At 38.7% G+C, this 72089-nt stretch overlaps 1 protein-coding gene across 3 annotated transcripts; it reads right to left on the reverse strand.

The window, feature by feature from the left end:
- Positions 1–2511: 2511 nt before the first annotated feature.
- PAPSS1 (3'-phosphoadenosine 5'-phosphosulfate synthase 1) lies at positions 2512–58122 on the reverse strand. 3 transcript variants are annotated; one of them, XM_065633535.1, is made up of 14 exons: positions 57925–58122; positions 57021–57152; positions 53844–53919; positions 34835–34949; positions 32443–32678; positions 31000–31138; positions 29044–29162; positions 21242–21355; positions 19194–19305; positions 18433–18638; positions 17300–17435; positions 15597–15865; positions 11032–11261; positions 2512–3542 (listed from the first exon to the last, which is right to left on the reverse strand). In XM_065633535.1, exons 3-14 carry the CDS (start codon positions 53868–53870, stop codon positions 3404–3406), a joined length of 1842 nt encoding a protein of 613 aa, XP_065489607.1. In that variant the 5' UTR covers positions 53871–53919; positions 57021–57152; positions 57925–58122; the 3' UTR covers positions 2512–3403. The 3 variants fall into 3 exon arrangements, with proteins under 3 accessions (XP_065489607.1, XP_065489608.1, XP_065489606.1); XM_065633536.1 differs by lacking the exons at positions 57021–57152; positions 57925–58122 and adding an exon at positions 56452–56714; XM_065633534.1 differs by lacking the exons at positions 53844–53919; positions 57021–57152; positions 57925–58122 and adding an exon at positions 41889–42121.
- Between the last annotated feature and the right edge of the window lie 13967 nt (positions 58123–72089).

The raw sequence follows: 72089 nt of genomic DNA on the forward strand, positions 1-72089 counted from the left end.
TACCCTGAATATTCATGTTAGTCAAAAACAGGCATATGGGAGCTCACATAGGTAAACAGAATTCTCAACCATGAGGTTATTTACAAAAAAACTTGCCATTTTCTTAAGTTGCTCCTAAGTACCGCAGAAATCAAAGTCATCTGGAATTAATCGTTTCACCTGGGAGAGGTAACAATTTTGTGCCAAGGATTAGGTTTTGGTAATCTCTACCTACCTCATCGGTCCTTGTATTTTGGAAAACTGGGTCCAGATTGTCCTTATATCAGTCATATGGATCGAGGGTGTTGTTACTTTCATACATCACATGCCAAACACATCAGAATGATCAGCTAGAAGTGAATAATCATCCTGAGACTGTACAAAAAGCACATGATAGAAGGCATATATTATCCTGTGCAAGAGCAGCAGGTAAAGAACCATTTAAAAGGTAGATCTATGTAGAGGCAGAAGGTAAGAGGCAGGGGAAACACTTTTTGACATTTTTCATCATAATGAACAGAGTTAAAGTCCTCTTGATTGTTAAAGCAAAATGACCTTTGGAAAAGGTCCATACTTGGAACTTTGATTTTGCTGTTCTTTGTAAGAAAAGAACACACCTATCTAACTGCTTAGATTCATGATTCATGTACATATTAGTATTTTTCCAGTAAAGAAGAGTTGTGTTAGAAACTGAAGAAATGAGACAATGGAGCTTTTTATGTTCCCATTTGGAAAGTTAGGTCCCGCTTATAATCACATCCATCATGTGGTTATAGAGTATTAGCACTTTTGTAGGGCGTGTTTCTGAGGTCATTACTTGTTGGTGACAGAGCAGGTGTGGGAAGACAGGTGTTGGGTGCACCAACCGTTACCTCATGAGTCCTGTTGCTGCCTCCTGGAAGACACCCAACTGTTGTCTTAGAAGAGCCTCAAATGGTATAGCATTCCTACTGAAGTTGAACCTACTGTTAAAAACAGAATGTTAGGACTGGCCAACTAACAATGCTACCCACTGAGATAAGGCAGAGAAAAGCTACAGAGACCCTAACAAAATTGTAATTTCTGGGGGAGGCCTTTCCTGTAAGCACAGCTTCCTTAAATGATGCAGCTGTAGACAAGAGGAAAAGTTTGAACTCTGCAATGAGAACTCATATGCTACAGGAAAATATTGTTGCATAGAGCAAGTCCTGCCCACAAATTGACCAGACGTTCCTGTTCCTAATCAGCATTATGCTGGGAACGCCGTGGCTGTTGGCTTGAAGTTAGAATAAACCTGAAAGCTTCTACAATACAGAGCCTTGAAAGGAATGCTTTCCAGAAGCACTACAGTAACAGGGCCTCAGTATCAGACTAGCTACGTATGAAAACTAGATCTGCTTGTTATCACTGTATTAATTTGCTTGAAGGCATTCCTGCTTCTAAATTAACTTTACAGGATGATTCACGTTCATGCTCACCACTACCACTTATTTTCCGCATTTCATTCAGCATATGTAGTGTTTTTAAAACATTAACTTTTATAGACTCTCACCTGTGTTCGCTATTCTGCCAAAATATTTTTATTATCTTTCATCATAGCTAGCAGAGAAATCAAACCTGGCAACAAAGAGTCCAAACTCCAACTTCCAACAGTGAATCCCATTTTAGCAGCTGATAACTCTTGTTCACCTTCATAGTTCAACTTGAAGTTTTGCATAAACAGCTGCATATAGATGAACTGACTCTTTTCTTCTGGATTTTGCACATCCTATGTATTCATACGATCTAAAAAGAAAGCCAAGTTTGAAGAAAATCTGTTCAGCAATTCTGAAGAATAAGTTTTACACTACCAAAACACAGGCTCAAGTAACTGTTGTGGTTTGCTAGTAAATATGCCTCTTGTCTTTTCCTGATTCTGCCTTACTTCCTATAAGAGGTAAGAATGCTATTAAAAGATACTTTATACATTTCTTCAAAGAGACAGAGGAAGAAAAGAGAAGGAAGTAGCACTCAAAGCATTTGTCTTAAATACTACTGTAAACAAGTGAACAACAATTGCACATAGCATTCATCCCATTTATCACACAGGTTCCCTCATCGCAACCTTCCCCTTCATCCAAAAAAAGTCTAGATGAACATATGCTTCATCCAGGCTCAGTAACAGGCCAGTATCAACATTCTAAAACCAATTTTGAGCTGGTTACTCCTATAGACACTGTTTAACAACAGAAAAGTAAGTTTCTGTGAGAAGGATATGAGACAGTTTCTAGCTAATAGGGGTTCCACTGATTACCTAAAAATACCCAATAAGTCAGTGTTACTTAACACTTAAAGAAGTGGTTTAGTTTTCATTTTTTATGTTTGCCTTTAGCAGTTAATGTTTCACATACTAAATTAACCAACTTCAGGATTTTTGAAGAATACTAGAAGAAGAAAATGTGCTTTTTCTTTCAAGCAAGTAAAGCTGACCCGAGAGAAGGAGATTAATTTTTGGAGAGCCTGAAAAATAGCCAGAAAATTAACCTCAGGACTAAGCATTTGTACCACAGGAAATACCAAGATATAAAGATTTTATTTTTAATTGCAATAATTATACATGAACTCAGGGTTGGTCTGCCATACTTTTTTTAAAGTTGTAGTCAGCTGAACATGTATATCTGGAACCAAAAGCCATCAAGTTATATAAAATAAAATAAAACGTTCCCTACTGACACCTATGGCAACAAGCACATGCAAAAAAAAAATCTGCATTAGTTATAAACTCAAAGTGAAAACTAGAGATTTTCTTTCATTCATTACTTCGTCATCTTTACAAGACCACAACAGAAAAGAATCACTGGACAACTCAATGAACTCCAAAACTAAACAAAGAAAGCAAAAAAGTTTAATCAAGCTACATAAAAAAAACTCTGCTTTTTGATTACACATAGTAAGAAATTAATGTTAAGTACTTCTGGAGATGATGACAAGATAAAGATGAGGACACTTTTACAGATGTTTAAAAACTTATTTAATTTTTCAATGTATAGATAATCTATCCATAATTAAGGGTCTAACCATTACATTTTCTCCTACAAACTACTAAAACCAGAGACTACCAAGCAGTTTAAATAACATATGAAAAAAGCCACATCTATTTAATAGCTGCAGAACTCATAGGGCAGAGACAGTAAAATGTTAAAAAAAAAAAGTTAAAAAACCTACTGCAAGAATATTAACTGTAATAAAAAGGAAGACATTAAAACCAGCAGCTAGTTAGGTGCCAGGACATAATAGAACCCATAAGGACAGGCAAAGAATGAAGCTAAGTTAGGGAGAAAGAGTCTGTTTTCAGAGAAGAACTTCCTGACAGACACCACAAGAAAGCAACATGAACGGTGACTGTGTGGTCCCCTTCTTGTAAATAAATCAGGCGTCAAAGGTTGATCTGCAGTTAATAAGAGGCCTAAGCCTTCTCCAAGGATTTGTAGTATTCTGTCAGCACAGTCCAAGCCTTAGGAGCCATGAAGCCTTCCGGTGGGTTTTGTCCTTCTCGAGCCAGCTTGCGCATGCGGGTCCCCGATATAAAGTCAAAGTCTTCATGGCTGAGAGAGTAGGAGTGGGGGTGAGGGGGAAAAGGGAGAGGAGCAAGGGGGTGGGGAAAAAAAGAACATATTTTAAAAACAGGCAAACTTGCTCATATTCCTTCTGCTTCCTTGATACTTTATAAATTTCTTCCTGGGAGTATAATGCTGTAGAGTAACTGTCATTTGGAGATATTTCGCCAGCAATGCCAGTAAATCTCCAGAACATACACCCTCTACAATATTCTGCTTAGGTTAACTCCTGCCTGTGGACTGAACTGAGCCTATGTTTCCATCTAACCTGGCTTGCTCTCTATGAGGAAACAGGGAACTGCTGTTTAGAGAGAACCATCTGCTCCACCTCCTGCCTCAGCCCTCTGCCAAGCAACAGCAGCCATCCTATTTTGCACCTCACCCTGCCACGGCAGCAGACCAGCCCTACGTGCAGGCTGCAGAAGGTCATTTCAGTGCCACTAAAGAATGTGAAAAAAACAACATTACAGGAATTCTCAGTGAAGGACAGTTTGCAGAATAGAGAAAGTAAAAACCTCGGCATCTAGAGGCAAGCTTCACAGCTTCTGCAGCTGGGCCATCGCAAGTCACTGAGCATGCATGTACATATGCATATCAGTAATGTAGCATATACGGTTCAAAATAAAGAAAACAGCAAGGGAATAGCAAAAATGCCTTCCCCTAAAGGTATTTTTCCCTAAAAAACAGAATATAGTTGGACAAATGCACAAAAGAAGCCAGATTAGGATTGTTTATCATTGTTAACATGACAATCTAAATTAATACTAACTTCTCAGATATGCGGTCATAAGCAGCAAAAGCTCCACAAGTTAAACTCTTACTCTTCATAGGACTAAAACAGTAAAAGCAAGACAATGCCCAAGTTCTACCAAATGCTCCAAACCAAAAATTTATTCTTAAATATGCAATTTTACTTATGCCATTTGCTCAATTTGCAACATGTATGCATTACTCATTCTTTACTGTTTGAAATAAAAGCCAAGTATTGATCTCAGATGCACACGCTTTAAACAGAAACAAGAGCCAAGTGTGCACATCAGAGGGCAGAACTTGGCTGTAAGTGCTGAGCTATGCTCAGTAGGGTATAGAAGTCAGCGAGATGAAGAAAGCATTCCACAGTTCCCTTTCACAAAACCATTAGCCCCATAACTTTTTGATTTGGATTGTGTGCATTTACACAGCAGCACTGCCATACATGCTCTTTTCTTATTGCTCTCAATTTGGGACTGTGGGTTCCTGAAGTGTCACAACAAGGCAAAAAACCCAACTGTGCTTCAATTCTGCAAAACATAAATTACATAAAGATGAAAACTTAAAGTTGATGTAAGCCCATGGGCGAAAGGTTATGTCACTGCTATTTATAAGTAACGCCTGAAAATTTTGTGTCTTGGCAGAGAGATGCCTACTGTTCACTAACACTGCTTGAAAGTAACTTGAGTTCTTGCAAAGACCTATTTCTATAAAATGTATCCAGGGAAGTGGTAAGCCTGGTTAATTCCAGCAAAAAAAAAACCAAACCACCTAAGTCTTCAGATGATCAGGGAGACTAAAGCAAGTGCTATAAATTTCTCCATGTGTGGTTTTCTCCACAGTGTGGTAGCAATACTAAAATTCAAGCATTTTAAAAAAAAAAAAAAAAATCTTAACAGGCAAGGAGGGGATAAAGCAGCTAAGTTTTCAGAAAAACACTCAACTTCCTCCCATGCCCTACAAGTGAAATAAAGGCACTAAGACAATAAATTTAGCTTTGCCATATAAGTTGGCAATTCCTTTAGCTTCTTCTTATCCCTAGTTGCATAAAAAGCAGCTCTAGGAATCAGAGATATCAAGAAAAAGAGAAACACAAAAAAAGCTAAGGAGATCTACAGAAACTACAAGAAAAGGGAAGAAAAACATGAGTGATGATCATTTAAGAAACATACTACATTCGGTATCTCAAAATTTCTAGGAATGTTTCAAAAATACTATTAAAAAGTACAAAGTATTTATCATGCTCTCTCACTATCCCAAACTTAATTTTGAAAGGGTTTTTCTTTAAAAACAAAAAGTTAATTAGTAATCACTAAAGTGACTCAAATGGAGCTTTGGCAATATATACTGTATGTTGAAAAAACACAGTAGATTTTGCCTCTTAAAAAATTACGGCATTTGTAATTTTATTGTTCCCAGTTTAATGTCCACCTTCATATCTAAAACAGAGTATTTGAATATCCACTCTATATTGTCTTTACTAATGGTAAAAATCAAATCTCTTGAATATCAGAAACTGATATTTCCATTAAGCAGAAATACTTTAACAGTACTGGCACTGTGGTGTGATATGAACCATGAGCATTTTGAAATAAAACTTATCAGTATTAGTAATTGATTTTGTGGAACAAGAAACTGGAAAGAAGAGTCAAGCAATTTTGTTCACAGTGAATTTTGAGGATATTAGGAGCTACTCTACATAAAATGGATTCGAGCAGAACATGAGAGGGGGAAGAAACATATGACCATTAAAAGCTGCTATGAAATATACATGCCAAACCCATTCAAACTGCATTCTCAAGTAAGATTTGGAACAACTCTCAATTAAACTTAGCCCAAGCCATCTCTGAGCATGGTATTTAAGTGCCTTTGAAATATTTATTCAGTGGCTTCTGGAATTTGCTTTCTTTGAGCCACATTGTATGCTAGCAAATGTTTTTAACACTGATTTGACCTTTTACTACCAGTTGAGTATGACAGTATTGACATAATATTTGGTGCCAATGCAATTGAAAGCATTCTCCAAAGAAAGAGGGCAGGAAAAAAGCAGAAATAAATCCAGAACAAAAATGTGTCAACAGAAAACCAGTCTTGAAACATATTACATTGAGACTGGTATTTGCTCCATGGCATAGTATCCTAGAACCTTATGACACTCACTGTTAATTGAGAAACCATATTTCACATAGCTAAATTAAGGACAGTCAAGTATGCTTATATCAGCCTCTTACCACCATTTAAAAAAATCAGGTATCACACCAAACAAATTTGGGAACAGTATGTACTTAGTTAGAACATCTGTTCTATAAGTATGATTTGGTAATATTAAAGCTGTCATGACAACCATATTAAAGGTCCTGGGAATAAACAATATAAAGTTAAAATCTCTCTTCACAGATACCCATGTTTCATTAATATTTTACAGAATGCATTATACTGCTCCAGTAACCTTACTTATGGGTTTCTTCTAGCCAAAATGATCTCATCAGTTTTCTTTCAGAACTTAAAAAAAACAAAACCAATTTTTCCAGACACTGCTGTGGCTTTTTTAATTGCCAGCCTAATTTCCTTTCTTAATCGAGTTTTTTCGCAGCAGCAGTCTGTGGCTACATTTTATAGGACTGATCTTCTGTAAAGAATTGGGAATCTCTGTTCACCCAAACAACTACTATTATTAAGCCACCAATGCCAAAATACACTTGTCTGTGGTAACTGTTTGAGAGGCCTTTTTGGGTGAAGAAACATATTAATGTTTTCTGAAGGGATTTCAGCATTGGGTAGGGATTTTTTGAGGGGTGATGGTGCTTTTTGATGATTGTTTGGCTCTTTAGTTCTTTTGTCCTTACGCTTCGGTCTAACAGTGGTTCACAGATCAGGTATTAATTTCAATTTCTCCATTATAACTAGAATTCTTCCTTTCCAAAACATGTTTGGACATATTCAATTATTGATCCAAAATTCTAGGAAATCTAAAAGGGTAAAAATTATAAGCAAAGCACCCTACCAATATTCATAAGTTTCCATATGTATTATTTCTTTAGAATTCTATGCAAGTGGAAACACTCAAGCTTCCCACAGAAGGCTTGCTGTCTGACTTCAGCAATAAAAAGGGAATTTTTTGTATTATCCTCACTTTGGTCAAAAGGAAAATAAAATGAAGTTAGCTCTACCTGTGCTGCCATACTTCGCTTCAAATGCACTCCTCAAATCCCTTTCCTAAATCTTAGTTTTAGACATACATTTTCGGGAAAAAAAAAAAAAAAAGAAGTTTTAAGACTGCAGTTCCGTGAGATGTTAAATCTAGTTCTAAGCCGTCCAAGAAACACATTAAAAATTGTGGTGGCTTCCTGAGGTTAAATACAAATGCAGTTTCAAGTCATTGGTTGTTCACAGGTCTTAACATTTTAAAGTTAAACTTTGTGCACCACTCTGCAGCTACAATTGCTGTGCAGCTACTATAAGGGCTTTTACAACAGTCTTTTCATAGCCCCTTTCCACACACACAATGCTCTATGATTAGCCCTGAATGCAACCAGGATATCTCTGCCTTTCCTTGTAAACACCTACTGCCTGGTGACTTCAGCTCCAAGATAGCATCACAGCAGCTCAACATTGTTAACCAGCAACACGAGACCCTAACACTCAAAGTCGAGTCATGTTCTCCAGACTGTTCCCAAGCAGAGATACCAGGTCTACTGATGCTCCGAGGTCAGCAAGCACTCTGGAAGACACTAAAGGAAGAGAGAAATAACTTCTATATCAACTCCACAAAAGTGCATTTGTGCAGACACCTTTTGGAGCTGAAGACCTTAAGAACAATGACCTTTTAGAATCACAGGCAGCACGTCTGAGAAGAAAGGGCCTTTCTCACCAATTTGGAGGCAGGGCTAGTAGTATGTTTTTTGATGCTTCCCAGGCTTGACACCAGGTCATGCATAACAACCTTCTTCCCCACATTTTCATGCTGTGTTTTTCACCAGGTAAGTGGTGAGCTCAGTAAAGGTTTCCATGAACACCACTCTATCACATCCAAGTCTCTTCTACCAGTACTCATTCTCTCATATTTCCAGACAATCCTCTGTTCCCTGTCATCCTCCTCACAGAGTCAAACACCACACGGCCCAGGACTCTGCCACATTTTCAGCATTACACGGACTATGTTGAAAAGCAGCCAGCTGCACCCACCCAAGCTCTAACTCTGTCTGGAGCCCACCACAGTGTTCTGTCTATGGCAATCAGGAGTAATAACCGCCCTCTCTTCAGGGAGTCTGTGTGTGTCTGCATTGCCATCTAGAGGATTGCTGCCACACTCCGGTCCACTCTAGTTCACAAACAGTATCTAGGGAAGGACAGGACAAATGATCTTACATTCTGACAGCAGCAGGACAAAACTGCACGCTAATAGCAGCATGGTCTTTTTTCCAAGACGGTGACAGAACCAGAAAAAAAACTGCCTCAAACCAAAGGGTTCCACAGGCAGGACAGAAGGACGACAGGGTGCATATAGTGTGGTCTGTCACAAAAGGCAAAACCTGTAACCACAGAGAACTTCTTTATCATTTGCTCTGGCTAACGACAGAAGTATAATTTTACTCCCCTTGATCTAAATAAAATCTATCCTGCTAAGAGTACAGTATCAATGATCACAGAATCACTATTCTTCTAAAATGATTTTCTGTTCCGCACAATGGGAATACTGGCCTCTCACATCGCTACTCCCTTTCTATTCCAACTTAAGGTGTATCTTCCAAAACTTGCTGAATTACTTGGACAACAAACAGGATGAACACCCATCATATGTGCTACAAGTGCTGTTTGAACCTTATAATATACACAAGTTTGCATAAAACTAGCAATATTTGTATCACAATCTAGTTACTGTGCACAGCAATGAGGCTTTCAAGATGCATCTCAAATAACAAAAGGCACAAAGGTAATGAAATGTTCAACAGCTAGCTAAGAGGGAATAAGTTCAGGAAAAGACTTTCATGTCATATACACTGTAAGTATCCTTCCCTTCAATTTTATTCCTCCTGATGAAAATACCATATGTATCAGGGCATAGGTCTGACCTGATGCTACGGTCCATAGCTTCGCTTGAGAAAAAAACCTCAAAAAACAAAAAACCTGCTGCAATGCCATCCAAAGAGAAGCTTCACAGCACTAAGGAGAACCTTATGCTGGAATGCTGCCTATATGGGAGGGAGAAGGAAGGAAGGAAGAACAGCAGCAAACTACAACTGCCAAATAGCCTCCCTGATTAGCTGCAATTTTAAAACATCTGCAACGTACCAAATCATCAAATTTCTAAACACATATGGACATTGTAGAGTAATATACAGTGAAACTACTTTAATTCTTGTCAGGTTTCAACAGATTTGCCTTTATCATTCTGCTTATGATTCCTAAACAACAGAAGAACATACCATAAAGTTATATTTATTTAAGAGATAACACTTTGCAGCTTTTAAAAATAAAGGCAGACTAACTCAGGTGCTTGGAATTTACTGCTGAAATATAAAGCAGTTACATCACTTGCAACCAAGTGAGCACACTATCTACTAATAAACATAATTCATGGAAAGACAAGCTGCTGAATAGAACTTCTGGGTTCATTGTCACAAGCCACAGTGGCATCCTTGGAGAGTTTTATACTCAGTGTAACTGAGTATAGCTGAGTGTAGCTGAAGAACAAGAGATAAGAGATGTGTTCATTTTTACAGCTCAATCCATGCTGATTTCATCCTTTCAAAGATGAACTGTGTTGTACAGACATCCTTCTTCAGTAGGAAACAGTAGGCAGTACTATCACAATAGGCAGTAGGAAATAATCAGAATATAAAAAACAAGAGATTTTTTTAGAAACACACCTTGCTTGATGATTTGTGTTTCAGTACTAATTTCAACTGCATTTTGATGTAAAACAAAAGTACAGTGCAATAATCTGAATAAAGAGGTTTAAACTAAAATGACAAGTCATCTTCCCAGTCCCACTCATTGGCACCACAGCAATACATACAGCAAGTTTTGGACATGACTGAAAAATAATATTGGAACATGCAGAAGGTGAAATTACCTGTCCTTACTGTAACTGATTAAAAAAAAAAACAAAACCAAAAAAACCCCAACAACAACAACACTATCACCACACAAAAAAACCCAAACCCAAACAACAACAACAAACAACCACAAACAAAAAAACCCAAACGAAAACAAGAACAACCACCTGCTGAAAACCCTGGGACATACAATGGACTTAGGGCATCTTTTTGCATTATTGTTAAACAGAGAAAATAGCTGTCACTCTCTCTTGTCCACTATCTTCTCCCTGCTGTGCTCTCTCATTGCTTTTCTTCCATCATATCTGATGCATACCTGACACCTGAGAAGCATATTTAGAAAGACAGCAGAAAGCTAATCTTACCATTTTAATAAATAGTAATATTTTCCTGTGGATTTAGTTATCTGTGCCAACATTCCAGAATTAGAGTAGCTCTAGTACCTGGGAGAAAAAGGGGAGCTTCCACTGGCAGCTAAAGCTGGATGTTAGTTGTGCTGTGAAACCACACTCAAATCATGCTGAAGTTGCATTCGTGATCTAAACCCACATCTAAACACTGCCATCTTTCAAGCAATATGAAGTTAAGTAAAAACATTTTTTTTAATGTAGGTGGGGGGTAAAAGGCAGCTATTGCTCAAGAAGTCTTAAAATGAAAATACAACTTACTGATCAGAGTCATAATAATCCATGCACTTCTTTTTCTTATTATAAGCTGCAACTCTGAAGGGTACAATTTCCAGTGCTCGGAGGCCTGGAGCCATTGTCAACACTTTGGCGCCATGGGTTGGTTCATATAGATCCTTCCCAGTGTCAGGGTGTGGCATCCCTGCTGGATCTCGCCCTACAATGTAGAAGTTAGCGCCGGCAACCATGCGCGATCTACAGTGCCACTGAACCTAGAACAGAGACAGGGAAAAAGAGTTAACAGAAAAAAGGTCAAAATATGACTGAAATGTGCATGCATTGTGTAGTTACCACTTTTTCCCTAATGAGACATGATTTTTGCTATAGAGCCACTGCAAAACAACGAATCAATTATGGGAATCGCCAAACTTACAGCTAAGACATACTATTCCTGTTTCATTTGCACATCAGGATACTTCAAAAGTTACTTTAGCACAGTGTTCAGAACAGTATAATCAGGGCAAGACAGACAGAGCTCATCCACATCTTAGCTTGGATCTTCCTGATGTTCTCATCTTCCACCCCTTTCCTTTTATACAAAAAGATCAATGCAAAAGCAACTGCTTTGGGAAGCTTAGTGGGATCTAGCCATATATTGCTCTATTTTAATCACAGTAATTTCTCAGAAAAAAACACCCTGACCAACAGAAAGCTGCCAAACATCTCACTAGAAGAAATACAAGATAAGCTACTTAAAGTGTTCATGAATAAGCTAATTGACCAATCTACAAATTAAAGAAGAAAAATTACCCATACTCAGCATTTTCACCTGGTGCATGTGGCAAGGATGCTGTCCAAGGCAGGACTTTTAACATTTAGTCTGCATCAATATTAAGACCCAAAGGACATATAAACTAGGTAGATACTGCACATTAATGCTTGGAATAGGCTTTCAGAGCACTAAGACTGCTCACTTATACTGCAGGCTTCCAAGGTGAAAACTGATCAAGCAACTCTAGCTTCAGTAAATATTTAATCTCTTTTCCCCGATCATTTTGAAATAATATGATTCTAACATACCTATATGAACTGGGGGGGAACAAATGTCAAAATCAGAAATTTCAGATTTACTGATTTTTTGCTTGGATGCTCCATTCCATCTAATACTTGAAGTATTGTAAATATCGACAAACAGCTTTCCCACATTGCTTTGTTGCACATTTCAAAATGAGCAGTTTCGTAACAACTTGACTTTTACTTTTTTCCTTATAACTCAGTTACTTCTGAGAGTAAAAAAGGTACTTCAAAGGAAATCCTGTGTACAAACTATTCAATCATCCACACCATACAATCAAACAAATGCTTTCAAATTATTTAGAAATGTGTCTCTCTTACTAAATATGATGAGAGATTTTTTTTCTCCCAAAGGCAGTTTGCAACATTTGCTAGATCCTAGACTGGTAGATATGTTACATTAATGACAGTTTTTAGACTTATAAGACTGTTGCTGAATTTTCTTAATTAATTTTTATATGTAATATTTTCAATAGCGGTACAGGAGAAGTAAAATAACTATTACACTGCTTTAGGTAACAAAGACACAGCACTTCAGGAAATGTCAATATGTTCTCATATTGGGAAGTATCCCCCTAAAATAATTGTCATACCATCTATATAGCTTAGTATCTGCCAAAGGATATTCAGAGAAGACTTCAAAAACACCAAACAAACAAACCAGCAAGTACATAACAGTAGTTTCTTTTATATGCAGCCTTACCTTCACACAAAACTGTGGGGCCTATCCAGTAACTACATAGTGTAAAATAGCTTCACAAGTTGAATTAAAAAAAACACAACCAAACAAAAAACAACCAACCAAACAAACAAAACAAAAAAAACCCACCACAAACTGCCAAAACATCTGTCAAGCACTAAAGAGAAAAAAAAAGGAGGCAGCAGGGGGAAAAAAAGCACAAATCATAGGACAAAAGTTTCTGTCAATACCTTGTAGTAAATGGACAATGTGATGGATACATTTTCATTTCATCAAAAAAAAATTTGCATCTGCCTACTGTAAATCTCCACATAGAACTAATATCACAGTGTTTCATATTTTACTCACTGTGCATGCTGTCCTATGTTAATAAGCTTCAGGCAAGAACTCAAAAGTGATTTCTCAAAGTAGTAACTAACTGTTAGTTCTACAGTGGTTCTATAAGTAATCATTATAGAAAACATTCAAGGAGAAATTTTGCAGGCAGTATGGAAAGTGTTCTGTAAATCAGTAGTCAGATAAAGAAATTAGGAACCAGTCATGAGTTATGAGAGTACCGCTGGTGTCAGTTATCATCTTGACCACAGCCAGACCTTCCACGTAACGGATTCCACTGCTATTCAAGCATACAGGATGCTATGGAAGCATCTGGATGCTGGTATCTATGCTAATAATTTTATTATTTATGTTACAAGCACAGAGTGGGCCATACACATGAAATTCCAGCATACCACAGCAGCTAGCAGCATATTTTCTGAAACTATTCCAGCATAGTTAAGAAATTTCAGTTTCATGTTGTCGTTTGGGTAACAGCAAGAACTCCATTTTGAATAAGTGAAGCTATTTGACTAAGACAATTTAGAACAATGTAAACCACATGTTTAAGACATAAAACTAGTAACCCTTGTCCCATTTCTGTATGTCTTCAGAATATATTTACTCTCCTAAGCAGGTGAATTTATTGCATTTTGATATTTTCCCTTACAGAACTGTTTCTTTACTTCCAAGGTAATTATCAGGAATGTTAAGAATACACAAATGCTAAACTGATACTTATGAAACATGTCCATTAAAATCTTTACAGACTGGAAGGCCACGTCCTTCCTGTAGATAACCATCCTAACAGCTGCTTGCTGTTCTATAAAGCACTTGTGCTACACAAACAAAACTGGTACCATTGTCTTTTAAATGACCTATAGAAAATTATTGAAGGAAGAGTCTCTTTTATTACTTGGCTACAAACATTACTGTCAGGCTGCACTCTGAGATCACTGGAAATGCCATATAGATTAGGAGAAATCTCATTCTGTTCAGAATAAGAATTGTGGATTTTGTTCCTCCTCATATGATCCTGAATACGGGACTGAAGTAGATGATTTCTGTTAATTCTCACAAAAGGTCTATGGGGAACAGTACAAGATTCCCTACAGGAACTCACATGCCTCAACTCAATATGGACTACAGTTTTTTTCTCTGGACTGAATGCCAGTGCAAACTCTGTTTCATCAGCCAACTGGCCAGCAGAAAATAAGCAACACCTGTCTAATTTAATTCCACTGGTGAGACCTCCTGTCTACCAAAAAGCTACCACAGAGTCAACCTCTTGAGGCTGGTCAGGTTTTGAACTTCCTGTGACTCATGGTGGGAAAACAGGAAAGGAAAAAAAAAAAAAAAAAAGAAAAGAAAAAAAAAGTAGTGAGACGAAGAAACAATAACCCCTAAAAGAATTGCACTCAAATGAGAGCATTTATTCTCTCTGCTGCTTCCCACAAACCTCTAGGTATTCCAAACTAAAACCTGGCTTCTAAATAAAGTGTTGCCAAATAATTATTTCATACAAAAGCCTTGAAACAATTCTCTCTGAATTAAGTTTGCCAAAAAATAAACAAAGCCCCTTTTTTTCTCATTTGCATATAGCCCTCCAGCATACAAACTTCTTTGCTTAACAGTCATAAAAATTCACAGAATCACAGAATGGTTGGGGTTGGAAGGTTCATCTGGAGATCATCCAGTCCAACCCACTTGCTAGAGCAGGTTCACCCAGAGCAGATTGCACAGGAAGGTGTCCAGGTGGGTTTTGAATGTCTCCAGAGAAGGAGACTCCACAACCTCTCTGGGCAGCCTGCTGCAGTGCTCTGGCACTCCCAAGGTAAAGAAGTTTTTGCTCATATTCAGATGGAACCTCCTGTGCTTCAGTCTGTGCCTGTTGCCTCTCATCCTATCATTCGGCACCACTGAAAGGAGTCTGGTCCCATCCTCTTGACATCCACCCTTGAGATATTTATAAACGTTGATGAGATCCCCTCTCAGCCTTCTCTTCTCCAGGCTGAACAGCCCCAGCTCTCTCAGTCTCTCCTCCTAAGAAAGGTGCTCTGGGCCCCTAATCATCTTCATAGCCTGCCGCTGGACTCCCTCCAGTAATTCTCGTCCTTCTTAAACTGGGGGGCCCAGAACTGGATGCAAACTCATGTATGTTAACATTCAGGACAACTACTTGGTATGCTAACAGATCTTATAATTCCTTCTGAAACAGACTGGAACAAGGCGGAAGGATTAATTCATTATCATACCCTTATCGGTGTAAAGAAAGGAGCACATAAACCCAATGTTGTCTCCCACCATTTCCAGCAAAATCCTTCAATATAGAAGCTTCTTCATAGAAGAATGTTTTGGTTGCTGACAGAGGGAGCCTTTACAGTCTGGTTTCCCAAGGAGAGTTAGTCTCCTCTCTCCATTTATAAAAGCACAATGCACAAACATCAGGCATAGCACAAAATACTTTGGTGCACCATCAAAGGGCTTTTGTTTTCTTTTAAACTCTTGATGCATTTACCTCAGTTGGTCCAGCATACATCATGGGGGAAGGGAATATAGCCACCACTGTTGTTTCTGGATTCAAGATTCCCTCCTCCAGTACTGCAGCATGTTGCTTCATGCGCCACATGAGAGGAACGTCATCCTCTTTTGTCCAGCCTCCAAGTGGGTGCAAGAGTAAAACTGGGCGCCGGTAGCCACGTTCCAAAAGCTGCTTATGAGTATCCTGCATCAAAAGAGCATGTCCATTGTGCACTGGGTTGCGTAACTGGAATGCAAAGACAGCATCTACACAGAAAAAAAAAGAGACAAAAAATATAAGCAAAGCAAGTTATTTTATCAGGAGTTGTACAACCATATAAAAATCTTCAAACAGTACAATCTTCCTGCTGAACTCTATCAAATAATAGTATTAGTCACAGGTCATTAAAGGATTACGAATTATTATAAAATCGTTATAATCAATAAGCAAAACTAATAAAAAACAACCGTACTATAAAAAACATAAAACAGCTTCCTTCATTTTTGAGATTTCCACAATTTCTCCAATAGCTATAATTTTTATCTTTGGATTTTTCACTTGCATGAGCATATAATATAAAGTTAAATTCTAAGAGGAAACTGCACTATGCCACCTGTCTTAAAGGCTCAGTGTATCACCAGGAGAATAAATGGACATGTTTGCAACAAAACAAATAAAAGGGGATTTAATGTGTTGTAATAAGTTTCCTTCACCGAAACAGCTTAGTAGAGTTTATACACAGTGAGAATAAATCAAAGCTAATTGCTATCCCGAAGTATTACAAACCCTTTGACAAAAAAACCTTACGCAACCAGAATTTCTCCTTTCTGCAAATTAAGATGGACCAAGGTACACTGCAAGACAGCAAAATCACTATAACTTCAAGGTTTCCCAGTAAGGAACCAATGAAATCTAGGGAACAGGTTTTATTCAGGTATCAAATATATCGATTTAAGGGCTACTTAAACAAAGGCTGGTATCTGAAACCTGCAGATCCTGGAAATATTGACCACACTGAAAAAACACAAGAGCTCAGGACCAATCTCAGTTTGCATTCTTGATATTCATCTCTTCCCTCACACTTAGAAGTGCTTAGGAGCTGCCTGCCAGTCGCTGCTACAACAAAGGCAGTATGTTCTCTACTTTATGACATTACTCAGCCTCTTATTTATCTGCCTAACACAACTGCTTTAGTGAGAAAAACTGTTTTGTTTCTTCTGCAATATAAAGCTAGCAATTGGCTCACAATTTTTAATTGTGATGCATTCAACTTTACACCAGTCTACTTGCATTACTGTCATAAGCTTTGATCCCCAGAAGCAGCATGAAACAGAATTAAAAACAGAAGAGCATCAAAGCTCAGCATGCAACCATACCTCTACAATTTTAGCCAAACCTGACAATTTTTAGATCACGTTCTACCACATTTTAACATTATCTTTTCTTGCATTAGGAAGATGTCTAGTGTGCATGGAAAGATAAAATTCAGAACTTCAGGCATTACCAGCTTCTCTTGTGTATTTAGGCAATGCAATTCCTGAGATGATAAAAATTAATACCAGTAAAAGGCAAAGAATGCCACCTAAGAGAGCATTCAAAATCTTCATCCTTGAAATGATGCTAGCCCCTATGGTATGGAGGCAGCAGGCATTTGGATAAGTCTTTGCAGGAAAAAACAGAACAAGAAAAAAATTACTCACCAGCGTTCATTTCCTTGAATTTCTGCCTTAGTTCAGCTGGTGTGAGACGGTATTGATCAAGTCCGTCATTCCAATAAATACGATCAAGGACCTGTAGATCTCCACCAACAAGCCAGTTCCCTTGCTCCATAACCATCTAACAAATGACACGAAAATCCTTGTTAGGATTGGTTGTCAGCTTCTCTTGAGTATCTAGAGCATTGCCATGGGAGCACATCTTTACCAAAGGAAGAGTTCCAGGTTAATTTTGAGTGTCAAGTGAAGCATCAATGTTGGGTTTTTTTTTAAATAAGAAAATAGATTACACATTAATAAAGTAATAAAAAATCCATAGTTTTCACAAACATATAACTACTAGTCATACAGATACTTTTAGAATACAAAAGCTCTCCCTTTTTAAGAGAAAGCTCGTAATTTGAGATTTGTTTGATTTCTTTTTATCTGATTTTGTCACAGTTGTAAACAAAAAGATACTCTAAAGACAAACATCAAAAGAACCATATTTTGGCTCTGCAGAGCTCCGATGCAGCACTTACATCAGCTTGCAAAAGCAAGCACAGCAATGCAATGACTATGTTACAACTAGAATATTTCAGTCTGACATACACATAAGGTCAAGATAATAAAACATACTGAACACAATGGATTGGAAACAACTCCCCAGAGAGTTAAACAATGAACTCTCCAGGAATGGGGCCTATTTCAAAAGCATCCAAATCAGGCAGTTCTCACATGCTCCACATGCAGGCAGAATAGAAGTTTTCTTGCCTTTACAATGCTTATATCCGCTGATTAAGGAGCTTTGATGATCCATCTGGCTACACAGATGGATGTGTTTCCTAGGCACACTAGAGGGCAAAGTTCCCTCTTCTGCAGCACAGATTCTACAGTAAATTCTAAATTCATTTCATATGTACATATTGACATGAGATTTTCACACTAAGTGCAGACTATTCAAAAGCTGCATAGAACAAAAAAACCTCTCACGTTTGTTTCTGCTCAAATGTTTTAATTAGTTCTCAAAGTTGTTTTGCTGTCTAAGTACACCAGTCACATAAATCAACTTCACTTAATTTGCAGCTCCATAAACAGCACAGCTAAAAGGACTAGATTTTCAACTTTTAAACACACACCTTGATATAAGGATGTTCCTTGCATATTGTTCCCCATTGCCTAGCACAGCGTTCCTCTTTCCTGTGCTCGTAGAATTCAGGATTACGGAGAATGGCCACACGGCGACCTTCATACACCAGTGCAATTGCTGTACACCCGTCCAGTCTTTCTTTGTCTTCTTGAGTAGCTGTTAGCACTATAGGCACTGACAGATTAATAACTCCCCCTGCAGAGTGAAGACAAAAAAAAGCACACCCTTATCCTCAGTAATGGTCATCAATGGTATCGTGAAAATCTACCCTCCTAACAAGTTACAGTCCAGGCTGTAAGTGTATTACACAGCAGGTAGTTCAAGAATTATTTTAACAAGGGTTGTCCTTTCCTTCATTACTATTACGGAATGCTATTACGGACCAAATCTTTCAGCACACCAAGCTACACAGCAATTAAATTGCAATTCTGAATTCTAAAATCAGTTTCTTCAAAACAAATTAGAAATGTGCATTTCAGGTTTAAATGTTCTTCAAAAATGAAAACATTTGAAAATATTATTTGTAAAGGCAAAAAGACAAAACATTCAAACTCTAACATGATGGTAGGTATAAAAAGAATAAAACCATCAAGTTTAAAACTGATTATTATAATATCCTATTCTCTTACCCCAGGTTGTGCATGAGCCTGATAACATGTTACCACACTACCACTAAGAAGCTAAGCATCGATAATATTTTAGAAGTAGGATTAATTTGCTCAGTTTTACAAATGCTAAGTTTTAGCCTACCATCGAGGAGACAGTCAAAGTGAAGGCACTGCAGGTATTCTCTCTCTCTCATAAAGCCATTCAGGGGTGTTGCCCAACCTTCTGCTAGCACTTGCACCCACTGCATATCCACCTTGTAAAGAAATGGAGAAATAGAGCAGATGAAAGTTGTTGCTTAATGATTGACATCAGATATTAATCATAATAGATCATGATCTACCCATAAAATGCAGGACAGTATAAACAGAAGATTTCTCAGTACTACAGTTTTTAATCACAACAAATTCAAAGATTCTACAAGTAAGAAAAGAAAAACGACCAACTGGTACCTCACTGATCGTATTTTTGGCTATTTTCCAATCCCTACACTAGATCAAATTCCCATGTGTTAAAATCCCAAGCAACAAATAAACAAAATAGCACACGACAAACTTTATTCCTAAATGTTTGATAAAGTTCATCTTAACAGAATTAGAGAGTCCCACTTGCATTTATTTTTTTAACAAAGCAAGATAGCCAAGAAGTAAAAAAATAAAATAAAAACAACACATACAATTACCACAAAAATATCAGAATTACGGGGGTGAATATAAAGATGTCTAATCTTAAAACAGATTAGATAGAAAGGTTTTATTGCAGAAACTAGTGAGACAATCCAGAAGTAAAATTCCCTCAGGACTACTACTTATTTTAGTTTAATAGGTATCAGCCTACAGGGAATTTTCTTCCTTAGCACTTAAACAGCCACACTACCACTTAGTGTGCGGCCTCTATTATTTCTGCATGTGTATTACTAAGACTTGGTCAAGGCCTTGACAAGGACAGACTGCTTGTGCAAGGCTCTTTTGGAAGGAACATGACTAATTTTATTGCACTGTTTAATTTATGCTGAGGCAAGTACAACACACATCTTCTTCCCAAGCTTACGTTATATACTTGCTTGATATTTAACAAACCATTGACTGGGGATGGAGGGGGAAGGGATTTGTTTTTCTAGATAGGGAGCAATTTAGAACAGGATATTACATAAATTGAATAATGGTGACCTTAAATATTTATTCCTTATCAAAGCAATAACTAGTTTTACAGACACATATGTGAAAGGAATCTAGCAAGACACAGTGAAAGGAAGTACTCAAATTTGGTAGTAGCAGAGGGCTAGGCAAATTTAAAAACTGTTTAATTCAGTGCTTAGTATGTCATCTCAATCTTTCAAAGTCAAATTACTCACTGCAAGTGCTCAACTCTGAGCTTAGTCAGCTCCTAAATCAAATGCTTAGCTTTAAGTTCTAAGAACTCATACATTGTATGTGTTTAGGCCTAGTTCTTCAGAAAAAGATGATGAGGTAGAACAGAAACACAGCCAGAAGTAGCTTTGTCTAATTTATCTCAGTTGGAAAATAGTGCCTTTAACCAAAATAAGAAGAGTTGATCGAGTTGATCAAGTTGATCCATGTTTTTCCACATTTTCTGTGCTTGAAGCTATAGAAGTAGCAGAAGGATGTTCTAAACACAAGAAAACCAAACCAAACACAAAACCAAAAAAATAAAGTAGACTTAAGTTTGCAACTGTTTGAGTCTAGTATAGAAGTTTACTATCGTTCAGCTGAAGGTTATCATGAAGGAGAATCAAGAAGCAGTAACTGATTTCCTTCATATTTCTAGGTTATTACGGTTCAAAATAAAATGGTTTGTGTAAGTAAGCTAAAAAAGTAAGTAAATCTTCTAGAAGCAACTACTCATACAAGATGTGCCAGGCATGGTTAAGTCCATGGATGGGGTGGGAGGGAGGCATGGGAGGAAGTCGCTATAAATTTAATCTCCACGCTTGGGATAAACTAAGTAACATTATACCAGACATTTTTTATGAAATTACAAAGATTCAGCTTTTATCTCTAGTAAGTGATCAAAGAAAACACAGATGCTGTGATTTCTCCCAAGAAAAGATGGAAAAAGTATATCAAGATACCTGTACTGTTACAGAATGTATTTTGACTATATCTACTTCTGCTGAGCAACAGATTAGACTGTCTTTCAATTTCAGCAATGAGACAACCAAACACAAATACCTTATTTATTTCCAAGGTTAACAGAGACTCAGCGTCAGTTTTGGCCAACTGTAGCTTGTTTTCCGGCACATAAAGCTCTTTCACCTCATAAGAGGCATCCACTGGTACAATGTCCTGTATAAAAGAAACAGAACTTAATGTTTGGTCAGAATGCTTTTTGGACACTGAACATGTGGTCAAGAAGTAAAATTCTGATGTTGCACTACACTGTAGCAAGAGTTCATTCATAGCGTAATTTTTACTCATTTAAAAGCCAGCAATGTTCCAAGGTTACGATATATTGCTAGCCAAGGTGCTGGCTGGGTAACTAAAGCAAAACATTCTGACTTTTTTTCTAAACCTTAAGTACCCTTATTTACCTAGGAAATATTTAACTATTGAATTAAGTGCAGTTTTCATAATTTATTAATGCCTACATCACCTACAGCAGAATAGAAGGCTCTATGCTTTTATACTAGCTAAAGAAGTAAAAAAAAATTCAGAGAATGAGCATTTTTAAGTCCTTCACTATACAACATACATTAGAGGTGGTAACACAGAGGTAAAAAAAAAATCTTCCTTCAACTGAAAGTGATTAATACTGAAGTCCAAATTAAATATATTACCTACAGTTAATGATACAACACCAGTTATATATATATATACACACACACACTAACACTTCGAAAACTTAAGTGAGAGTCCATATGTTCATATATACACATACATGCAATGAAAGAAAATCTAGTTTTATAACCAGAATACCAGAGAATATGTATTTTTTTAAAAAGATCAGTTTTCCCCCATGCATTTTCAACAAGACATTCCCACTTCTTGTAAGATATAAGGATGAAAACAATTTTTAAAAAGGGAGGAGGCCATCATGATCCAACTTTAAAGAGTCTCCTCTGATAAAGGATGGTGTAAAATGTCAAAATCCAGTCAAATGTTCCACTGATATTCAAACAAACAAACAAACAACAAAAACCAACCAACCAACACCAAAAAACCACACACATACACACAAAAAAACCCACAGTGAAAAGCAGCTGATAGTTCTTTTTAAAACAGATTTTTCAGAGTTTTGGAAACTTTTGTAAAGTAATGCTTTACTTTTTTTGGGGAAAAAAAAAAGTTCACCCTTACAGCAAAGTATATACAGGCCCATAACAAGAATAAAGAAATTATCTTTATTTTTCCAGCATATGCAGCCCAGAGTAAACAGATATGCCTGTAGGCAACACAAAGTTTGCCCAAGCATTTTAAAGCATTTATCCAAGCATTTATCGGACATTAAGCACTACCTCCACAGAAGGTAAAACAAAGGGAGTGGGAGGATAAAAGCAAGAGGGAGATAAAATAACTGCAGGAGTAAAAAGTCATGGTGACTCTCACTGGCTGTTATGTATTTTGTATCTCCAAAGACAAGAGTAAAACAAATTAAACTAGCACTTAGAAATTCTGTTTTATCAGAAAAAGCTCAGTCCATTACATGTCAGACATCATTAGGGAAGCTGATTTTATTGGACAGCAAGATAGGCAAAATATGCCTTCTATTTTCTCTGCCTGAGCAGCAGCATTACCGTCCAGGAGAGCTGCAGCAGACTCCTACCACAGCAATAAGCCCAGAATCAAACAAAGGTAATTCCTGCTGTATAGAACAGCAGACCTTACAAGCAAAGTGTAATGACTGAGTACACATTATACTGCTTCACAGATATTCCCCTCTGGAGCCTAGTTCATTACCATGCTAGAATGTTCTAATTTTACAAACCGTCAAAAGCTTAAAATATATGTACCGATTAAGGAGGTCTCTTCAAATATTAACCTAGTTTTAGTGTCCCATTAACTGGCAAAACAATAGAGAAAACAAAGGTTTCATAATGCATTTTCTGTTAATGATCTACTTCACTATAAGGATGTAAAAAGCTTAAAGACAATTCTAGTAACAGAGTCATACATCTAGAGAATTTGTAGGATTAGTAAATCTAGAATCCCTTGCAGACATAAAAATGGTATTTAAAGCAACATCTTAGTTTAATATTAAAAAAAACCCAAACAAAAAAAACCACCCAAAAAACTCCACACAAAACCAAAACCAAACAAAATACCAAAATCACCAACAACACAGCAACAAGAGGAATCCATAGGTCTTTAAACTGTATGAATCTGAGGAAAATGCTAGGCTAGCAAGCCATCTAGTGACCACTTTACGGTAGTAACTTTACTCAAAGGTTCATCGTAATTACACAATATTCTTCAACATTTATTATTTCTCAATGCATTCATATAAATAATGGCAAAATCATTAAAAAAAAAAAACAACTAGATGCTTTATGGGAACGTGCTTCCACAGACTGTGGTGGTAGGTTCTTTGCTGAGGCCAACATCCTCAACAGTCTGTTAAGAAAGGGCCGTCAAGCAAGTTTCTGCTAAAAGGGCATTCAGAAGTGACATCCAATTTCAATTACTGAATGACTAGTCTTATAAGTTCATATTAATTGAGGTGTGAGGCCACTAAATTATTTAGGTATGTAAAAAAAAAATATTTGCTTGACTATTATAATCACTGAATTATTAGTATCTACAGATTGCAGGGAAGTTTGTCAATACGTTGAGTATGCAGAAAACTGACAAGTACCACGACAACCATGATCTAAACAGAGGTACGATTTTCTGGACAGAGGGCCTTTTCTCTGCCCATCAGTTGTGCTCTATCACATCTTAAATTCACTTGAGCCATAGAAACACTCCTCCACTTATGCCAACAAGCCAAATTTCTGAGCCCAGCCATTCACTGCTGTTTCTCTCAAATGTGTAAAGATGCCCTTTACACATTTGTTTTCATCTAAGTAAGTCATGTTTAGCTTACATAGCACATCTGTTCTTTAATAATAACTCAAAAATTATACATGCTTTTTTAGCAATTTGTGCTACTGAAATCTATTTCAATAAAATTCATTAGCATATTTTCAGAAGAAAACAACTGCAACCAAAGCACTCATACCTCAAAAATAGAAAATCTATAACTTAAAATACAGGAAATTCTGCTTACTTTCCTAAGCATGAGAAAAAAAAAAAACCACGTTTTATTGATGTGGGAATTACACAAGTTTAATAGTATACTGAAGGACTTGGGTTCGGTTTGGTTTTGTTGTTGGTTTTTGGTTTTGTTTGTTTTAATTACGCTTAAATGCTTATACTGGTTTCTGCTCAGTCTGGCTTACCTCTTTACTCCTGTACCTTTAAATCTTCGCTATAATGGTATAGAACTAATAGCACAATCTTGCATATCCTTTACACAGAGCATGCTTATTTTTTCCTCCAGCTTCTCACACAAAATAACTATCAGCCTTATCACAGGATCACGGAGAGGCCTCTGGAGATCATCTAGTCCAGCCTCCTGCTCAAAACTAGGCCGAGTACAGCAGGCTTTTCAAGAACTTGGCCAATCAAGTTTTGAATATCTCCAAGGATGGAGCGCCCACAAACTCTCAGGGCAACTTGTTCTAATATTTGGTCATCTTTAGAGTGAAAGGTTTTATTCCCTTATGTCTCATTTGAAATTCCCATATTTTATTTCATGTCTGTTGGCCCTCATCCTACCCTTGCACACCTCTGAGAAAAGTCTTCATTAGTCCTCTCTATACCTTTCCAATCGGGGTACCAGAAACAGCAACGAGACCTCCTTCAGTTCAGCCTCTTTCTTAGGCTGAACAAGTCCAGTCTCTCCCTGTATGGTGACATGCTCCAGCCCCTGACCATGCTGGTGGCCTTCTGCTCAACTCACTCTAGTACATCAGTGTCTGTCTTCTACCAGGTGAGGGAGAAGGGCACAAACCTGGACGCAGCATCCAGATACGGTCTCACAAGTGCCTCATAAAACAGCAGGATTACTTCTCTCAACCTGCTGGCTATGCTCTTCCTGTTACAGTACAGTATGTAGTTGGACTTCTTTGCTGCACAGGCACATGTTTTCATAATGCTTGTATCTTCCTTGTGTCTTAGGAAGAGATACTTTGTTTAGTTATCAAAAAGATTAGTTATTCCACGTGTCAGCATATATATCAACGTTAAAAGGTAGGTACGCCACAAGTTAATGTCATTGTACTGTATTTCATACAAACACTTCCAACATTATAAACCATTTTAAAAATCCCCATGGTCTGCACTTTGTCTTATGAATCCCAGTTAGTCCCACCCAGTCACCTTTTGCTGCAGGTATTTGGTTTGAACCCTGTGTCCAAACAAGTAACGGTTATATTCATATAAATTTTCTGCTGAAATTATTTTGAAAGCAGAAGGAGACAGGAAACAAAGTTTCACATGAAATAATGATTCAGGAGCCAGCTACTAGCTGGGTATAATCGTGTCAAATATATTCTACTGAGTGCCTAATTTACAGTCAAATAATGAAAAAGCGTGCTGAAGACCTGTAATGCCTTCTCTACATGAATGCCAGATATTAAAATACTAAGCTCCCATGTTTGCAAGTTTCTCAGTAAAAAAAAATACTGAAAGATGTTTTAGAGCCTGTAATAATTCATGTTGATGAACAAAGTGATCACATAGAGTATTCTTTACTATGAAATTTTTGATAAGTGATAAGGAACTATACAAGATTGAGACCTTTGCTCCAGAGAGAATAACCGCGTTGTTACAATGATAGCTGAAGTATAATTAGAGGTGTAAAACACACAAACAAAAAACCCCACAGATATACAGAACAGTAGAATCCATTTCAACACATTTTCCAGGAACCACCAGCCTCAAACTTTACATCTTAAAAAAAAAAAAAAAAAAGAGACCAACCTTTTAAACCACAACAATAAAGAGCAACCCCTAACTTCTACTCTGCTCCAAATTCTCACCGCTCCAAAATACAGAATTTTAATACAACTGCAGAGAACTGTGTGAATATAGCTAGGAAATGAGTACCATAACATACCACGAGGACCACCTTCCAAAATACAAGTATAGTGCTAAGCTTAGATAAGAATTTGGCTGTAACTGTTGGGAGATGGGTGCGAGGCAGAAGGAGGGACAGAGTTTACACCTACACTCACAGTGGACTGATCTAAACAGTAGTAGAAGTGCATAATCAAATTCCTGTTTGGGACATGGTACTCACAGAGCTGTCATAAGCTGATGTGACTTTCATACAAAGGTAGTTCAAAGTTTAAAGTTACGTAGTGGAAATGCAACTCCTTCCTTGTACGCTTTTGCACTTCCTTGACAATAAAGGTGGCATTCGTGAGCTAAGACTTCTTCAGAAATTACTGTCTGGGCTGAATATTGAACTTACTCCATAGTAAGGAAAAATGAACTTTGTGCAGTGGGCTAGATCAGCTCTATTTGTTGGCAGGAAAAACAAGAACAAAAACAATGAAATATTTACAGCCAAACACCCGCACTAGGCTTGTCTGACTCCATTGGCAAATTTCGGCATATTGAAAGCAAAATGTATCATGCTCAAAAGCTACACAAGCCTTCTGACTGGGGAAAAAAAAAAAAAGAAAGTGTGCGAGTACTGATTTGTATGGTGCTGAAAGCAGTCGAGGAGTTGGAGGGAAGGAAGGAACTTTTCATATAATTCAGTCTAGGCAGCTTTAGGAGATACCAGTACCTTGCATTCTAGGTCCCTAAAAAGAACTTTGAAGTATCTATTGCATTTACATGCAAAGAAACCAAACCAGGTGACACTCAAAACCAAGTTATACCACACAAGAACTTTCCAGATTCAATAGCTGCTTATTACTCATATTTCTGTGTGGTTACCTCCCTTTTTCTTCCATAAAGGATTGAACATGTTTTTGGAAAAGACTGATAAATTTGTTTCAGAGTTCTTTTCAAATATGAAAATTCAAAGAAGCAAAGAAATCCACTACCTATACAAGAACATTTCAAATTCTTGTTTAATAAATATGTGTGTATATGTGTCTATCTCAAAACACGTTTATACAGTTCCAGCTGTCCTCTCTTTAATGCCATTATTGTCTAAATTAATATAAAAACAAGTCTTGAAATTCCAGGATTAACAATACTTTGAACAGACTTCTTCCCAAAGTTTTTTACAGCTTTTGAAACAAAACAAGCATCCCAAATTATTTTTAATGCTACTGGTCTACAGTCTTTTTCTTCATTAATCACAATGGATTATTAAAGAACACAGACAGAGCTTATTCCAATTAAAGGAAACCTACCGAAAATATATTCTGAAGATATTACTGTATTATTATAATATGGCCTGAGAACAAGACATGCATGTTCAGCCATGCCTTGGTTTCATTGTCTCTCAAGTAAGCAACTAGTAAGATACCTTGACATTCATGATACTGTTGCCTACCAAGAAAGAAAAAACAGTGCTAAAATGTGCCTTGAGCAAAGGACAGAGCAAAGCTGACTGGCCAGGCGCCAGCATTCAGCACTGTGTACCAAGTGTACTAATGCAAGACTTTGTGAATCACTATCTTGGCACACGTGACATTGGTTTCCACAATTACGAAACGTACTGAATTGTTCTGAGCAGGAGGTGCAGGGCCTCCCACAGTCAAACTGCCACCTCCCATAGGCAGGACTCCTACAGAGCTCTCTCCTTTCCTCTTCCAAAAAGTATTCAGCTGAGTATTAGTGTAAAAATCTAGAATTCTGCTGTGTTTTTCTGCCCTGTCTTATTTCCTGAGCAACCTCGAGCAAGCAGTGATCTATTAACAGTTTTCTTGAAAATTCAGATACAAGAGACTGAATCTCTTCAGAGCTGTACTGATTAAAATTACCTCCATGCTGGCTATGTGATAATGTTTTTTGCTTGTACCAACTTTAACAATTGATAGACCTTTACTCAAGCTACTGCCTACACCCTAAATTTCCAGAACAGCTATCTCACAAAAACCATTAATAATTGTCTGCTAAGAGTATCTAAATAAAAACAATTGTCTGAGACATCATCCCTTTACCTATTGAGTATAGATAAGAATGTAAGGAGACATGTTTCTTCTACACAAAGATTAGCAAATTCTGGGGGTACTGTTTCAGGAGGATAAAGCCATTTCATTGCTGCCTTCACTTCTAGTAAGTTTTGGGTTTTCTGTCATTTTGTTTACTGTGGGTGGTTTGTTGGGGGTTTTTTTTGTTTGTTTCTTTCAGAGTTTTTTTGGTTTGGGGATTTTTTTTGTTCTGTTTTTTTTTGTTTGATGTTTTTTAGGTTGGATAATGAGCTGAATCCACTTATCAGCCAACAGGACAAGGCCTGGAGGCTTCAAAAGGGATGGTGTAGAAAGAGACCTACCTTGTCAGACCATTAACTCGGCCATATCAAGATCAGCTTCCTGAACTTGTTATTACACAATTGCAGGATTACTTTTACTAGCACAAGAAAAAGAGTGGAAACAATCGAAACCAGACACAACCACAGGAGCTCCTACTTACGTCAGCTCTAATGACTGTGTAACTGCCTGCCAGTCTCTTCACATCTGCAGCATATATTAATTTGTATGCTTTAGAGACAAAGTAAAAAATTTCAGACACAAACACTAGCAACCATCATTGGTTCTGTAATAACTGAGACAGCCTTCTCTCCCTTCCACTTATCAGTTATGATAATATAAATTAATTTTCCACCTGTCCAAATCTTCTTTCACTTAGAGATCAATGTTCAGGTTTAAAAAGGAAACATATAATAGAACAAGTTTAAAACCTAGAATTTAAAGATGTGCAAGTGCTTAAACTCTTAAAAATTGTCTCTGCTTTTCCCAGCACGTACATTCGGATTGCAGACACAAATGCTTTGAAAAAAGTTAAGATATATCTGCATTTCTGCTCACCCTCTCTTGAAGAAGTTCCACAACTTGTTGTATACAATCATTCACATCACAGGAATCAGTTTTCAGCACAAGCTCTGGGGATTCCGGTTTTTCATACTCAGAGTCAATTCCAGTAAAACCTACAGAATATAAGACAAAAATCTTAAGTGACTTTTCCAAAAGATTACTCCATTTTAACATTGTTCACAGACATTTTTCTAGATATAAACCAACACGACACGCAAGAGCACAGTTTTCACTTCCTTAATACAGGATTTCTTAGGGAAATCAACAGTTTTTTTCTTTATCAGACCATCTGCTAATCCTACTATATGACTACATCAAACTTCATTCTGCAGTACATACCTACCTTTTTTTGTTGAAGAAGTTATTTGATTTATACTGTGAAAAAGGAGCACTGACAGAACTGTGCACATCAACCCAGAATTAGTCATCCATCAGCTGTCCATTATTAGCTGTGATTGTTGTTTCGGTTTTGTTTTTTTTAACACAAAGCCTGATATGGATCGAACAGCCTATATGTAAATTTACACTCATGCCACCAAGCAGTACTCTGAAGAGTAAGGAATTCCAACACCTATTACATTAGTTTAAATAATACACCCACCTTAAGATAGCTGTTAATGTACGGTAGATGTGTGCATTTCTATAGTTATGTTATAGCTATTGTTACAGACTATACAAGCTACTAGTAACACTTGTTCTGGCTTACTTAGCTAGCAATCTGCTTTGAAACCTCTAGAGGAGACTCTGACTAACCATGCATAAACAAGAAGGAAAAAAATCAAGCCCAAAGGCAAAGCATGTAAGCACTACAAGTCAGATCTGCAGCAGAAATTTCAGCTGAGATACAGCAACTGAACATCTGCACCCTCTACAATTGCAAATGCAAACATTAAAACTTGAGTTTTCACTTCAAACTTTAGTACTCTCAAAATCAGTAGCTTAATTCCCTATCTAAGAAAAAGATCAGTTGCTGCAGTACCCCATGTGATAAAGAAAGGCTGGTATTTGTTCCAAAACCCATACATTTTGTAAGTATCTGATTACTGGAGAAGTGGGAGTAGGGGGCAAAGAAAGTGTCCTATTACCATCACCAGAGCAAAAGATAACATTTGCTGACATTCCTTGTGAACAGGCAAGTTCATTTCATTTGCATCTTTCTTATGTCAGATAGCTCATAAGATACAGCCACTTTTCTTGCTTCGATTCCGAACCTCAGTTCAGCCTTATTTATTCCTGGTCACAACATGATCTGTTCGGTAGTACTAGAAGTACCAAGCAACCAGGCATGCGGAATATCTTAGATTTCTTGAATTTATGTGACTTCTGATTAATGGCAAGTGAATCGTTACAGTATCTGCAAACTCAGCCCCTGAAAGTTATTACTGTAAAAACTGCTTTGCTTAATATAGGTAAAAAGTGCTATTGCCAACCTCTGCAAACTATAATATAACACAGAGCAAAGAAGCACTTGAAACAATACTTACAATGAGTTGTTATCTATTTAAACATTTTTTTATTGCAGGCTGTACTTAAATCTCGATCTGAGGCTGGCGATAGGAAATAATTTTCATGGGCACTAGCACAGAACACTAATTTCAAAACAAAAGTTAGCCTCTTCAGAAGTATTCTTAATGGTCTTTACAGAAAGATGGTCTTTACAGAAAGATCATGCTTTACTTTTTCTAAGAAGTTAGTAACTCTTATTAATGCAATTCTTTATAGACTTTTTGATGTGAGGATAGTCAGTTTTGCCCTTTTACTGTGCTATGCATTTAACTAGTCAGTTGTATGAGCTAGAAGAGGATGGCAATTTTCTGCTTGGTCCTGCCCGCACTCTATGCTGCCTTTAAGGGTGGTACAGTGACAGACTTGAGTGCAACCACTTAGGTGGAGTCAAATTACACGAATGTTTCACTTATGTAGAAAAGATGTGACTACATCTAGGTTCACCTTTAATTTCTCCAGCCCTGGCTTTCTTATAGAGTCCTTTAACATCTCTCTGCTCACAGACGTGCAATGGAGCATCCACAAATACTTCAAAAAAAGGCAAACTTGCCCCTTCATGAATTCGTCTGGCATTATTGCGATCCTGAAAGAAAACAAAGGAAACACAAAAACAATATGTGGGGTGCAATCTTATAGTCTTTCTGCTTTCAAAGTTCATTTTCAAGAAGCTGACAGTAAAATGTAAACAAGTTTTCAAAGTTTGAAAAAATAAACATGATTTGATCAACTGATGCCCTGCAAGCTACATCAGTGTAGCTACAGTTCATCACATAGTAAAAGCTGACATGAAGATCTGAGATATTTTACATTCTAAAAATACCCAAACAAACCCAGGCACAGAGTACAGAATTTTCTATACCTGCCTCTATCTTGGGAGTTATACCCCCAGCAGCTACATCCGCCTAGCTCACTGAAGTCAGAGGAGGTGCTACCTGCTGCACCAGATTTCTCTAAATTCGCTAATCTGACAGAACTTGTATATTCCAAATATTATTTTATTTGTACAGCTTGCCAAATACTGAAACAAGTGGTGAATTTCATTTAAAGAACAAAAAACTTTCAAAAAATCCACTAAAACCATCTCTTAGTAAATATGGTCATTTTTCCTCATATCTAAAGACTTCTGTTTTACTGCAGCATCTTGAGTTCCCCAAATCATTATCAGAAGAACTGTTTGTACCACTACGACTGACAAAGTAAGACATTCTTATACTGTGAAACATCTGAGCTACAGGCCCTGGGTCATTCTTCAAGATACTTGGTGTTCACACATCCTTCCTTGTCTCCCATCCATGTTCTCATATGTAGATGAAAAACGTATTCACAAAACAATGTCAATATGGATTTAGGTTAATTTTCAATATTATCTAATGTCATGTTGTATGCACAGCATGAAATGAATTTTAAAAGAACTGCAGGCAATTAAACATTTTTTTCCTTAAGCCAATTGGTAAAATAACAGCTCACACCACTCATTCACTGAAGGAAAAGTTGCTTTTAAGAACAATTTAACTGAGTCTTTAGGTTAAGTGTATACCTAATCTTCATATTTATGAAGTACTGGAATCTACATGGATCAAAGAAGACACTGTCATTTTAAGAGTCTTTCTTGGAAGATAATTTGGGTTTGTTCCTAGCATTGGATTAATAATTCTGCCTAACAGACTGAACGACAGCTCCAGTTACAGGACTAATGTAAACTTTTTTTATATTTAAGATGAATGTTTCTGAAATTTGAGTAATGATCTCTAGAAAGCCCTAATGTCATTAAAAATAACAAGAAAGCATCTGATTCTGGCTCAGTTCAGCTAGGGGTACCTATAACTAAAATTCTAAGTGACATTTTGTATTTTCACTACACTTTATCTAGAGGGTTTTCACATTTACCTGAGTATAAGGAGAGATGAAACTAGTAATGCACACCAAACCAGCATCTGCAAACAGTTTAGCAACCTCAGCAATACGACGGACATTTTCTTCTCTATCTTCTGGTGTGAAACCCAGATTCTTATTAAGGCCTTGGCGAATATTGTCACCATCCAGTGTGTAGCATGGAATGCCATGGCATACTAAATACTCCTCCAGTGCCATGCTCACTGTAGTCTTCCCAGCACCAGACAGACCTAGAATATTCAATAGTATAAACACATATTATAAGCTTAGAAACAAGCTAGGGAAAATCATCGCACAGGTACCACTGCTGCTATGAAAAACCCAAAGCGACAGGCATCAGCAGCAATGCCTTTTGGTGATGCTTACCTGCAATCTAAGACAAGTGCTTTTTACACAAACAATCAGTATAGAGAGAGTAAGGCACCAAGTTAAGTGTGCAATTAAAAGCAGATAAAAGATTTTGGCCCTGAGAGCTTTGACCGCTTATAGAGGTGGTGCACATTCCCCAGTGTTGCTGCTGGCAGTTGCTACTACCTGAGCAAACTAAATTCAGACCCCAACACAGAGTTAAGATGTTATGTTTACACCAGAAGAGGAAGATCTCACACTGAAGTGAAATTCAGTCAACAGAAGAAATGGATCAGACCAAACCACACTCTGTTCTTACTCTTTGCAGAAGAGCAGCACTGAATTATCACTAGCTCTTCAGAGACCATTTAGTCTCTGACATGTAATGAAATGTAAAAGTTAAGGTTATATAATAATGAATTTTAAAAACATCTTTTGAGCCGACAAGTCTTTAAAATAACTTACACTTTAAAGCTGCATATTATTTTACATGTGAAAGTAATGCTTTTCCATACTTCTTATACATTCCTCAGGTTTGTTGGTTTTTTTTACTAGGACCCTCTGACTCAACAGCACAAGATATTCATTAGAATGTAGCTCTCAAAAAAATCTTATCTTAAAAATGAAAAGTGATCTCTGAAATATCTTTCTATACACTCCCACCCCACGACTGCTGATGAGGTGAAAGAATCCTGAAGGGAGTATACTACTGTTTCAGCTTTTATTCTAAAACCTAGCAGAGTTTTGAAGACTCATGTTTGTACAGTTCTAGAATGGGTAGTATTGCTTACTTCAATACGTACAGTCCATTTGCCTCCCTAAAATTAGTGCTCAAAAATCTTCAAAAACCTAGCCTCCCTGACACACCCTTCTTAATACCTCAAGGCCTTCTTTCTTTTCTGTATTCTAGCACCACCCTTCTTCATCACCAAAAAAAAAAAAAGAAATTGGAAATTAAGATTAAATTTGTTTAATAAGAATGATGACTGGAAAATGTTGCTGTGTAGATAACTGAGAAAACATTTTTATCATGACCTTTTTCAAAAGGATATTAATGAATTACCAGGAAAAACAGAAAGGCAGCCTACCAGATCATTCAAGCATTGAGACAAAGGCTGGAACTACGTAATAGAAATAGGGAGATAAAGGGCTCCATTCTTTACAAAATAACATGACAGCAAGCTATTGTATCAAATGTGTTTGGACTGGCTCTCAGCAAATTGTTATCAACTACTACTTTACCTTTCACACACCTGAACACTAGTGGAAACAAATTTTACTTCATGTAATAGGTTTCTCTAATACTCTGTGAAGATCTTTTGTATTGCAATACAAAATACTCTAATGGTTTACAAACTAATTAAATAACATGTTGTTATATTTTTTATTTTCAGTTTTAACTGGACAAAACTCTAAAGGAAATATGTTAAAGCTTCCAGGAACCTTGTAAGACAGACCAAAAAAATCCTCTCATAGTTATGAAATGAAGCTGTCCCCCAGAATTTACTTACCCCCTCTTTTTACAATCAAAACAATTCAGTGAAATAAACACAGTGCTAAACAACTCCCAGTATGCATTCCCTCAACAAGCAATTGATGTCCAAAGGCACAGTTTTATGTTGAAATGTTATTTCAACCCAAGGAGACAAGGACATTCCAAAGAGAAGAGATCTTTACAGAAAAAGATTCAGAAACATAGACTCTAAAAAAATTTTTTTAAAAAATCAGGTTTAATCTGTTAAAAGGTAAAAAGAGCAGTAGAAAGACCCAGAATGGGTTAAAACACACAAAAAACCCCATATACTCCAAAACTCACCTGGAATTAAGCAGTGGACAATGCCAAATACACAATGGTCCTAAAGCACTGAACAAAATACATTCTCAAGTTATTACCTGTCCTAGAGCAATTTCTTGCTAGTCTACCTAAACATAGTAACAAAATTGCATCAAGTTCTTAGATTCCACGGACATTCAACTTTGCACAAAAAAAGGAGCTACAGCTAAGTAGCTTTCCAGAAGAGCAACTCAGTGACTTCACCTGTTAACCAGACTGTACATCCACGGAAACCACTTCTTGTTCCTACCACTTGGCCTCTCTTATTCCGGCTGACATGATGAGCTTGATAGGTAACATTGGTTGCCCTCTGCATTCCCTGTAAAAGAAACAGCTGATTAGGTCTTTAACTTCTGAAAGAGTGAGCTGGGAAAGCATACTAAAACTTATTCACAAGAACTGAAACAGACTTGGAGACAGAACAATGGAAGTAAAAATAATACTCAATCCATCAGGTGCAGCACAGATCAAAGGACACAAAGGAAATTAGAAAAGCCACCCATAGCAAATCACATCCCTTGTGCTCCTTCTGTGAAACCTAGGATTGCCAGGTTAGTCAACTACTACTTTGAAACACAACTTATTTAAGAAAAATCAACTACAAAAACAGAGATGAACTACTAGAGCTGCTACACTTGACTTCTATTCAAGTGATTTAAATCTAAGAAGTTCAAACAGATTCTCTCTTTCTGAGCTAAAGGTTTCTGCTATAAAGCAGCCAAACATTGGCTCATTTTTAACTCAAGAGGTCTTTTCATTGCAAACCATGCACATCTTGTCCAACTGTCAGTTCAGCAGACACACCTCCAAACATCTCTGCCTTTACCTATGATATCTTCAGTCTGCAGAATTGAGACAGTTTATCATATATTCTGAGTGTTTAAAGAAAATACTATTTCTAAGCAACTTATTAAAGAGTTTATGTAAAAGATGGGATTTTTGTAATATAATTTTAATTAAAACAAAGCCAGTTACAGAATTTCTTAAAATTTTATTCATCATAATAAGCTGCTGTACAAATATCTTAATTAAGATGACACTGCTGTCAAACACATTTCAGAATATAAGGCAAGGGAATCTACAGGAAGATCAGTCTCAGCATTCCCTTAAGCTTTAACGGTATCTAGTTATACCAACTTCGTTCATAAAAGATCAACACCTTAAATAACCAGACAGAGCACTAACAATCAGAAGAGAAGGCCTAAAAAAAAAAAAGCGAGAGGGGAAGGTGGGAGGGATTATTGGTATGCATAATGCTGCTTTGACTTCTCTTGCTTACAAACATATTGCGAGATATTTGCAGTACCTTCTCTTTCATCATTTTATGAGGGCTAGCTGGAAAGTAAAGCACTTATGACATCTACCAAAAAAGAAAGAAGGGAGGATATTCAGCTATGGGGTACTAGCAGAAAGCTGTTTATAGTTTTAGATAGAGACAGCACAAAGTAGGGTTAAGAGAAAAATGGTATCTACTTATGGCTTCAAGAACTGCCACTACATTGTTCTTCTGTAGAAAAACACATCAAAAGTTTATCTATGACTTAGTTGGAAGCTATAAATTTGTGTGATTTTATGTCCCCATTTCTATACGCAGCTGGGCTCATGGTTAATACAAACAGACACTCAAGGTAGGAACAAGTCTTCAAGTTTTTAAATACAACTCCATAATTCAGTGGTGACAGTCCAGGATCTAAAATTTGATGAAGACTGAATACAAACCCATAAGAAACCACCTGCAAACAGGGTAGAACCACATAAAATGAAGTTATACTTGCTGATCACGTTACGTTCCAATAATTCATCTCCTAAAAAAGCTGGTTTGCACATAAAGTCAGTGTAGTACAGCTAACTAAAACCAGAAGTCAAAGAGTCAAAAAAGTCAAGGAGCCTTTCTTCTTATAGTAGAGACAATTTCATGTACTACAAACAACTGGAGATCTCAGCAAGCAAATTCATAAATTGTGGAATTAAAAACAACGAAAAGAATTTAAGTGCTTAGCCTTCAATTAAAAGAAAGATATACTGTGCATAATGAACATACACAGCAATTCAAACTAATACATTAATAGAAACATTCTTTCTCATTAAATCCAGTTGTACTGTATTGTACCAGGCACTGAACAAACAGAAGACAGTCTCAAAGCACAGCTCCCTTGCCACTGTTTCAGTAAGCTCTTTTACATGAAAACATAAAAACACACATGCTTTGCTTTTGACTCCTGGCAATGAGTCTATTATCAGATTCAAATACTTTGGAGGTCAAATGTCTCATCCAAGGAGACTTCTTCCAGTGCGTATTCAGTAAGTTATATCAGTTTTCTTTGTTTTCCAGAACTAGCAAAGCAGAAAAGAAACTGATGAGAGTATTGCACTAGGCTTACAAAACATGTGAAACCCTGAAGAAGCAGAGAAGAGGGATTCTTAAAATTATGAAAAACACACAACTTTAAAAAAGAAAAAAAAAAAGTGTCAAATAATGAATTAGCAGAGATGCCAAATCACAGCAACGAGAAGGCCAACAGATTGCTGGTGTACAAGGCACACAAGTGCAACTGAGCAGCCGGGAAGCTCAGCGGTGGGACAATTCATCTGTACTTCAGAAGCGGGCACCTAAGACTAAAGGTTGAAGTGCCCAAACAGTCTGGACACATTCAAAAACAGCATCCCCATCCCCAGCAGCCACACCTTTTGTTTATGTAGGCGTGCACACAAACAAGACAGCTCAGTATATTACTCCTGGGAAAAGCAGCAGCAAAATCCTCCTTATCTTCCAATAGAAATCAGCTTTTTATAGAGGTACTCTAGAGAGTTAATTTAGCAAGTCATTCTCTCTTGCTACAAAAAGTAATATTTGCTAATCACGTTCACTTTGCTACTAGATGATTCACTATCACCACCGAGCAACAAAAGCTGAACATTAAATCATTAACAACGCAAGTTTTAAATTACTATCCCTGGTACATACACTTACGATAAATATAGGTGTGTTACGGAAGATACTCAGGAGCAGAAATCAGGGCTGACATTGGCTGTGCTCTTAAATTACTTCCTGTACATAAAATTTGATGAGTATCGATGAAATTAAATGGCCATTCAAAATGATAGCAGAAATAAAGAACAGCCATTTCCTTTTGCAATATATCAAAGCATTGCTCACCTTAGAGATCCATATTATCAGTGTTAAAATAAATGAAACATAAGAAAATGAACAACAGAAAAACCTCAATGTGATGAGCAAGTACTTTTTAAAAAAAAAGCTATTTTAAACATCTTAGCCTAATTACATTCACTATTATAGTCACTACTGAAAGGACATACTAGATTTTTCTAAAGGAGCTAATGAAAAAATGGCATTAATCTCAAAGGTCTATTTATCTGCTTTTTTTACAACCATCAGAAATTCTCTCTCTGACTTGCCCACAAAAATATTTCTTCCACCCTGTTTTAAACATTAAGTACTTCTAAAAATATTTCTTCCACCCTGTTTTAAACATTAAGTACTTCTGCACTACATATACAAACACTGCATTTTAATATTTTCCGTCCTACTCACCTTGTTAAATAGAAATAATCCTTCAGTCCACTGTATTTTATTATAACAGTAATGTCAGCTGAGAAGGCTGACATATCCTTCCTTTTTTCTCCCCCACTGTGCTAGTTTGTTTCTCACATGAAATCTGAAGTGCTATAATAGGCTAATATCTTCGTACTGAAGATAAAAAAATGGGAGTATTAAAGCAACAAGCCTTTCCCAGACATGCACTGAAGAGCTGTAATGATAAGAGAGCAAGGAAGGATGACTCCGCAGCTTACCTTTTTTTGGCATAAAGGTAACCTTACAGATTTGCAGGTAGTTGACCAGGGAAATGAATACAGACATCTAAGAATCATGGGAACAGAATAAAGAAGACTGGGACCAAAAGGACATACTAACCCTGTCAATTTCTCTGTGTAAAGATTTGCTGAGATAGACCTGACCCATATTTTTTCTTATCTTATTCTTGATGTTTTGCCCAGCTGCAACTATATTGTTTTTGCCAAAGCCAAATCTGACTATCAGTGCCACACACTTTTGACGTAAGAACTCAGATCAAACATCTAGATAAAGAACAAACCCAAGTTGTAACACCAAGATCAAAAGACAGCAGAAAGAAAATATTATTCCTTAATTGTTTCATAGTTAACGGACAGACCACTATACTGGCATAAACTGAATTTATTCTTCATTACTTCAGAGCAACAATGAAACATTGTGCTTCTACCGTCAATTTACATCAAATTTTAACTTTTCACAAAGCAAGACCTCTGGGGTAGGAAGTAGAGCTTCCAATGGCAAGCAGAGACTCTCCAATCTATAGCACCAACTTAAGACAACTTTGAGGTTGGAAGCATCAGGAAATAACTGTGTAAAGAACAGGCATGGTTTCTGTACAAACCATGTATACTCAAGTAGCTGGGACTAATTCCATATTCTTCCACTCTAAGATGACAGTGTTGATTCCCTAAGCAAACAACTCCCAATACACTAACAATAGCAACACATCCAGCATCACCTCTGAAATGTAGTCTTATCTTTAATGCCTTCCCCATTTCCCAATCATCTTAGATATTTCCTAGGCCATTTGCTAACTTGCTCACTATGTGCCTCTTATAAGCCAGGGTTACCCTGATAACAATATATTTTTATGGCATTTATTTTTCAGCACTGATAACCAAATGATAGGTTTGTTTTTCCTTCTGAACTGCTCTCCTCGATAGCCAAACAGCATTTTAAGAAGACCGAACATTGCCCATCTTCTTTGTGTACATACAAACAGAAGCAAGAACAGACATAGTTCCAACACAAAAATTCTACTACCACAGATGCTAGAACAACGGTACTTCACCTGAGAGTCTGTTTATTCATAGATTTAGATGAGGTTTCAGGGCCTGTTCACCAGATCTGCCAGGAATGCCTTCCAATTGCTACTTTCTCAAATTCTGGTTTGAAAATTTGTGCTTTGATTTGGACAATTGTGCTTGGGAAAGAAAGGCAAGCCCAGAAATTATATCTGAACAATAAGATGTTTTACAGTTATTAAAAACCTAACAATTCACCAATCCATATTCTGTCATAGCCTACAGCGTTACATTTTCTCCCACTTACAACAAAAATTCTTACTTTTATCCTCACAACTGCCTTCCAGAACACCGTTTGCCACAGTGATACTGATACTACAAGGCATCTAAACACCTTTGCAAGTAGCACCACGCAATCTGGCAAATGCATGCTCTCCTGCCACCTACACGGAGTAGCTCATCTTTGCCAGATGTTCTGATACTGGGACACTTTCAAAAATCACAGCAGCAGAAAGCAGCCAGAATCTTCTGCAGTACTGTGGATAAACGCAACTCAGTGATAACCATACTATAAGGAGTATATCTTAACTTGCCACCTGCTGCAGTAACAGCATGACCAAAAGCAGAGTCAGCTTATTCACCAGTGCTGGAGTGGAGTCATTGGCTGGCATCAGAGGAAATGAACAAAAATGAAGCTGGACGTGCCTCTGCTGAACATGCTCTCAAAAACAAGAATTGGAGCAAGTTCTCATGATGAGTTACCTGCAAAATGATGCAACACCTCAGTCACGTTAGGAATTTGAGCTACACTAAAGAAAGTGTTCCACAAGCTTTCCTATCAGGCTGCTATAATGGCAGTATCGGTGGCTATGTGCTGCTCTGTAACTCGGAGTTTGCTGTGCTCAGAGGTGGGCTTGGCAAGTGGATTTCCACAGACAGAGGTGTCTTTTGAATAGTGCTGGATGCCCAGAGAAAGGCTGGAAGATGAGGCTCTGCCTACTTTCCTAAGAGCTGCCAATTCCATTGGGATATAATAGGTCGCTTTGACTTTGCTCTCAGCTGAACAGATGCAGTCAGAAGAGCCAGAATATGTGTCTGTGAAGCCTATGAATCAGCAGCGTTTTTTTTTTCCCTGGTGAAGCTTACTGGGTTATAAAGAGCATCTCAGTTGAGGTCTTGCGAAGAAAAAAAAAGGAGAAGCAGAAGACTTCCTCTGCTTGCCACGTAACACAGAGGGAGCTGCTAACCTCAACAGAACTCAGCAAACAGTTAATGTCAGTTAACTTTTTTTTTAACATGCGATTTCCCCAGTTTGGACAAATCCATCTTGGCTTTGCTTTTCACAAATTAAATGATACAGAGTAACTTTTGAATACCCTTTGTTACCCCTGGCCAGATATGATCTATTTCATTGTCTGCGTAAGGTCAGATTTTGCCTTTTCCTCATAGAAATTGAAAGAATGTAACTTACCAATTACCGGGTTACGTAAACAAGTTTAAACTTGTACATAATGGAAGAGGCTTGGACAGGAACAACATCTACTGAACGCTTTTTAGTACAATGCCATTTTCCCCGTTTTTCAGGCAACTGTGAAACTCTTTTCTTTTGCTTTAATAGATTTGTCATTTATAAAAAAGCAAGACTTCAAAGACTGTCTTACACTATTACTTTCACATCAAATGTATTCTGGATCTTATCTCTCATCTGCTTCAGCTTAGCATTCTTTGAAAGAAATAATACTTTTATTTTTTCATTTGTCTTGCATCATCGAAAGTATCAAATGTTCTCAAAGGCCTGCAATGTATTTTCTAAACAGCTGCATTTTGGTCTTCGCTGTAAACCGATCTTCCCCCGTCTTTGTGAACAAGAATGAAGGCTTTGGTTAGATTTTTTTAAGCCCTGTCTCGACGGTTTTCCACATAACACCCACCATACAAAGAACCTCAGTCTGTGGCCAGCCCAGGCTTATGAATGACCACATTGTACATCGCATTCTTCCTTCCTCCAAACCGCTACAAGCTGCGCGCTCACGACGGACGAGGCAGGGATGAAACCCCCCGACCCCCGGTCCCCTCCGGAGGGGCTTTCTGCCCTTCCCTACCGGCGGCCCCGGCCCTGCCGAGGGCAGCGACTGGAGCCAGCGCTGCGGTCCGGGGAGCAGCCGCCCGCTGCAGAGCCGCCCTCGCCGGGCTCCACGGGGACGCTCCCCTCAGGGAGCCCGCGCGCTCGGACCGTTAACGGTCTCGGCTCGCGCCGCCCCGCGCGCAGCAACTGCCACCCGCTGCAGGGACCCCCCGCAGCCCGGCCCCCGCCCATTGCCACATCACCACGGAGCTCGGCCGCTTCTCCCTTCCCTCTCTGCTCCCCCCCGCACGCCCATCTGCCCACAGGCGCAGCGCTCCCCGCCCGCCCCCTCACCCAGCTCGGCGCCCTGTTGCTCAGCTTGACTTTCTTGCACTGGCTCTCGGGCAGCTCCATGGCCGCGGGGGCAGTGAGAGGAGGAGGAAGAAGAGCAGGAGAAGAACGCGCCTTCCCCACTGATGCCCGACGCGGATAAAGCCGCTGCCGCCGGGGAGCTGCGCCCTGTGCGCGTCCCCGCCCGCGGCGTGGCCAAAGGTGGCGCAAGGAGGAGCCGCGGCCGGCGGGAGGGACCAGGGGAGCGGGGGGGACAGCAGCCCCGCCGCGCGCCTGCGCCGTGACGCGCGGCAGCGGAGGCGGCGGCCGCGGGACGCAGCGGCTTCCGCCGGGGCCCGCCCGCTGCTGCCCCTGGCGGGCGGCGGCGCCGGTTTGCTCCCTCCCGCGCTGTAGCGGTGCGCTCGGGCGCCCTTGCGGAGGTGTCGTCTCTTGCGTGTGAAGGTTTGGACCGCACAGTCGGGCCCGCCCGTTCGGAAACGGAGGCGGCTGCAGCGCCAATCTCAGATATGGTGATAAGGTGCCCAGAGTTTCTCACAGGCCTATGTTATCTAACACAGAGGTTCTACTCATCAAGCACACAAGGTCAGTAAAACAATTAGCGTGATGTATGTGCCTTTTATACAGACAGGTGCGTATTTACATTTAACTAACCTCCTCGCCAATCTTGCGCTACATTCCCTTACAAAGGCCTTTTCCAACCTAAACGATTCTATGAATCTCCAGTGGCTGTTGTGCTCCTCAGGCCACCAGATTAAGCTGCGGGGGGGCAGTGGTGTCTCATTTTTCTGTGACGGGGCAAGCTAAAGACATGGCCAAAGCAGAACACTGTCCCTGTCTTTGAAAAAGACAGAGGGGAAAAAACCAAAAAGGCACTTTTCTGCAAAGCTTTAGTTTGGAGGTGATGAAACTCCGAGAAGCAGCAGAGCGGTGATGTAGTCATGAGTGACTTGGAAGGCAAAGATTGTTTCAATTAAATCTCCTGCCTTACAAGGATTTCCCCAACAAACAAAGCTAATCCTGTGCTGCATTCTAGGAAATGTTCCTTATGTGAATTTAGAACCAGAAGTTCTTGCATTCTTACTTCCAGAAAAGGATAGCTTCAGCACTTGGGTGCTAATCTTAAGGTGGAGGTGAAGCCATACTAACAGGAGGTACATTTGCTGTATAAATATTAGTCCTTTTATATTAGCTTAAGAAACCGCTTTAGCACTTAAGTGCTAATCTTGAAATGGTGCTGTACTAACATGAGTTGAGTTTACTGTAAAAATAGTAGCCCATTTACAATCTGTAGATTGTCCTCTGACAGTTTAACAAGAAAAATTCACCTCTGTGGGTGAATGTTTACTTCTGCTATATCAGAAATACATCCTTCCAAAGATACTAACATGTTGGTTTTAAAGCATATTTCAAAATTCAGATTAGAAAATTAAAATCCTTATGCAAGGTAGATGACGTCTCTGAAATCAGGAAAAATAATTAGAAATGCTCTCAGGCAATTTGAAGGTCAGATAGAATTAATACAACATAACTAAGAAATACAACAATTGCCGTTATTTATTTAGACTTAAACTGAATGACAAGGTTGTACAGCATGCTGCCCTGCAAGTAACTGTTCCAGAGATGGTCCCTGGCTGTATATGGACATTCTGACCATGACAAACAGTGACAGAGGCAGGGCCTGGACTTTAATTAGCGAAATCTCTCACACAATGTTCTCCCAAGCACAGAAAGAGAACCAGCATAGTGCTGTGGACCAGTGGGTTGAGGGCTTCCCCTGTTGACTGTTTTAATTGTGTTTAGGGCACACTTGGTTAACTGCGCTTTGCACAACATTGTTTTATGTGGCTTAAGAGTAACTCTAAACATTATTTGCTTTCACATTATTTTAAAAACTCTACCGTTACTTTATTCTAACTGTATTGATATAGATTGGTGCTGTTCATTCTGCAGTCTGAGAGACAATAGTGGGAAGACAGTAGTTTGCAAGAGTTGTAAATTACATCAAAAAACACGGGCAGCCCACATAACTATGCAAGTGACTTCTTACAGGCACGTCCCTGTAATACACACACATTAACTGTGAGCAAGACACACTGAATTTATTAAAATGGTCTGCATAGGAGCTTTGCTTTGATCAGCTATTTGCCAGCAAGGAGTTCCATTCTATCATGACTTTTTTTTGCCACCTAGCTTCTAAAGAAACAGTGTTGGATTCTGATTTGAAGGTTGAGAAAATGAGGCTTTGAGCACAGCTCAAGTTTTAAGCAACGGCATTTACAGTTTGGAAAATGACAAGAGAAGAAAATGCAGTTTATTAATCAAGATGTATGCGTAATACTGCCCAAACTGACTGAATGCAGGGAGCTGCATGATTTCTTCCACAAAATAATGCAAAAAGAAGGATGAGTGGGCCATATACTAGTGAAATCTGAAGTGTGACTGCAAATACAGACACCAGTGGTCAGACATAGATGACATAATCTTAGAGGTAATAAAATAATTTCTGAACAGCAATTCCTAAACCAGATCACCTTTTATGATTACACTACCATTCTAAAATATACATACATATGCACATATAATATAGTAAAGTACTAACTGTATAGCAAATCCATGTGCGCAGATGAGGTATATCAGGCAGTTACCAACATTTACATATTTTACAGAGGCTAATGTCACAAGCATAGGTCATATTTCATCAGTTCTTGTCAATGCTGTTTCAGTGAAAATGCAAATGTATTTTTGGTGTACAGAAGTGTGACATATAAATTCATCCAGAGCTGCCCATACATTTTGCCTCTCTAACATCTTAACCTCCTTAAACTATTAAAGACAGAGATGAGAAGAGCATTCTTTGACCATAGGAAGCAAATATATGTTAAATTATACAAAGATTTGGGGAAAATGAACATCCTATAATTCTTTATAAGGTTATATGTAAGTTCTACATGGCTATTAAGGGGTAAGTTCCAGTTCACTTTCCTGTAATCTTTCATGATGGATTGATTTCAATACCCAAGCCAGGTGCTTTCTGAACTTCAAAAGTAAATGTCCGTGGGACTCCTTAGTGAAATTCAAATCAATAAGCAATCTCTGATGAATTGCTGTTATTTCTGAATCTGCTTCCAACCTGAGCTCAAGAACTGTTCTCATGGCAGCAGGTGCTCTTGCAGCCCTTCTCTATGGAGCTAATGTGCTGTCTGTATGCCTGTGTAAATGTACATGCCGTAGTAAATGTTAAAGTCTGGTAAGAGAATGACATAATATCATTAGGATTTAGTATTCTTGAGTTGATTGTGATGCTGAATACTTCTGTCAAAGAGCTACTCTGTAAAACAACCGTAATATATATAGATTTAACGTTCTTGCAGGAGCAACAAACCCCAAACATCCACCACGGTTGTGCTTAATTTCAAAAAAGGGAAATTACATAAAAATGGAGGGACTTGTTAAAAAGGAATTACTAAAATCTTCACAGGCAGCGGTGATACAAGGAATTAACTAATTAACACTTGACTAATCAATACTTAAAGAACTAACGCTTAAGGAGCTAACACTTAGAGAGCAAACCCTTAACCCACAATGCTTAGAACCCTTAACCCACATTACAATTGCCTAGCTTTGCTTAGCCTTGTGTAAGAGAAAGAAAAGTTTATTGACGACTTTACAGGCCTTGCAGGGAGACAAAATCTTGGGTGCATCCTTGGTGCATCCTTGGGTGAATGAGATAACCAAAACTTGGACACAGGGCAGGAGATACGCCAGTTCTAACCAACTCGGCAGTCTGAGTCCCAGCCAACTCATCACACCAGGCCAGAGGTGAACGTGTACAGAGAAGATGACCCCGGTCCACGATCACTGTGCAGGTGCAACCAAGAGGCGCCAAAGGTGGAGACTATGGAAATGATTTCCCGGAACTCATTGTAATAAGAACCGCCTTCTCGGGGACAGGTTATGAATATGTATAGGCGTTCCTAGAGCTTTCATGAATATGTAACACTTTACAGTATTTAACTAAGCTCACAGCTACTGGAAATTCGCACACGTCTTTGGTGAAAATTATTTCCCCGTGTGTCCGGCGCTGAAATAAACATACCTGCTTTACAATCTTACAGGTTGTAAGGTCACTTTCTGTGCGTCAGCAGGAGACTAGTTAAAGAAACCATGTTGGATTCTGATTTGAAGGTTGATAGAAACAAGCTTTGAGCACAGACAAAGCTCTAGACACAGCAGCTTATACTCACATAATACCACTGAAGAAGGACTGACAGCCCAGAGCAAATTCTAAATATGGAAATTATGACTAGACCAACTCAAGGAAATCCTTTCAATTCGACAGAGGGATAATGCCATAGAAAATAATTCTCTACTGAGTTAGCTTCTGCACAGCCGGTTATACCAATACCAAACAATCCCAAACCTATAGTAAGAGTCCCAATGTGCATTATTTAATGTTATCAAACAGACAAATACATAGTACCGTACAGTTTCAATCTCCAGTAAAATCTGAGCTACTGACCACATTAGGAAAAAGATAAGAAGATTTCTTCTTAGGTTATGGGCCAAAGAAATGTACAAATTCACATGGGAAAAATCAGCTTTTTAAAGAAAAAATAATCATAATATTAAAAAAATATTACTGATATTTACTTTTTAATATAGTGTTTGACCAGGCAATCTATCCCAAGATGTCAGTTGAAACAACAGAGCTAAATCAAACTTTAGCGTGTTCAAAAATAGACAAGGCTATTTTGAGTAGCTTCCAGACATCAATTATAACATAAAAGGAATCTGTGAATTAGACCTGACTACAAAGAATTCTGTCATTAAAGACTGACCATTTACTTCTATGTGACTGATATGCAAACCTAGAAATGCCTTATCTATAAATATTATCTTTAAGGTGCATGTTTTCTTATTTCTAGGAAGAGAAACAGTATTATTGAAGCATTCTCTAGAATCCACCTACTGTAGCCACTTTCAATAAAACCAGAAATTGGGGTACAAATTCCTTTAATACTGGAATTGCTTCTCTGGCAAGCATTCTGATCAAATTCTGATGACGTCATGATCACGTAAAGATGCATGCCTTCAATATTTTTTAATCGAAAAATACCCAGAGTGGTGTAACTCCAGTAGTCATGCAGACTGTCTGCAGGTTTTCGTTGTTGTTGTTTTCTTTTTTGAGAAAGACTTCATCTTCAATGTAGATGATGCTGCCTACATAGAAAAGGCTCATCACTGTTCTGTCAGGATTGTTTCCAAACTTTATTTCTCACAAAAATCATTCTTCTTTTGAGACCATTCTGTTAAGTGAGAACTTCAGAATGCCTTTTAAACTGATCAAGCATTGTGTTCAAGCTCTACTTGAAAGTTTTTCGACAGTGGAAGTAGGACCATGAAGCAATCTCTAACAGCTCCTAACCGTAAATTTGTTATTCAGTGGCCTCCTGTTGGAGGTGAGATTTTTTTTTCTGTCACAAGGTTTGTGCAGTGGAAAAGATGACCACCAAAAGCCACTGGAGATCAACAAAACTAATACGTGGATACCTGTAATGCAACTTGGATTGCAGACAAGATATGTTCATCTACATGCAAAATACACAAGTGCAGGAAGTCCTGTATAACTCCCGTATTTGAGAAAGATGGGATTAGGGGAGATACTTTTGGGAACCCATTCTCTGTCTTTAGCAAAAGCTTTTAATAAATTCTTTAATGTTTTGACTGATACGTATGTCCAGCAGAACAATCTGGCCCGGCTATTTAAAGAAGCCCCAGAAAGATCAGCAGAAATGCTAATAAAAACCCTGCATGATGAGAATACCATTTGTTTCCTGACATACTGCTGAACGTTCAACTCAGATTTCTTTTCATGTCCCACAATACTGAGGATTAGAGCTCTCTTCCCAATTATGTTGCAAGAATTCCATCTGCTGAGCTTGCTCTTTAGACAGATAAACTCACTCAGTGTGCCGTCAGTGTGCAGAACGAAGTGGTCCATTTTGGCCAGCAGTGAGAGATGATGGTTGGTGGCCGGTTCCAGGTAATACACTGATGTTACGAGAAGCTGAACAGGTGTCATACAAGGTGGCAGGGTACGCAGCAACGCTGTGTTGGCCCATGGAAGGCTGTGTCTGACAAAGTTCAAGGGAGGTAGATCAAGGGAGGTACTGGCTAGAAAACACAGCCAGCCAGGGGCAGTGCAGGTACTAGAACTCTGGCTTAAAACTCCCGCAAAGTTCACAGGGCGTTCACTTTGTAAAGTGAAATAAAATATTATTTTAATAGTGACAGGGGTAGAGCAAAAGTGCATAGTGCACAGTTTTGGGAAAGTTGATCCTCATCTCTAGAATGCTCCGAGACCTGGCATTTCAACTGCTGTAAAAGCTGTGAAGACCACTAGAGGTCATTCGATGAATAAGAAATAATTCAGACTTTCAGTTTGGTGATTTTCTGTTTTGGGGTTTATTTGTTTTATTTTGTTCTTTGTCATTAACAACACAGTTAACCTTACAAGAGAGCTAAGTACTAGATTTCTGAAGATAATTGACTGTGGGTGCACTCTATAAGTACACGGTGACTGTAGGTAGCCCTAGGTAACTGCTTACATTTTCAGGAGTGCCAGTTAACATGACTGGGAGCCAGACATACACCTAGAAACCTCAATACTTTGTTGCATGCTTCTCTGTGTCTTTAGGTAATTAACACCCTTAAAATTCTGGTCCTAATTCCAGCATTCAAAAATGTTTATCTATATGACAGATGCCTATTTTCCATATAACTTTGTCTGGTTTAAATTTAGGGACTACATAATTTCACCCTGTCTTTGGCAGATACAAGGAAGGACGGGTATATTGTTTATTTAAACATCAAGAGCAAGATGGAGAAACTGTAGACAGAGACACATCTAGTGAAGCTGAAGACAGGGTAACTTTAAAGGTGTTTTATCTATTCCTGTTAAAGTCTTTATTCAACGTCTGAAGAAAACAACTGTTCTTTTTCTTTCTTTTTCCACATCTCTGGATGTGACATTACATGGGAAAAACAAAACAAAACAAAACAAACTTGTGGCAAACCTGTAAATAAGCTAAACCTAGTGAGATCTCTGGGATTAGGAATGGAAGAGACTAAGGTTATCTGGCAGGAAGATAGGAAGGTGCTTAGAGAAGAAAACTGGGAGAGAGATGAGCACTTACAGCTCCTATCAGGTGAGCAAAAGATGAAGAAGAGATATGCAACAGTTCTTACCCTACAGCCAAAGAGGGACCAGCTCTTCTTAGCTATGATCCTAGTAGGAGAGACAAGCTGAGAAAGAAAGTTAATCTGAGCCGACAGTTTGGTTTTTTAGGGATGAGGACATCCAGAGGACTTTCACACATCAACAATCCCAGGACGTAACGTTCCTAGGACTGTTTTTGCCAAATCACAACTGTTCAAAGAGAAGTTCCTTCCAAGAGTAGATGGTTTTCAACTAAAGTAAATCTATTGTACATAAAGATTTGTAAAGTAATTTCTAATGTCGCTGTGCTATTGAATTGCTTTCTCACCAGCTACCAGTGTTCTACCACTTTCTTTGCTACTCACTACATACATCATTTAGCTTAATAATAGTTTTTGTCATTAGAATACAAACAATTTTTCTTTCATGAGGAAAGCCCTTTCTCAGAAATATTTGTAATACAATTTCTTCTTCCATCATTTGATTTGTTGCAAATGGAAAGTGAAGCATTAGAGTGCTTTTCAATAATTCATTGCTCTCAATGTGCAAATCTACCTCCTAAGAATAACATGTTTAGGAGAAGAATACGTATCTCATCTTGAAAAGACTGCTAAATAGAGGGCTGTATCACAAGCATACCCACCTGTTGGAAGCAACTGTAGCAGCCTGACTGTTTGCCAATGCAATCACGGCACATTTTGAGAATTTAGCTGATGTTTACCTCAGGAATTATTTATTCTAAAGAAATCCTCAGAGAACTTATTTTAGTTGGTTTTGGCAGTTTTGGCAAATACACATAATTTCAAGCTCCATTTTTTTCTAAATGGAACTAGCAAGTTCCAAGATAATTCATAAATAGAATGTTGCCCATGACCACTTGAAACATGGAAAAAACACTATATGAAAGTGTTACAAGTGTTGTACACATGCATACTAAAAGATAGAATATGAGTAATCATTTTTTTACTGTAGCTACTTAAATTGAGGAAATTGCTTTGAAACCAAAGACTTTTTATACACCCTAAATATTACTATGTCATATACGTGTCAAATACATTAGGTAAAGTTATTCTACCATGGTGGCATTTACTAATACAGAATTATAAAATGTGTTTTGGTGGCCAAAGCTAACAGAGACTCAAAACACATTTCTGGTTCAGTTCATAAGGTGCTTAAATTCAGCAACTCAAGAACAAGGAAAACTCTAATCTAAAATATTTAATCAAAATACAGACATCTTCCTAAAGTTTAAAGATATGGGATTATTTGCCAAATATGTAAGTCTGATGCAGCTTTAACTGAAAGATTTTCTCCAAGACATCTCTAAGGAACTTAGAATTCATATTTTACCAGAATAACTGCTCAGTCCCTCATGGGATGCATTAACAACTAAAGTAATGAGCAGAGCTGTGGCAAGCTGTCTTGCTGATAGTTCACACCCCGGGGACACTTCCTGTGTCCCCTCTTGTGGTTAAAGGTGGCAGCAGCAGAAGTCGGTTGGTGGGTTAGTGTCCTGGTTTTGTTAAAAACAAGTTTCTCTTTTAGTGAATTTCCCTGTCAGCTAAAGCCTTCTAAATAACTGCAGTTTTCCTGGAAGCTAGATACATGTTTTGGTAGACATAGCAATGGAATGCAAGGTCATTGATAAGGATGGATGCACATCTCGCGAGACCAGTGAACAGGTGACCAAAAAACTGACCAACTAAAGTATTCCATCCCATTCACATCATACTTCATATAAAAGTGGGGGATCACGAGGATCTCGTCCCTTTTCCTTATGGCCGACATTGGGAGAGGACCTTGCGAGTTGTCCCTGCGAACTGAGGCCCAGTGACAGACTGGATCCAGCTCCGGTTGGCTGCAGAGTCCAGTCCGGGACTTCGGGTGCCAGCCCCACATCTGCCGGAGCAGTTGCCGGGACTTTCAAGATTGGTTTTGTATATTTTGTATTATTTTCTCTATTTCTATTAGTAGCATTAGTAAAACATTTTTGATTTTTCCAACTCTCTTCTCTTTGTCCTTCTTTCCCTCCCAATCGCCTGTCCTTAGTGGGAAGGGGGGAGAGGGAGGGGCTGAAGAGGGAAGTGGGGGAGAGGGGGTTAACAATACATCTGCCATGGTTTATTGTCACCCCGCAATCAAACCACGACAGTTAGTTAACTAGCAGCTACCTTGGTTCCTAAGAAGCAATTTCTCACCTCAGTGTCGCACACAGATGCTCGTCTCAGCCCGACTTTACTGTGGCCTTGGCCAAAGTGATACAGAGAACAGTCTGCAAAGTGTTTGCAACCGCATGTCTCGCTGACCTAAGTTAGAACTGATGATTAGTGCACTTAATCAAATCAAAAGGAGCTGAAGGTTTTAGCCCTTTTAAGAGGCTTTCAGCCCAGTAGCTAACAGGATGAATCTCTAAATGCTAGTCATAATTTTTTTCCTTTTATTCCTTTGGATGTCTGAGAACAATACTCTTCGCTATGCTGACAAACGCACCGGCAAAATTAAAATAGGAAAAAAAACAACCAAAAAAATGCAGGCAGTTCAACTGTTCTTTCCTGCGGGCACAGTCAGTTTTGGTCAGACCCATTTATCTAGTCACCTCGACTCCTCTCTGTCTCCTCAAAAATTCTCTCTTTTGACTACAAACAATGTAAAAGATGGGAGAGAGAGTTTTATAAAGTGTCTGAAACACAGACCTTTCAAACCTTTTCATGTTTGCAATCTCATTGGAGTAATCTTTTGAGTCACTAGAGGTCCCTAAACAAAGAGCTAAACAAGATCGCAAGGGTGTCCCCTGGAAAAAGGTCTGGAATTATTGTTACTGTCTGAAAAAGACCATGCAATCTCTTGGGCAAACTCTTCAGTGAGCAGACCAAATGGGATTGCATCCAGAATCTGACATTCCATTCAGTGACAGCAGATGATGTTTCCAGGCTGGTACCTGTCCAGCAAAGCTTTAATTTTGAACTGGGGGAAGAAATCTTGAAAAACATAGCCCCAAGTATGGTGCATTGGAAGCCTTGAGAACAGGACATGTTGAGGCAGGAGAAGAATAAAAAGAGCTCCTTTCATCATCATATGAAGACCAGAGAGAGAAAGGGAAGCAAAGAAACTGGGAGAGGAGCTATATATCTGATGGGAAAGTTTTGCCGAAATGTCAGCCTATAAAAGGTCTCAGCATGAATCATGACTTCATAAGCACTGTAAGCATGTGTCCTTATCATCAATCTTTCTCTGTTGTAATATCTTTTCTGCCATAAACTCTTCTAATCAGATCAGGTGTTCTCCTCAATATCAAATGGTTCATTTAATATAGAATCCAATCAGATAAATCCGATGACTGTTAAACATTGTCATGAATATACTGTGTCCATGTGGAACACATTTGTACTCATGTAACTATCATAACGATCTGAGTAATCTGATTACGAACTGTGTTTATCTCAGACCTAAAACACTGATTGTAAGCCCATTTGTCATTTTTTTACCTGCATTTTGAAGCAGAATTCCAATGGAAATTGGCATAAGGTCATAACATTTTGGCTGTTATATTTTGGACAAGGAGATGCTTGTATTACAACACACACTTTCTGGTCTGCAGCAGGAGAAAACGATGGGGCATTTAAGCTACAGATCACCTGGTTGCATAAAGTGATGACAACAATAAGGAAGTCTTATGGAAGAGGGGCCGAGATCTTAAAAAAATAAGAAGAACAAACCTACATAGGGATTTTCACCCAAAGTAAGTAGAACAATTGCAGGAAGAAGTCCTGTCACATTGAACAGATAGACTTCCAGTGACTTGAAATAAAAAAAGCACAATGCATTTAGATATCATTTTCTAAGCAATAAATCTGCTACCTTGTAAGCAAAGATAGATCTTATTTTCTTTTTTTGCTGCTCACTAAGTCTTTGCTTTCACATCTAGGCATGCCCAAAGAACTAAAACATAGCCCAAAATGTCCATGCACATCAAATTCTTCTTGAAAGTGCGCTTAAGCAACAAAGAGCCTGAAGATCCAACAACAGGCACAGGAGGCAGTTTGTTGAACTGGATGTGCAGTTTCAGAAGGAAGCATTAAAGTTTGCACCTCACAATACAAACACAAATGGAGCACCTGGAGTCTCTTCAGACTCCAGAAGTTCAACACAGACCAGGCCCAGTGGGCTGGGAGCAACCAGCACAATCTGGGAAATGTCCAACGGGCAGACTGACCTGGTTTGTGGCAGCATTAACTCACATTGTGTTTCATTTGGTCATGACGGATGTGGCTGCAGTTTGTTTGGTATTTCTAAATCTTTATAAAAGTGGTGCCTGTATATGGCCTTTAAAATCCATGGTTTAATATGTATTCACTTACATGTTAATTCACACAAAGGACTCAAGTAATGTTCAACAGTATGCCTACTAGTAATTAGAGAAATCTTAGGTGATTTATTATTGGGATGAATAATTTTTCCTATTAGCATTGTTACTCGGAGTTGGAATGTAATGATATAAAATACAGCCACTCAGGAAAGGGAATGTTTCAACAATGTGCTTTTGTTCTCTAGAAAACTGTGCATGGAATCATCTTTCAAAATGTTACAAGGGAATGAAAAATAAAGCTCACAGTAATCTGAAAAAAAAAAAAAAGGAAAAAAAAAGGAACATTTGAATAGGAAGGACAAAGAAGCAGAACGGAAGAAATTAAATAAGGTAGAAAACAAAGAAAGCTTTGAATTTGTAAAGCAAGGTGTACCTCTGTCAGAATCATCACTGTATTCATATCCAAATTTTCCTTTATACAAAGCCTCCTATTTCAGTCTTCTGTTAGTCTGGAAATTAAAGCAGATGATCAAGATAAAATTACTTGAAATGCAGGCATTCATATACAAGAGTGATCCTTTCAAGGAAATTGTTCTTCCCAAGTAAATTTTAGAGACAGATCTCAGTGCTCCATAAACATCATTGCAATACTTCCAGTGTTTACATATTCACTGATGATTTAGAGTAATAAACACCATGGTTGTTTTGACTAGAAGAATGGTTACATCTAAGTTTAACTTACCACATGTAAACCCGATCTATATACCTCAATTGGCGGTCAATCAACAGAGTGCTACCTAAAGTCAATCTACGGTATAGAGGGAAAGAAGCATGAGGATTAGTTGGTTAGGTTCTAAACCAAAATGCTTCTACATAGAGCTCTGACTTCAATAATTTACCAAAATAATTACACTGACTTGCTTCAGGTAAGGCAGCTTTAAACTCCCTCTCGTTGTGGAGCAGAGTGATGAGCATGGTCTTGTTAGTAAAAAAAGGTGGAATATTGCCAAAGGACTATTTTATCCATACTTCAACCAACTCTTTTTCTTTTTTTGTGGGTGCGGAGAAGGTTATCAATGATCAGAGAAAGTGTCATGACAGGAAATACAGTTATTTCTTGTTTATGTTACTATTTATGACATTAAAATCCCCAAATCAACCAAAAATACAGCTCAGACCGAGATGGAATTTAAATTCCTTCTAAGTGAATCATTTTAATTTTGCTTATTAAATTTTTCTTTATCCTATAGACCACCTTCTTTGATTTAGGGATAGTATTTTCACAGCAAACTCATTAGACTTTGCTTCAATTCACATTGATTTTAGTCCCTTAGCTCGATAAAGTTGTTACTTGACTTCATCCAGAACATGGTTTCAAAGCTGCACGTGAACAGCCGACTACCTGCTGTGGATGTGGCTCCATGTGATCCTGAGCCTTTGTGCTGAATCCCTTTGATCTGGTTAAACTGACCTGTACCATAAAATTACCTCATTTCTTGCTGCCACTCACATTCACCCTGCCTCACGTGCCTGGAACCATCTCCCTTTACTTGCATCCTAAATATTTGGCTATACGTACAGTTTTTCATCGGAGTTATAGTGACCAGTCCCCAGTGTGTGGAGACAGGATTTACCAGCAGAAGTTCTTGTTTCTGAGTCTGATTTTAGCTACTGGCTGTTCTCTCCTGATTTTTCCTGTTTTGGTTTGGTAGAGCTAAAAATGAACGCGAGGGGCTTTGTGGAACCTGTCATTATGACACTCAGTGAAAATTGCACCAGATGAAAGCCTAGAGCAACTATTGTGGGAAACCACATCAAGAACCGCTCTGTGTATATTTACACAGCAGCCCATAAAATTATATTCTGATCTGACATATGATTATGTCCTTCATCATCTTCCCATGTAATCTGGAATTGTAGAAGTACAGTTTAAAGTTTCTTTTTTAGCTCAGAGAACACATTTTTCTTGGGGAATTTTGTACATTTCTTGGGAAATTTCCCAGAGATATAACTAAGGAGGGATGGGATAATTTGTCAAAAACAGAAGAAAAGAAGAGAAAAAGAGAAAGCCAAGAAAACAACTCACAAACTTGTCTATTAAACAATCTCTATGTCTGTGTATATCAGGGAAGTGTACAGCCTGAACTTTTATATTAAACCAAACTGTAAAATGAGTCGTTTCTTCTCTACAGATACTATGTCACGAGAAGGCTCAAGGTACAATGTTTGCTGCCAAATCTTTCATGCAGAAGAACAATTTGTTTGACACGTAGAACACAAACTTCTCACAGACTTTCCCCTTCACTTTAAACAATGCAAGCTTTTCATGTTATTTACTCAGAAAAATGTAATTGAGATCCAGCAGGTGGTTTTTCATTGCTTCACACTGCGAAGATTTGCAGCTCAAAAAACCAAGAAGAGCAACCATCTTGTTCTGAGATGACACAGTGATGCCTCTTCTGACTCAAGGATCGACAGTCCCCATACAACGTAATTCAGGCACACTCCTCCAGACTCATGGTTGTCAAAATCTATATAACTTGGCAGGTTTGGGTAATTTCCTTTGCTCCCCACTTCAGCCTCACCCTGTCCGTCAAAGATGGCAATTTTGGGGCCACTGGCTTGAAAGGCTGTGTTGTAAACCTAACATTTAGCAACCCTCGTGACATATCTAGACAAGACAGGCCTCTCTTCAGCATCTGTAATCTCTCACTGCAGAGCTCATATTTGAAGCCCTTAATTCATTGTGGATTTAAAAAAACCTTTGAAGCAAAGTGCACTCTTTGGCAATAAGGAAACCCACAGGCTTCTGGCCCTTTTTGATCAATCTCTCTGATGCCTACGAAAGCAGAGGCATTCCTCCATCTTAATTGGCATGTCCCTGAAATAGCAGCCGTGGTACACGTTGGCCGCCCATTTATATTTCAGGAGGACTTTAACCAAAAAAAAAAACCACAACAAGGAGACATTATTTTCGAAGATGTCAAATAAGCTACTGCATCTCCTTGAACACCACTGATAAAAAAGGAAAGGATTCATACCAGGCGAGCTTTCTTTTCAGATGCTCTGGTTTCAGGAGAAACATCTCTGAAGTATTTGTGACCAACAAGGCTTTGTACTACAAGTGTTAAGAGAGTAAGGCAGACAAATATGGGAGAGTCAGAACTTAGTGGGAAATATTAAGGCCTTCCATATTTCCAAACTTTAAGCCCATGCTGTACAGAAATTCTAACTTCAAGTGTTTCTTTACTAAGCAAAAATCAGATTTCTCTGGAGTCGTTACTGGGGATGCTAAATGGCTTCATTTACAGCAGATATTGCAAAGAAAATTCCAGTTCCCTATGCAAGGAGCAGGAGTTCAGCTTCCTTCTTGAAATTTTGGCAATTCTCCCTCATGATCCCTTTCTACAGCAGAGGGCAAACAATTAAATTACTTTTTCATCCCGGAATGGTATTTTTTAAGTATGTTTGAGATGGATGTTGTAAGGATCTAAACATCAAGTTTTATTTTTCACATTAAAATAAAGGATATAAGGATGACAGTTTCAGATGCCGTAGAGATTCCAGCTCTGCAGTGCTCTGCCACATGGAAAAATTCAATTTCAAATACCTGTTATACAGTAGGATTTGTACCATTCCTTATGAGAATTATCCTGATCTTTGTTTTGTGCCCTTTGCAAATTTGGATAACATTCTCCAGAATGCCGGTCAGTCAGAATACTATGCAGTCGATGCATCTTTCCTATTTGGTGTAAACACAGGAAAAAACATAATGTGTTAATTAGGAAATATATCTGAAAAGATCAAGATAATATAAACAACTGAAAAAAAGTATCGCTTTTTAAGAACATAGCATACGACAGAGAAGAATGATTCAGATCAAACTGATTAGTGATTGTTATGGTAAATCACAGTGACCTCTAATAACAAAGGCAAGGAAAAACCAGCATTTCGGCAACTAACTTAAATGAGATATAGTTACAGTGAGGCTCCTCCTTTTATTCCCCAGTTTAGATACAACCCCTGTGGATTTTCTGACCATTAGGCAGACAGTCAAATGAGTCTTGTATAATTGTTGTGTTAGGCACCTCAGTTCTGCTCCTGCTAGCACAGTACTCCTTACCAAGCTTATTTTTGAAATGACGAAAATTTTTTTAAAAAATGTTACTTTGCCTTAAATGGTGAACTGGAAAGCAGAGGGTTAGTTCATTAAGTGAATGAGGCAAGTATCGTATCATATTACTGAAGAGTAGCAAATGGAGTATGGGAAGAGAAGAAGTAACCAAGTAAACTACAACCCTATTAAACTGACGTAAATAGTACGCGAAGTTCTAAAACACACAGCATAGGAAAGAACGATTAACATATCCGAGTAAATGGAATTCGAAACACAGTGAAGAATAAAAAAACATTTTATGCAAAGCAGAGTATATGAGATCTACCTAGTGGCCTTTTTTCAGATAAAACCAAAACAACTACTTTTTCTAGTTACAATAAGCCTAATTTTGACGTACCTTATTAAACCATTTATACATTAGCCCATCAAAAATTAGCCCACAATGGGAAGAAGGCTTCGCTGTGAGAGAAAATAAGAAGAGATAGGAAATGAACTGGAATCAGATCAAAATAACAGAGAAATACACAAATTCCTTGGTGCTGGACGGATGGTATTATCTTCACTACCAGGGCAAAACCACAAAGATTCAACCTGTTGCATTAAAAGGGGAAGTGTATGTTTGGAGGAAAGTTACCAGCAGAATTCTCTAGGATTAGTTTGGAGACTAAAAATAGTGGATGGGATCATAGCTAATTTTGGCACAGCGTAAGTGTGTGCTTATGACATTTTCTGATGACAAAGTCTGGAGGCAGTATCAAACTGGAAAAGGCTTGGAATATCATAAAGGTCATTGAACTTCAGTTACTGAAAGGGGATGAGGTTAAAATGTACAAAGTGCAAGGCTGTGCACTTTGTAATTAATTACAGGAATTTTCTATTACCAGTTCATAGTTTAGAAAAGACACTTAGGTAAAAAAGCAAGTTTATTCATCTGTTGCAGCAGGACTATGTACTACTGGGGAGATGAAGTTATGAAAACCTCCCCACAGTTTTCCTACAGACAGGCAAGTGTACAACTTATTATGTAAGAATGTGTTATGACCTTTTCTGAAAGAATGTAAAATGGGTGACAATCTTGATAGAGGAGATTAAAAGGATTTAGCTTATTTAGTGTATTACCTTATTTCCTTATTTAAAGAAAATCTGATAAAAGGTTTATTATTGGTCTCCAAATATAATGGGGATAAAGGAGGGTAAGAGAAACACGAAAAGGAAAGATACTTAAAGCAGAACTCAGTATCAGCATAAGATCACCTGAGTAAATTGCTGTGAAATCAGGGATATAAAGTACTGCAACAGCTTCCCAATAGGAGTAGGAAGGCAAAAAATCCAAATCTGTTTTAAGATGAAAGCTTGATAACTTTACAAATGGGATTATATGATCTGTTTAACTGCTGCAGGAAGGAACTAGACTCCATGGTCCATGAAATCTTTTCTGATCCTGGGTTCTATTTAGAATTTTAAAAAAAGAGAAGGCTTAAGGAATGAAGGAAGCAAAAGGCAACAAGATTTCAGTCCAAATATAAAGGAACACAATTTAAATGAAATGCAGCTGTGATCTGATCACCTGGACCTAGGTTTGCTAGAAATAAGACAAACTCTCTTACTTGAAATTTTGGAAAATATTACTATTCTGTTTCTTTTACAGTATATCCAGCTGCTTGTACATTTCCAAAGCTGCCACGGAAGATAGATTTGCATCTTCTCTGAGCAGTTCTACTTTTGTTTCAGTTGTAGCAAATGAGGGCCTGTTTTCACTATACTGATAGTCCAGAGCCAGAACCTCTTTTGGTCAGGCTCCTGTATACCCTACAAAAACCCCCTTTGCTCCCCAGAGATAATCCCTATGTAGCAACAGCTTTCAAGTATTAGTCAGAGAGTGTTTGGCAGAACGGAAAGGAGTTCCTGTAATTTCTGGACCTTTCTACAGCTGCATAAATCTGAAGGTTTTGTTCACCCTAAAGCTTAACTGTTTTTGCCAAAAAGAGCAGTTAGTCCAGCTAACAGGCTGGAGAGCTGGGTGGTGAAAAATTTAATGAAATATAACAAGAGCAAGTGTAGAGTCTTGCATCTGGGCAGGAACAACCCCAGGTTCCAGTATAGGTTGGGGAATGACCTGTTGGAGAGCAGTGTAGGGGAAAGGGACCTGGGGGTCCTGGGGACAGCAGGATGACCATGAGCCAGCACTGGGCCCTTGTGGCCAAGAAGGCCAATGGTACCTCGGGTGGATTAGAAGAGGGGTGGTTAGTAGGTTGAGAAAGGTCCTCCTTCCCCTCTACTCTGCCCTGGTGAGACCTCATCTGGAATATTGTGTCCAGTTCTGGGCCCCTCAGTTCCAGAAGGACAGGGAAGTGCTGGAGAGAGTCCAGCGCAGGGCAACGAAGATGCTGAAGGGAGTGGAGCATCTCCCTTACGAGGAAAGGCTGAGGAGCTGGGGCTCTTGAGCTTGGAGAAGAGGAGACTGAGGGGTGACCTCATTAATGTTTATAAATATGTAAACGGTGAGTGTCCCGAGGATGGAGCCAGGCTCTTCTTGGTGACAACCAATGATAGGACAAGGGGCAATGGGTACAAACTGGAACACAGGAGGTTCCACTTAAATATGAGAAGAAACTTCTTCATGGTGAGGGTGCCAGAGCCTGGCCCAGGCTGCCCAGGGAGGTTGTGGAGTCTCCTTCTCTGGAGACATTCCAGCCCGCCTGGACACCTTCCTGTGTAACCTCATCTGGGTGTTCCTGCTCTGGCAGGGGGATTGGACTGGATGAGCTTCCGAGGTCCCTTCCAACCCCTGACATTCTGTGATCCTGTGGGCGCCAGCAGGGGGCGCCGTGGGCCCCGGCGCGAGCGGCGGCCGTTGGGCGCGGCCGTTGGGGCGGGAGCCGCGGGCGGCGGCCGGAGCCGCGGAGACCCGGGCGGGGACACCCCGGGCGGAGGGACCTGGGGGCGTAGCGGCCTGGCCGGGGCCCTGAAAGCCCCCGGATCGCCTCGGTGCACCGGGGAGCTCGAGTGAGCGGCAACCCCAGCGCCTCGGAAACCACTCTCATCGCTCCCACCGTGTCCCCAGGCAAGAAAATCCCACCCTTTCCCTCTTATTTCTAGTTAAACCCTCCAGTTCAAAACGAAGTAGCCCCCTTCTCCCCACACGAATCAGCCAATTTATCCACGACTCCTCTCTGGGTGTTCCCGCAACTTTTCCACAAAGGTATTTTGCTTTTCACAGAATCATAGAATAGAATCATAGAATCGTTTCGGTTGAAAGAGACCCTCAGGATCATCAAGTCCAACCGTAACCCAACCAAACTCCAGCACTAAACCATGTCCCTGAGAACCTCATCTAAACGCCTTTTAAACCCCTCCAGGGATAGTGACTCCACCACTGCCCTGGGCAGCCTGTTCCAATGCCCGGCAACCCTTTCCATCAAGAATTTTTTCCTAATATCCAATCTGAACCTCCCCTGGTGCAACTTGAGGCCATTTCCTCTTGTCCCATCACTTGCTACTTGGGAGAAGAGACCAACCCCCTCCATGCTCCAACCTCCTTTCTACAAAGATATTTTGCTGTGAGGTCGTGGCTCATAAACTCTTGGGGTGGTCACTTCAGGCAGAGCTTTTATTTTAGTGAGAAATGGGAAAAGCATTTGATTACAAAGGATGCTCAAACAGGCCTCTTTAATTTTGATTTCTTACCGCTCTAAGCTATAAATATAGCTGAAGATTACAAAGGGTTGTAAAGTAAATACCGAAAAACAACATTTACAGTTTTCCACACTGCTACGCCCTAAACCAATAATATAGGGAAATCTGTCCAAAACTTTGAAGTGCTATGATAGTTTGTTAGATGAGAAAACACTGGGGTTTCTATGTATTTATTTAGCCACCTACCACTCCCTTGCCAAGTTTTTAAATCCACTTGTTTGCTGCATAGAAAAACATAATTTTAAGGGGAGGTGTATTTTGAAGATATTTGTATTACAAAACCATCAAATGAAAGCAAATTCATGCTAACAATGTATCTTTGACTAGTACGTGCATGATGAATCCAAGATCTGCTTTTAATCTCTTGCGGGGGGGAAGGAAGCCTTTGATCTGATACACCTATTTTCTCCTTAATTATTTTCCTTTCACTGAATGTTTTTCCTATGATTCTTGCAAGAAACTTTTTTTAAAGTAATTTTGACCTTGAGTCGCATTAAATAAACAAAACAAAACACAAAAAGACAGGTTAGTAGCAGTATTTGTGCACATTTAGGAGTGCATTGAAGGCAGCAGTTGGTACAGATGATCTAATTTAACCAACTGATGTAATAAAGCAATACTGAGGATTAGGAAGATTTCCTTTCCCTATTTAAATTCTCTATCATTTGGATTATAGTGCCTCATGCTTTCCAAAACTAGATTCTATTATTGCAGCTGATAGAATTATATCTGAAGACCAGATTTTTTTATTTTTGCATTAGGAATTTATCAGGTTGCACTGCTTACTTTGTGTTTTAATATGTTTTTTCCAAAGTGTATCTCGTTTGCAGTTTTCTGTGATGTTCCCAACGTAAGCAAAATTGGACTCTTGCTTCAAATATACATCCTATATCACGATTTCACTTCAGAGCATTATCAGCATGTTTAGTATGAGTTAAATCTCAGATCTCTTCTCATATAGTTTGGTCTGCTGAAGTTAATGGAAACAACTTAAAGGATCTGAATTATCTCAGCCAAGTGCTGGCTGAAGGATCAGGATACTTATTTCTCAGGAACAAATGGTAAACTTTTCCAGTAGAAATGGACTTGATAATTGTCAACTGTGTAATGCAGCTTCTCTTTGCCACATTTATAAGAAAGTGATTTGGTTTATATGGAAAGCTTGAGTAGAATGCACTGAAGTAATGTGTAGTTTGGCTGCTAAGGATTTGAGGAAAGCTAAAAGAAAACATTTGGTTTAAACACTGGATTGCAGTGGTGTGTTCTTGGAATAAGAACAAAAATATTTTGCCATTAAATGAAAATATTTTTAATTACAGGAGAAACCACACTGAGTCTGTGATGCCTGTTTGAACACTTGTGACTACAGAAATGCATTAAGAGTAAATTTCCAGTGTTTCTATCAGGTGGCTACCACACATTAGATGGGATTCTTAGTGCAAATAATTCTACAGTACTATATAATAAGTTCTTCCTAATATTAATAGAAGCTATGTTACCTCATTTTAAACAGTTCTGACAATTATTCAATTGTCTATGCATGTAAAATTTGTACTATGCATCTAAAAATTGGTAAAATCCTAGTGCTATGTGCATAGGTGTGTAGCAGCTTTGATAGATATGTCCTCCAGGCATCCCCGTAAACCATGAGATAACTGAAGTTGTAAAGTGTAAGTTTTGTGAACATGCTACAACCTTTTTTTAAAAAGAAGTATATATAGGCGAGCTGTCCTGAAATTTAGTGTTCAGCAATGGAAAGCTGCAGCTAGCAAAGAGCATGCAATTTGTCTCTTCTGTAATTTTAGACAATCATGGAATCATTTTGGTTGGAAAAGACCCTCAAGATCATTGAGTCCAACCATTAACCTAACACTGTCACTAAACCATGTCCCTAAGAACCTCATCTAGCATCTTTTAAACCCCTCCAGGGATGGTGACACCACCACTGCCCTGGGCAGCCTGTTCCAATGCCTGATGACCCTTTCCAGGAAGAAATTTTTCCAAATATCCAATCTGAACATCCCCTGGTGCAACTTGAGGCCATTTCCCCTTGTCCCATCACTTGTTACTTGGGAGAAGAGACTAACACCCTCCATGCTCCAATCTCCTTTCAGGTAGTTGCTGCAGTTTGAGTGAACAAGGTGTGTACCTGGGATTCATTGCGCTGATATGAGTGTGTATAGTTTTTCTCCCTACTTGGAATTTCTTTGGTTTGTAACAGTTGGCCTTCCTGGCTAAGATGCTCCAGAAGATTCTTGCCTTTATTGAAGATATGACAAGCGCCAATCTTATCTGTACTGGCTCTTCACTCTTAGTCTCAGATTTATCTAAATCTCTTCAAGAAACATGAAGAAAGATCTCCTGCTTGCCAAGATGTCTGCTTCAAGAGCAAAAGCTGAAGTGAATAAAGAAAGCACTAAAGTGGTTAAGAATTAAGCTAAGTGGTTTAAAAGTTTCAATGGACATTTGAGTATTTCTGTGCCTAAAAAAAAAAAAAATCCCCAAACAACAACAAAGAAACACTCGACTTGTGCATATAAGTGGTGTTTAAAATGTCTGTCATGAAATAGCATGTTCCCAGGCCTGGATTCATGTGAACAAAACATCTGTCTTTCTTTTATACAAGTCAAGATCACTAGGTGCGTTGAAAAATAATCTAAATGCTCCTCTTCAGTGTCTATTACATGTGTGTTTATGTTTCCAGCATGGATAACTGCTATAAAGCTCATCACTGTCATCACAAAAATTACCAAACTGGAAGCTGATCACTTTGCACAGGTCCTCCTGCTTTTGCAAAGCAATGTGCATAGCAGCGTACTGTTTTCAGGATGGCATCCTTCCAACCAACAAGGGTAGTTTAATATGCTTTCTTCAGTTCTGGGGGGGGAAAAAAAAAGTATGCGCAAAATTCATACTGGTGTCAATGTTAGATCCTTGTCTGCTTACCGATGGGTGGCTGGACTAGATGCAGGATTCATAAGGGCCAGGGGCAACCAGATTAGGATAGAAGAGGAGATTAGAGACTTGCCTGGGGCAAAAGTGCAGGGTGCATAATGGCCTGTGCTGGTGGCAGGACAAGACATATTTGGGTATGGATGTTGGCATGACTGATAGTTCGAAATAACCTTGAAAACCTTCAGGACCCCAAATCAGGAAACCGAATTACTGCATGATGTGGGTGAATTTAATGAAAAAAATAATGATGCCAGTGAAACTGTAGTCGTTCTTCACAGTGTGCCATCTGAACTGAAAAAACATCTTAAAAGGGGTGGAGGGAAGGATCAATGTAATACACTTTAGTGCACATTTCATTAAGGATGAGCCATAAGAAACAGCAGGACATCCTGTAACACTGATCCCCTTTCAGAATGGCAGCAAGGGTGCTAAGAGCTGTTTATTTCCATCTCTTACCAGCAGAAGCACTCCTGTTCCACAAGTAAGACAATAAACAGGGTGACCATCAGCTTCTTGTCCAGATCTCTCTTCTGACCCTAACCAGACTTCTGAAACAACCAAGAAAAATCCTGTCTCTATATGACCAGCCCAGATTTTGCATCAAATCCAAGTGAATGCAGAAGAGGAAGACTCTGAAGCGATCCTTTGACCAAATGGAGTTATCCCCCAAGTGTAAGGGAAAGAGATGCTTTAGGGCACAAGTTCTTCTCTTCTAAAGATGATGCCAAAGTGACAGGCCATGCCTATCTCATTCCAATATCCGGAGGGAGACTACAGTGAGTTATTTATTACAGATGTTTATGCCTTAAATGTCTAAAACTGGGTGAGGCAAGCCTTCTTGGGGAATACATGATACACACATAATCGGTTAAGCCTCCTCTCTAATAACAGGATGAAAAGCCCACTAAATATGACTTGGTATGTTTACACATGAACACATAGGTTGGATGGATGCTTCTGTGCACCAAAATCAGTCAAAATAATCCTAATGAGTTCATAAGAACTCACCGTGTACTTTTTGATTTTAGGCTTCAATGCCTTAATTTTTCAGCTATTTGAGATAAACAATAATTTACACTCCTAAAAATTCAGTGAAAAAAATTACGCAGTCATAAGGTTCTTACATATAACCAGGGGGAATGAAAGTAAATGAATTTGTGTTTGTTTGAATGTCTACCACTTTCCTACAAAGATAAAACCCACAATAAATGTTCTGATATCCTATACATAAACATTTAGTTTAAACTTCATTTTCAGTGCAACTGGGCTTTATCAGCCCCACTCATGCCTCTGACTTAATTTATAATGATATTTTCCTAGGCATCATAATCTGAATAAATGGATGGAATTTCCCTACCTACCTCAAAACCAAATATTTTTATCTTTTCATTGCAAATTCAGTGCTCTGGAGCATTGCATCCAGATCAAATTAAGGTCCTGGGTCGTAAATCTGACTACCATCTGGTTTGTGCAGCCCATCGATGGGTAGAATCTGGCTGCTAGTACAGAAAATCAGCCTGCAGACTGGCACATCAGATGAAAACACAGGATTCAAAGCTAATTTGGGATCCAAACATATTAATGAGAAGTAATAGATCGAAGCATACGGAGTACATTTCTCTAAGGCTAATGTGTGCTCTGATTTGTATCTTGTGCTTATCATTGATCTTAGTGAAGCTTCACAAGCAAGGTATGTGTAAGTACAGAATTTGTTGCTTTGTATTTGAAGCTGTGCTTTCAATATAGTTGGTGAGAAAGGGAGAAAACAATTAAGAAAGCAGTTGTTTGGGCTGGTGAAAAAGAATGAATAAAATGATGGTGACAAACTAAATTCTTATATATGAGCAAGGACAGATAGTGTCACCTGAATTTTCTTAAAGAGCAGACAGAGATAATTGCAGAGGCATTATCAATCATTTTTGACACCTCATTAAGAGCAGATGAATTTCCAGTGGACTGAAGGACAGGAAAGCCAAAGTACAGCCAATAGTTAAGTGGTTAATAAACAGGAGAGAAAGATGTGGATCTTTGAAGCAAGCTTCAATACCCAAAGAAATAATAAAAGGGTTTATTCCCAGACATCATTGCTTCCAAATGTGCAAGTTTTGGGACCTGTGGAAGGGAATGCTCTCAGGTCCAAGAAGAGGCAATCAGATGGGCAGGAACATATCAAGCTAGTAGTTTCTGGCTGAGGAGTGTGGCAACCCCTACTCTCCACCCCTGATTCCCCATCTGTACACGCCAAACACAGCGTTTTATATTTAGAATATATTTTGAAAGAATACTGAAAAAATAAATAGTTCTGATCAATAGAAGAACCCAAGTAAAGGATTAGACGAGTGCTTACTCGGTGATGGTTAATCTAATTTAAGCACTCCCATGGCCCTCTCATATTAGGGAGTGATTTTTGAATACTATTACTGGATTTTGTTTAGTACACAAAGGCATGTGTACACAGAAGGTAGAAGTGCAAGAATGGGCAGGTATGCCTTGTCAGAGATAAAATAAACTGTGCCCCTGAATCTTAATTTTTCTTGCAAACAAATCCCAGGCTGAGTTACCCAAGTTGTTTCTGGAGCCCCTGAATACCATTCTGATATTTCTGCCCACTATGAGGTGGGTTCGTTTTGTCCACTGGTTTAAGACATCTCTTTTGGGGATTTCTTTGTTAGAATGTATATGAATGCCCATTAAAAAAAATAACATAACCATTAATATATTGTGGCAGATGTTTAATTAATATAAAGGCAATGATGCTATGCTGATGTATGTGAGCTAAAACCCTGTCCTTTTGAATATCCAGAGAAGATACTTGCTGACCATATTATCTATGCTTCATTGCTTTGTTTTCTGTATGCTGAAAGAAATTCAAAGAAAATGAGTTATTTCTAATACCATAGCATCATAGAATGGCTTGAGCTGGAAGGGATTCACAAGAACTATGGAGCAGCATATGGTTTTAGCTGCTGGCTGGGAGCCAGGAGCTGGAGCTAAACTACAAGTACAAAAGCAGCAGTGTCAGCCCAGTAAAGTGCTTCCAGCACTTCAACTACCTCTGGCAATCACAAACTTATCAATGGAGTCCAGCAATAAGGAGTAATCTCATCTTGATGCCTTTCCAAGCCTGAGACTTGAGGCAAGGTTGCAGAAGGGCTCTGACAGTGGCAGCCATGGCTATTGCAACCTCCTTGTGCATGAGGAGTGAGCAGGCAAGCGATGCAACAGTCTTGCCAATGAGATTTCAGCTGTTTCTTGTTCAGCTTTGGGGTCAGCAGGCTGTTGCCAATTGCAGGTGCAAGTACTTGAGTGTACTTGAGAATTGTGGAGGCCTTCCTGAGCGGCATGGACACACCTGGCCCAAGCTGAAGTGCTTCTGGGTGCAAGAGTGGGTACCCAAGTCAACCAGACAAGTGTTGGACAAGACTCTTGGACAGGCCAGCAAGAATCCTGGGAGCAGGAGGATGACAATCACTTGCTGTGAAGGACAGGGGCAACTAGGAGCTTGCCATGTGTGCATTTTCTAATTTTGTCTCCAGAGAAAATAATGGCCGCAGAGGCAGCATGAGTCAGTGTGCTAGAACCTGTGAGACCTGTGTTTTATGGGATGCTATGATCTCCATCCTGTGTGCCTTCAACTCAAAAAAAGCCACAAATAAGAGAAAAAAGCACACATGAAAACAAAACATAAAAACAAAAATAGGAAACAAACCTCCCTAGGGAGACTTCTGTCATCAGAAGTACCACAAATCCTCATGAGATAACAAAACAGTACTCCCTGAACTAGATTCTAGGACCTCCTCAGCTCAGAACACAATCCCTCTCCAGAACCATATGTTGACTCTGGAGCCCACTCTAGAACTGTCATCTGAGCGAGAACCCACTCAAGAACCCGATCTAGAACTCACTCTAGAACCCAACCTAGACCCCTCATGTGATCTAGAATGTGGTCTAGAACCTTTTAAGTGAGCTAGAACCCAATGTGGAAACAGCAAAGCTGCCTAGAACACACTCTATAACCATCAAGTGAGCTGGACACACTGTCAAGTGACTGTTAAAGTGGACCATCAAGTGAGCTAGAATACAATCTGGAGTTGTCAAGTAATCTAGAACACAATCTGGCATCTTCAACTGAGCAAAACCACAATCTAGGACCTTTACCTGAGCTAGAGCACACTCTAGAACACACCAAAGTAATCTAGAACACTCTAGAGCCTATTAGCTGTTCTGGAACCCAATCTAGAACATTCAAGTGACCTAGAACATGATCTAGAACCGACAAGTAAGCTAGAACACACTCTAGAACCCTCACATTATCTAGAACCTTCAGAGATATCTAGAACATTATCTAGAAACACATTCACTCCCACCAAACCAAACAGCTCCAGAATTCCTAGTTGCTCCAACAATGACTGTACCAACACCACTTGAGCTCTACAAACAACCAACCCCGCAAAACAGCCTCTGGAATGGACTCAGACTCCGGGGCCCACCCAGATACCGCTCAGAGCCAGTAAAGGACCTTTCATCTTCAGTCATGAAAACATTCGAAATATGGATGCAGTGTCTTCATTGGCACACTCTTCCATGTCTACTTGTTGCCTTGCATTAGAAGACAGAGGGTTTTTTTCCAGTGAATGGGTTTCTGACATTTTTGTCATCAGAGCTGGCTGGGACAGTGGAGGGGAGTGTGTGTTTTACTGCAATCTCTTATTTGATTTTCAATTTTATTTAATTTAACTCCATTTTTTAATGATTTGTTGCCTTGCTTTTGAAACTCACACAGCTCTGCCTCACAGTCTGCCTGAGTAATCAGCATTCAGAAATAATAGCAATATTTTGAATAGATGAAAATGGCTCTGGTTTTGCCAATGCCAACTGCTGTGGCAGACTATACAGCAGAAACCAAAGAATATCAAAAAGCTCTTCTATCCCATCCCAGAACAGAGACTAACAACACTGGATCAGTTTCCTACAGCAAAAGTCATGAGGACCCTTTCTGTGCTAATAAAATGTGCCCTCTCTTCCCAGCCTACAGCAATTCGTGTCAAGGAATGCCTCTCAGCACCGCCTTGTTATTTGTTCTGCCCGCACGGTCCCTCGGTGCAGTGGCTGCTGCCAAAGGCAGACTCAGCACGAGGGCATTGCCAGAGAATGTTAAAAGCAGAAAAAGTCCCAGGAGCCACACAAAGGGATGCAAAAATGCACATGCTCTTCCTGCTCCAGAAAAAAACCCACCACCACCACCACAACAACCAAAACCAACCAACCAAACAAAAGACCCCAGTGACTGTTAGTTTCTCACAGACTTCATGGAGCATTTAGGCTAAAGAGCCCAGAAAAGTCAGGGGAATAATTCTAGATGTCATGAAAATGGGTATGATTCCACACGCAGAATACCGAACATTTCATTTTATGAGTTTTGCCTGCATCACTCACTACAAGAGCCAAACAGCCCTTTTCTAGACCAGACTTGCCTGTCAGTCAAGGAGCAAATCTCCCATCACGGCTTCCAGTTTGGTGAGCTCTGAAGCACAAAAGCACAAGTAAGTGTGCCCGGTGTGCTATAAAACCAGTAACTGATACAGGAATTGGGTACCCCTGCAACCTCATGGAGAGAAAGCGTTATACAATGTTCAACAACTAAACCCAGTCAAACATCTAATGGCATTTCAAACTCATGTTTGTCCTCCTTATAATTTCAAATGTCTATAACTTCCCTTGTCACATGCACTGTCACACTCCTTTCTCAGACCTGCACGAGCCTTCTCTGTCCTTCTCAACTGGTGATTCTGGACATCATCTTGCTTCATCAGGGCCTCTCAGACTCTTCCTGGTAGGATCCATCTTAAGCATCTCCACCTATGTGCTCTGAATCAAGAGCCAGAGAGCAGACAAGGTTGAAATTCAGCAAGCCAGTGGGGAATTGTGCAAAGGCAGAGGTTTTTGTGTTCTTTGGCAACATAATTTTGAATAGGGAAGCGCAAGGTTTCCAGGAGGGAATTGGTGGTTGATTATAACATTTAACAGCGAGAGACAAATCTTGACCTTGTTGAGAGACATGTGGGGTAGGTGCAACAAACACAGGAAAATGAACCCTTGTGATCGGAATCAGCAAACTAGTCTGATGTGCAACTAGAAGGACAAATAAAAGCTTAGAGATCTTATTTCTCATGAGCGTGTTTTTCCCATTCTGCAGCTGAACCTGTTGCAGCTGCTCTCCCAGACATTTCATAAATTTGTAAACCCCTTGGGTCACCAGGCCCAAACACCCAAATAAATAACTCATTCAATTATATTTCAAAACCAACACCATATATTCTGTGATCTATACTACTCAACAAAATAAAACACACATAAAAAAGACAAACTGGTGACACTGTGACTTGGGTGCTCCATTTTTAAACAAGGTTGTTGTGCAGTTTAATACCATGATTAAGGACAAGAGCCCTTTTTTTGCATACTGGTTTGTTGAGATAAATCTGAACTTTTCTTCTCTGAAGGAGGAAAAATTGGAAAGAATCAGTCATGGAAAAGAGTATGTAAACCTCGTCATCATACTGCCAGCCTAGGAATGTATTTCATTTTCATCACAGAAACACAAATATTGACAGTTGTAGGAACAGACTGAGAGCTCATCAAGTCCTCTTCTTAACTGGGAATATGAAGAGACATTTAGACCTAAATTTGAAATGAGAGATTGTTCGTTACTGTTCACGGATTTCAGTGTCAGATTATTTTAATTAGAAGCTATACCTCATTGCCTCTTTCAGGACACAGAAAATAAAGTACCTTTAACATGCTCTTCAGAGAGCCCAGATCTGTCTGAAAGAGTACAATCCATCTCATTTAACTTCATCTGGCTATGTATCAGAACTAAGCAAGTTGCCTGCTCTTGTTCTATAGTTATAAGAAAGAGAAGATAAATTATTTATCCAAACTGCTTTTGAATGGGGTGTGTTAATTTCTGTCTTTTTAGGATGGCTAAAGAAAGCCTACAGGACTTACAGTAAATACCAAAGTTTTAGAAAGCCAAACCAGACAAGATGAATTTCATAGTCTGCAACTTGACTGCATCTCTTTCATGTAAAGATTAACAATTTTGGAGCACAGCTTCAATCCTTCAAGAGTTAGCTGCATGAATGTGTGTATATGTGTATAAATATTTAATAATAAATAATAAATATTTAATGTGTAAATATTTAGAGATTTGTAGTGAAGAACATGTGGAGTCAGACAATCCAGGGAAGGTTGCAGTAGGACATTTAAGTCAAATGATAAACCATAACTATTTGAATAAGGCTGATCTATTTTTATCTTTATAAATGTGATCTATCTAAAGCCAAGTTACATAAAGTTTATGGGGCAACTGAAAAATAGTGGGCTTTGTATTGTAATTATTAACATAAATTTTATTGGTCTCCTTTTTTACAGGTGTTTCTTTCTGGACATGCTTCACAAAATGGGGGGTGAGTAAATATATCAAACAGTCTAAGCTGAACTCCATTTTCCAGCATGTAATCCATTTACCAATTCAACAGTACAGCTTTAATTACAGTAACATGATTTGTAATACGTTAGAGCAGTTGGAAAGGCCTTGCTAGATCTGGAACAATACATAACAAGTAAAAAAAAAATAAAATAAAAAAAGACAAAACCAAAAAAAAACCAGTGCAGGTTTTACTTGCAGACTCTAAAATCCAAAGGACTCTCCATAGCACAACTTAAAATGCTGGGATGCCTTGAGTGTTTTCTGAGAAGTTAATGGTGTTAAGGCACCTTGAGAAACACCTTTCAATCCAGCTGGTTTTACATGCTTTAGCATGTAATCCCTTTATGGTTGTCACGGAGTAATTTTGCTTTATCTGTAAGATTTTTTTCTCATTGATATAACTTAACCTAATCCTCCCATGT

Source organism: Caloenas nicobarica, chromosome 4 (assembly GCF_036013445.1).
Source record: "Caloenas nicobarica isolate bCalNic1 chromosome 4, bCalNic1.hap1, whole genome shotgun sequence".
Lineage (NCBI taxonomy): Eukaryota > Metazoa > Chordata > Aves > Columbiformes > Columbidae > Caloenas > Caloenas nicobarica.

What these genes read in the sequence shown, in the direction of transcription:
- PAPSS1 (XM_065633534.1), bottom strand. Translation starts at nt 41,948, where the DNA reads ATGGAGCTGCCCGAGAGCCAGTGCAAGAAAGTCAAGCTGAGCAACAGG. An exon ending in TGGAACTTCTTCAAGAGAGG is followed by an intron (nt 21,356 to 29,043) that starts GTGAGCAGAAAT and finishes TCTTTTATACAG; the next exon opens with GACATTGTACCAGTGGATGC. An exon ending in TAACCTTGGAAATAAATAAG is followed by an intron (nt 19,306 to 21,241) that starts GTATTTGTGTTT and finishes TTTCTTTACAAG; the next exon opens with GTGGATATGCAGTGGGTGCA.